The following is a 72,089-nucleotide window of genomic DNA, read 5'->3' as shown; positions in this document are numbered from 1 at the left end:
ATAAATATTTAAAAATAAATTGCGAAGAGATTGTTTGGTTGTTTTTGTTGTTTTTTGAAGTTTGCGCAATGCTAAACGAAGACTATTTGTTTTAGCTGTCTCTAATTTAACAGGGAAAAACTAGAGAGAAGACAACTAGTTATCACCACTCAATGCTAACTCTTGGGCTACTGTTTTATCAAGGAGCAGTGGAATTGATCGTAACATTATAGCGCCCCCACAACTGAAAGCAGGTTTTAAAAGGATTTTAGAATATTACAATAAAATGTATAATTATTATAAAAGTATCTAATAAAAAGCACAAAAATATATTCCGTCATTTAAAATTGATAACTTAAACTATTTGTGATGAGACCCTGATAATGTGTTATTATATTTAAAAGAGATAATCAATTTGTACTACTAAAAGCTTTCACAAAGTTATATACTTACCTTAAACATCTTCTGGTATTAAAATACGCCCCAAATAATTTTTAACTAATCCTTCGCCTACCCTGGCATATACTGGTGGGTAGGACGATAGACTTTAATCTGTAGATCAAGGCTTCGACTCTTGTTTCTCCCTGTGGTAGATGTTGGAGAAATTATAATGAGATAGCTGCTTTATCTTTTTGTGTTGGTTTTGAATTTCGCACAAAGCTACTCGAGGGCTATCTGTGATAGCCGTCCCTAATTTAGCAGTGTAAGACTAGAAGGAAGGCAGCTAGTCATCACCACCCACCGCCAACTCTTGGGCTACTCTTTTACCAACGAATAGTGGAATTGACAGTAACATTATAACGCCCCCACGGCTGGGAGGGCGAGCATGTTTAGCGCGACAGGGATGCGAACCTGCGACCCTCAGATTACGAGTCGCACGCCTTAACACGCTTGGCCATGCCGGGCCCAATTTTTTTTTTTGTAAAGAGTAGCCTCAGAGTTTATAGTTTTGACTAGCTGTCTTCTCTCTCGTCTATCACTTGAACATTATGGACGACATAAACAGATAGCCCTCAAGTAGCTTTGCACGACGTTCAATAAACTTTAAACTCCCATATTTTGCTCTCTAACATATTTAAATTTGTACTTAAAATACATAAAATGACCAATAAAATAGTTTTAAAATAATATTTTCGTTTTTTATATAGTTTCAAAATAGAAATATATTTTAAAAGGTTCTCTAAATCATTCAAACAGAATGAAAAGAAAAATATTTACTAACATAAAATGGATGATTATCAGAATTTCAGACATGATACCGATGGAGATTTATTTGAAGTTTTTGATTGGTTGTTTCTTCAACATACGAGTTTGTAAAATTTGTAAATTTTAAATGTAAATAACACCTTTAACATTACAACGATAAAAGCTCGTTATCTTAAACATTACTACCCCTGTAGGCAGTAAAATGACATTTCTTTTTATTTAAGTTAGTTATTACCACACTTTAAACATAAATATATAAGTTTCCAATAGATAGAGCAGCTGTGATAGTCATTCACTGGATCGTCAGTAGGTTTCAGTTTTGTCTACTTAGTTGAAGTAAAGGTAATAAATCAGACATGTTTTTTTTTAACTAACTAACGTGATCTCGTCTTTCGTAGAGTTGGTAGTCTTAACATTTAGAGTCTTGTTTTTTTGTTTTAATTAAGCACAAAGCTACACAATGGCCTATCTGTGCTCTGCTCACTACGGGTATCGAAACCCGGTTTTTAGCGTTGTAAGTCCGCAGGCATACCGCCGAGCCACTGAGTGGCCATTTGCAGGCTTGGAATGGAATATGATATGTCAGACTGTTTAGTCCTCAAATTATGGACGCATTTAAAGCCAATCATTTCATCGTATATATAATTCTATACATTCATTTTTTCCTGTAATAGCATACAGTCTAAAGAACTGTTAAAACAAACTAGTCAAATTATTCACTTTCTACAGTAATACATCAGAAACATTCCGATAGTAATTAATGGAAATTAATTACAATATTGTTGGTGCAGGGAAGCCAAGAAAATAGGCTTACCAAAGTTACATCTTTCATTTAATTTTGTTACAACTTTTCTCTGAGCCACCTATTATTTTTATTTTGTGTGACTCTTAGGTTATTAGATAACACCACGTAACCAACAAATGTATGTTTCTGCAAGTAATATTGTACTTAAACAGCTTAGAAACATGTGTTTAAAAAGTGAATATCGTACACTTAATTTTTCTGAAAGTTTGCACAAGACGATTGTTTGTAGATTCTATAAATTACAAAACTCCATTACTGACATTTAAAGAATCTAGAAATAACTTAAATATCTTAATCACCGTTTAGATAGTCTGTCGAAAACCTCACATTTGTAAATGAATTATAAACTAAAATATTAGCACTTAATAAGAAAAAGCTTATACCCTAATGAAAAAACTAAGAAAGTTCTATGTAAGAACTAAATATTCATTCAGCAAAACTGAGTCCTTGTTGCATAGCATACTTCCTTAGAAATGTTCAACACAGCAACTTTTCTGCCTATTGTTAAAAACTAAGCTTCAGCTTTTATACTGCCAGAATTAGTTTTCCTTTTAAACAGAAACGAGAATTTATGCATAAAATAAAAAAAAACGACAGCTTCGTATAACTTGTATTGACAACAAAATGCCCTTCTTTTTAAAATTGCTTCAGTATTTTTCTCTATATGAAAAAACAAGTGTTTATGTTACACTTTTTATATTAGAACCAAACAACCCAAACAAATAATTATTGCAATAAGTTAACAAATACCCAAACTGACAAAATGAGTTAAAATATTTTAAAAAAATCACTGTATTTATTGATGCTTAAATTTTATATACAGTCTGAGCTAAAATACTTGCATACTGATCTATATTGTTATTATTGTCTACATGCATGGAGTAGTTATTAAGTAAATGACCAAGTAGTAACAGAAAAGGTAGCGTATGGTTGGATAAACATGTACGAGTTGTTATTCTAGTCTGTATAAGTTGTTTTGAGCATTTGTTTTTCAAACCACACATACACACCTGCTTTGTATAAAAGGGCGTGATTTTGTTATAATCGATTTCGAAACATATATAAACCCTTTATTCAAACACGTTCTCTGTACGTGGTGTACAGTCGTACCTCGTCACGTGTCAGAAGACATAGGGCGTCAAAGTGGTATGAAGCAAACGGATATTGCCAGAACATTAGGGTACCCCTAGTGTACTGTATCCAGAATACTGACACGTCATCGGAATACAGAAAATGTTGTTCCAGGAAAGTCTATTGGTAGACGCTGAAACAACTACTGCTAAAGATGAACGTGTTTTGATTAGGTTAATAATGTCAAGGTCGAAAGAAGTCTTGTAACATTTTATATCACGAATGGCTTAAACAAATTACTTCCAAGACATGAGGAAGAACAGTGAATAGGAGGCTGACCAAACAAGATAAGTTTGAAGAAGAGCTATCTGCAAACCGATATGAACCAGAATTCATCCCCGTCACCGTGTTACTTGGGCAAGACAGCATGCAAATTTACAGTTAGGACACTAGCAATATGTCATCTTTTCAGATATTTACCGGCTTGTTAAAGCTGATGTAGGATTTATGCTCGTCGTTTTCACAGAGATCAGACAAAGGAAAGCTGTTCTTCCCACAGGGTGTAGTGCAATACAAGTTCTTATTATACAGAGAAACATCAATGGCGCTTTCTACAGGCATCACAAAGAGACGATATTTCTGCCCTAGGCTTGGCAATAACTTTATGTTTCAGGATGAGAATACCATTGTCTACTGTGCTCGTACTGTACAGGATTATCTTGACCAGAAGGACGTTACAAGATTGTCATGGCCACCAAAGTCTCCAGATTGTAATCCCATTGAGAACTGTTGGGCTAACGAGGGCCTTAAACTTGTTACTATTAGCTGAGTCGCACGCCTTCTAGTGACAAATTAAGATAGAATCATGGTGGATTACGTCAATAAGCCCATCGATATTTATTTGTAGGTAGTTTTGGTCATTGAACATAAAGTTAGTTTCGGTGGTTATGAATTCTATAAGGATTGCTAATTGGTTGCTGGGGATGTGTATAAATGGGTTGGGGTCTTGGATATAAAGTTCTAAAGCTATTTTGCAGGTTTCAGTGGTTGGGACTACAGTGAAGAGATAGATTACATCAAAACTGGCCATAAAGGTTTTATTCTTTAGTTGATTAAGAATAAACTTAAAGTTAAAAGAGTCTTTAAAAAAGGAGCCTGCTAATGTTACATATTTAAAAAAAATGCTCGCGCTATATATTTATCGAGATCGTGGTTAAATGATTCATAGGTCTACATTACGGGTCGAAGTGGACAATCTAGTTTGTGAGGTTTTGGAGTGCCGTATAATTGTGGTGTGCGTGAGGCGGTCTTGTGTAGATAGGAATAATGGTTTTTCTGAGACTGTGTTGATTTTTTCATTTGTAGTAGTATTTTGTTTAATTGGTTTTCATGTGTTTTTGTTGGATTTGTGTTTATTAGTTTAAACTCGTTTGTATCTGATAAGATGTTCATTTTTTGAATGTATTCATTTGTATTCATTATAACTATAGCATTGCCTTTATCTGCTTTTAGAATATTGATGTTGCTGTATTGTTTCAGGTTGTTTATAGAATTAATATATTTTCGTGTAAGTTTGTTTTTAGTTTTCTTTTCTGTCAAATTATGTTGATGGTTTTGTTTGAAAATTTTTAGAAAAGTTATTTAAGATACTGTTTTGTGGCGTTTCGAGGAAATAGATGCTTTCAGTTCTACCTGGAAAGATGGGTTGTTGGTGGTCGATGAAATTGTTCTTGAAGTTGTCTTCTTCCTGGTGATTGTTTTCCGTTGTTTTGTTAGTGTTTAACGATGAAATCAACAAAATAAAACAACACTTCATCAACATCAATAATGTTCCTCCAAAAACCGTTTACAAAATTATGCACACATACCTAGATCAACAACAAACAAACAACAATAAATCCCAAGATACAACAACAAACAAACAACAATAAATCCCAAGATACAACAGACTACAAAACCTAACACTACTGCATACCACCTATTCCCGACATCAGCGAAAAAATAACCAACATTTGGAGAAGAACTTATAATAAAACACAACATTCCAGTAAACACCAAATTTATTCAAAAACCTGGTATAAAACTAAAGTCTATACTATGTAAAACCTACACTGACAAACACAACACCAACATAATTTATAAAATATAATGCAACAACTGCCACGACTTTTATATTAAGGAAACAAGCAGAAAAATGGAAACTAGATTCAAAGAACATCTTCACACGTTTTTGAACACTGAAATCAAATAAACACAACATAATCATAGAAAACACTCAAATACTAAGTAGGGAAGCAAATATAATGAAACACAAAATCAAAGAAGCCCTACTTATACATCAACTAAAATCAAAATTAAACCAATATAAAGGAACACATTTATACCTATACAAATTAATAACCTAACATCTAAATGCAACGCCCCTACAATCCCGTAACGGTTTACACTCTCGTCCCTGAGGCATGTGCCCAACAACAGTCAGTTACAAACACTCTCTTTGTTAACCTGAAGATGACTTAAGAAGGAAGAAATTTCTTGATATTGATGAAGTGTTGTTTTATTGTGTTGATTTCATCTTTAAATACCAACAAAACAACGGAAAATGACCACCAGAAAGAAAACAATTTCATCGACAACCAACAACCTATCTTTACAGGTAAAACTGAAAACATCTATTTCTCTGAAACTCCTCAAAACAGTATGTTAAGCAGTTTTTCAAAGACTTTTCACCCAAAACCATCAACATAATTTCACAGAAACACCAAACATGCTCGCCCTTTCAGTCATGAGGGCGTTATAATGTTCGATCAATCCCACTATTCGTTGGTAAAAGAGTAGCCCAAGTGGTGGGTGGTGATGACTAGCTGCCTTCCCTCAAGTCTTACACTACTAAATTAGGGACAGCTAGCGTAGATGGCCCTCGTGTAGCTTTGCTCGAAATTAAAAACAAACAAACAAACAAACAAACAAACAAACAAACAAACAATTTCACAGAAAAAAAACTGAAAAACAACCTTACACGAAAAGATATTAATTCTATAGACAACCTAAAACAAGACAACAACATCAAAATTCTAAAAGCAGATAAAGGCAATCCTATAGTTATAATGAACACAAAAGAATACATTCCAAAAATGAACAACTTCCTATCAGATACAAACGAGTTTAAACTAATAAACACAAATCCAACAAAAACACATGAAAACCAATTAAACAAAATACTACTACAAATGAAAAAATCAACACAGTCTCAGAAAAATCTATTCTTATAGAGGACCGACTCACGCACACCACGACTATTCGGCACCCCAAAACCTCACAAACTAGATTGTCCACTACAACCCATAATATCGACCTATGAATCATTTAACTACAACCTCGATAAATATATAGCGTGGGCATTTTTTAAATATGTAACATCAGCTGGTCCCTTTTTTGGAAATTCTGTTAACTTTAAATATATTCTTAATCAACTAAATCATACATCTTTAATGGTCAGTTTTGATGTAATCTATATCTTCACAGAAGTTCCCACAACTGAAGCCTGCAGGAGAGCTTTAGAACTTTATATCCAAAACCCCAATTCATTGATGCACATCCCCAGCAACCCTTATAGAATCCACAACCACCAAAACTAACTTTATGTTGAATGACCAAAACTACTCACAAATAAATGGCCTAAGTATGGGTAATCCTCTGTTACCAGTTCTAGCCAACATTTTTATGACACAAATTGAATCTTAAGCGATCACTTCAGCCTTACACCCACCACTATATTAGTACAGGTATGTTGATGATACGACCTTATCAATAGCATGTTACAATGCTTAGTGAAATTATTAGAGTACAAGGAGAATGAAGCAAATGCCGAATGTTTAATATGAATTAATATAAAACCACAGGCGCTATTTATGATAACTTGATGTTATATTTTGTAAATTTATATATATATGTTTGGCAAAGGTATTGTGATAGCTGAAAAGCTACATTACACATCTTTCTACATATGTCTGATAAAATTATTTGATGTTCTAATGAATCATTCATAAATCGTTTAACATTTCCTACGCATATGCCTCATATTATTTCTTACTATAAAAGTATGATTTGTAAGTGACTTTAATAAAATTTAAATTAATTTGGTTAGTCTAGTTCGCACTATAACAATCCTCGTTCATGACAACTGATGATATATATAACCGTTCAGCTCATGTGTGACGTAAGTCGTAAGGTGCAGACAAGGTTGAGAAATTAAGGGATGAAGATATGCAGGAATTAGTTTGCTGCCTCGAAATAAACTATGAAGTTTAATCGTTGTCTACAAAATATCATCGTGAAGTAACTGGCATTAGAAAAGTATTTGATAAGAATTTTAAAGAATGTTGTCAATCAGGCTTCATTATTAATGACACAGTTTAATATTCGGTAGTAGTAACTTTCATTTATAGCATTCCTCAACTCAGGAATTTTTGTCTTCCGTTTTAATTATTATTTCTTCTTGAACTTATAGAGTTTTTAAACACTATATTAAAGTCTAGATATTAGTTTGTGCTTTGGACTTATAAATAATTTTACACTTTATTATAGTTTAAGTAAGTCAGAGAGTGCAAAATGATAGAAGCTGTTTAAAATGACGTTTACACTCATGATGATATAGCAGTTTTCAAATTGTAGCAATTTAGGACACGTTTTCAGCCTGTGCATACAATATGAGAACATAGAATCTTATGCTTCAACACCAATCTTATTTCAGTTTTATTTTTGAAAAAAACAAAAGAACCCCATTAGTACAGCGGTAAGTCTACGGACTTACAACGCTCAAGTGAGGGGGTTTGATTCCCTCTGTGGGCTCAGCAGGTAGTCTGATGTGGGTTGGCCACTTTTACTTTTGTTTGAAGTACACCACCACTGCCTTAATGACGCCAAGAAGAATGGATGATGTTTATGTTTTTTGTTGTCAGTAGAAATCAAAGATGTAACAGCGGAAGAAAAGTGTCCCAAAACTATTACACTAGTTTTAGCCCAATAAATGACATTCAGTCTACAGTATTTTATGCCCAATGAACTGATTGACATTTTCTCCAATAAAAGCAAATTAAATTTTAACATTTAATATCGTGAGTTAAACATGCGTTTTATAGGATTTTGTCCTCCTCGCATCTGTATGTTCTACATTAGAATCTTACGTTATCATTACCTTCTGTTTTTTTCACCCCTTATTTTATACGATTTAGATAACAACATAAAATAATAATTAATAATTATTCAAATATAAAGTATGGTTAATACGTAATCGTCAAAGGACGTCTCTAAACGTTCTGAAAGTAAGGTCCCTCTTAATAAATTGAAAGATTTGTCCAAACTATCTGATAACGTACGTAAGAAAATGTTCGAAAATTTTTGGGCCTGTCTTTATACCGCCAACTTTAAATAATCTTCATGATTTCATTCAATACAATAATCTGTTTTCAGTAGATAACTAGTATTTTTTCAGTTTGAAGAACATTTTTTGCGACGTCTTGCCTAAATAGCCAAGTCAGACCTCTAAGGTTAAGAAATAGCCATCCATAGAACTTCTAGTGAGAGTGGGCAACCAGTAAGATTACATATCCAATCTTAATTCATTATCATGATTAATTTTCTCAATTATAAATCTGCCGTTGCTGAAATTACGATATTGGACCCTTCGACCTATGTAAGTTACGCTCTGTAACGTTTATCTCTTAAATACCCTCAATACCTAAAATACACGAAGATTTGTTGGTTTGCCACTAGAGTAGTTACAAGTAAACTATCTACAAAATTTTACATAATTATTCTTTTGTTTGTTCGAAAAATTTTCAAAAGCTAATTACAACAACTATCACACAAACTATTTTTACTTTGATTAAAATGATCATGGTGTACTTGAAAATCAACAGTTATTTTTGTCTATATGTTTTGGGCAGTAGTTGGTCAACAGTACCACCGCCAACTCTAGGGGTGCTCTAATTGAATAAAGTGATCATAACCGTAACTGTTATAAAATGGAATTTGAATTGAACAACTGATCGTAGGGTTCACAGAATGTCTTACTAACCCTAGGAAACGCCTAGCCCATTGAAGTTGAACAGATTAAATAATCCCTGGGTGTTCCTACCTGTTCATCATAACCTGCAAAACAAAGCATATAGTGCATAAATATAGTGAACTAATCCTCGTTTTTAATTACAAGAAAAGGAATGAAAAAGTGTACTTAAAAAAGAACCTCTATAAACACCTAACTTCTTATATTATTCTCATACAGTTTCCACTGTAATTACAAAGAAACATTTAAAATTTTTATCATGCAGTATTGAACTCCGTTTTAGTATACGTTGAGGCGTGCGACTCGTAATCTGATGGTCGCGGGTTCGCATCCTCGTCGCGCCAAACATGCTCGCCCTTTCAGCCGTGGGGGCGTTATAATGTGACGGTCAATTTCACTATTCGTTGGTAAAAGAGTAGCTCAAGAGTTGGCGGTGGGTGGTGATGACTAGCTGCCTTCCCTCTAGTCTTACACTGCTAAATTAAGGACTGCTAGCACAGATAGCCCTCGAGTAGCTTTGTGCAAAATTCAAAAAAAAAAAAAAAAAAAAAAAAACTAGTATACGTTGACCAGGTTCTGTTACGTTGCACTAATCCGCTGACATATAAATATTTTACATGTTAATGTAGCGTAAAAAAGGCAAGAAAACAACATATCAAAAGTGTTAGAATTATAACTCACATACGTTACCTTACAGCAGTTTGTGTTTTTACTATTTTTAGATATTATTTCCTATATAATTCTATTCAAACTAAATCACTAAATCCCCAAGTGTTTAAGACAGACTATTTTTGTTACAGATAAACATTAAGGAATAAAAAAAATGTACATAACTGAGTTTCAGATAAATCGCTGTAAAACAAGAATAATTTTTAGTATCTTAAAGAGATTTTTTATTAAATATTTTAGAATAATAAACTAGTAGCATCGATGTTACATATCCTGTAAAAGTACCTGATAAAAACATTAATGCTAACACGAATTCTTATCATCATTAGCATTTGAAAAAATTACTTTAGTAACAAACTCTGAATTACTGCATGTATATTTATGTATGTATTTACAAGTGAAATAACTAAATTCAGTAGTAATAAGAATTTTACAGGAATTTTTTTTGTTATAACGTGAAACTACAGATTACTTTCTTGCATCTAAGGATTATTGTATGCGATATTCATAACGCATATGTAAGCAGAGAATATAGGAGATTGCACTAGCATTCACTACGTAGGGATAGCATGGACACGCCCAGATTAAAACAATATAAAAGTAATCTGGATTTTCTTCTTTACTGGTTTCCTTGGCATCACTTTCGACACAAAACTAACATGGAAAAAACATGTTAACAACATACACTCATCAATTAGAAAACGTATTAACACTTAACGATTTTAACCAGCAAACACTCGAAATTCTCACCAAATACCATTATCCAAATATACAAGACTTACATCCGTCCACGTATGGATGTCAAGTCACATATAATATGTCAAATAACACACTCCAGAAAATTCAAGTTCAACAAAATAAAATACTAAGACCTGCATTCAGTCTACCGTCATTCACTCCAGTAAATTATATACATCAAATCAGCAACTTACAAACATTAAGAAATAGACTAACAGAAATATCACACAAATACTATTTAAAAGCAGAAAACAGAAACAAACTAACGGCATCACTCTATAAATTAACTAGTGCACCAACCAAATTTATTTCACCATACAACATATTTCAAGAATCACAAATCACACAACAAAGTACTTAAATGGCAAAATTCATGTATTTTTCTTTTTCAGGTTTCGGGCACAGGACAGGTAAAACTTTCGGCGCCTGTCCTGTGAAAATGGGTTTTTCTCGGGGCGCTCCCGTTTCCCCCCACAGCAAAAACTAAGGTATTGGATCTTTAGATCCCAGCCTAGGCAACTCTATTGTCATGCCCTGAATCGGGTCGTTTGAGTTTACATTTACTATGACAACTGCCTTTCGGGACGGGATCTGGCTGTTTTCTCTATTGCTACCTTGGCCTTGTTCATGAATGATATTAATTATGGCCAACTTCACTCCTTCACCCAAAAAAAAAAAGAGTTTTAAAGAATAAAAATAAAAGCTAAATTCAATAATCTTCCACGAAAGGGGACGAAGAGGAACCACAACGTTCCTGAACACCCCAGTTGGAGAGAGAATTATTCTGATTTCTCTCTCTCTAAATTAAACCCGTCCCACGTTAGTTTGCGTTTTCTTTACTGGTCATCAGGAGCTAGATATGAATAACTCCTTAGCATAGTCTCCGATGTTTGTGCTGCTTTTCAGCTATCTAGAGCGTCATAAAGTCGAAAATCGATCAAAATAAAGAGTTTTCATTTTCGTTCATCATAATTTTTCTTGAACAGATCTTGTGTCTATCTAGTTCTAGTAGTAACTTTAATTTTATCATCGTTTCGTAGAGGAAAACAGTCTTCACGATCCTTTAATGTTTATTATTATTATTTTATGCAAAATTTAAAAAAACAACCATGATTCTAATGTAAACAATGTTATTACTCCTTGAAATTAGCTTTCTTAGAGACATTTGGTGTTTTTTCAGAAACTTAAGATACTGGGTGAAACAGGAATTACCAGCCAATATAATAGATGAGCTTTAAATGATTTTAACATGTAGAATACTCACTACTTTGTACACTATACTATCGGTATCTTTAGGGAACCAGCCCCTTATTATGTATAAAGTGAAGAAGTAAAAAAAAAAAAAATCGATACACATACAATTCATCAGAAGCTGAATATGAAGAACTAACGGTTTATGTGCTGCTTTCAGCTTTGCAGAACATTATCGTAAAATGTTACTCTTTTGTAAAATAGTCATGGTAGTATTCTTAGGTTAATTAAAGGAAAAGTTATAATGATGAAAGCTGAGATTCTATTCAAACACTAAGTTTTCCATAGAAAATGTAGGGAAGCCAGTAATGTCAATTTTTTTCTTATTGGTATAAAACAGAAGCTATCAATGGCAAGTCTAGTGTGATTATTATTTTCTCTTAATACATATTACATTCCTTATATTAGTCAGTTTTCCTCTTAGTTCTTGTAACTGACTCAGTGAAAAGGAGCCGAGCGTGCCCTAATCTACTTATATTGAAGGATAATTTTATGTATTAAAATATCATAACATTTTGTTTTTTAAGGTCAATAAATTCTGTTCCTGTTTTATTCCTTTAACTTCGGGCATTCTTTTCTGTGCATGTCACAAAGTTTTACTGAGTTTATTCAACATTGTATTATACTGTTTTCTTATCATGTTATAAAAATAAACTTAGCATAAATAAGTTGTGAATAATTCAAATTTTAGAAAGTAATATTTTTAAAAAAAAAATTATTTTTACATTATGTGAAAATCATGACATTTTTTCTTTATACATCTCCTTTAATGTAAATTACTCGCTATAATGTCATTGCTCAAAACAAGCGTAGTTTTTTAACATTTAATCTTATTTGGTTACAGGATCATAAAATAAAAAATCAGATTCCTCTTGTTATGCCCAAATGTCACATATTGTCTTTCAAAAATTGCCAATAGTTCTATGTGATTTTAATACTACGTTATTTATAACCAATAGAAAGCCAAAGTTTCAATCTATCAAATAATGTGTCATATTCTGTTGTTTTCTGCGTAGACAATTTTCTATTTTGTTTTCATTTAATTTTTTTCCACAGTTGATGAGTTTAGCTGAATTTTTAACAGCTCTTGTCACATAAATAGGATGGCCAGGTATGGCCAGGTGGGTTAAGGCATTCGACTCCTAATTTGAGGGTCGCGGCTTCGAATCCCCGTCGCACCAAACAGGCTCGCCCTTTCAGTCGTGGGGGCGTTATAATGTTACGGGCAATCCCACTATTCGTTGGTAAAAGGGTAGCTCAAGAGTTGGCGGTGAGTGGTAATGACTAGCTGCCTTTTCTCTAGTCTTACACTGCTAAATTAGGGATGGCTAGTGTAGATAGCCCTCGAGTAGCTTTGCACGAAATACAAAAACAAACACATTGGTAGGAAACTAGATAAATATTGATACTTATAAGATATTGTCTGTTTCTTAGATTGATATTATTCTATGTTATTTCATTAAATACGTTTTTAGTGCAGTAGTGCCATTAATATAAAAAGAAGAAGGGTTAAATTTCATTGACAATCAACAGCACCAAAAGGAAAACCAGGCAAGTACAATATTGAGGTAAAGGAAAGAATAATAATAATCAATCATGACATCCGCTTGTGAGTAACTCAGGCCTTACGTAATTCAATAACGTAACATGAGCTACACATACATCAAGTGATTTACAATTTGTGTAATGAGATTGATTATTAGTTGGATACGATTAAAAGAGCAAGAAAAAATTAAGTTGGAATAGATGCATATTATTACAAGATTTAAGCTATTTAGGATAAAAAAATGTAATTTACTGTTGCAATTGAAGATACTCTGGTAAGAAAAAGGGATAATTTAGATGAATTTGGATTTTTTGGGGAGGATAACAGGGTCAATGATATTGCCCAACTTCATATACGGTTCGGTAAGTAAAATAATAATTAAAATATTTTTGTTTCAAAAACATTTGAAATTCATTTAGGAAGTTTTAGAAATTACGCAAATAAAACTTGAAATTTTTAGATGAAAGTATTCTTAATATTAATATAAAAATCATTCTGCACTCGAAGCAGTAAACATTTTGACTTCATGAATATATGGAAAAAGTTTCAATAAAAATATTTCGTTTATAATTCTGATTTTTAGTCTACACATGACTCTTAATATGTACTGAAGGTTTGAGAAATTTTGTGAAGATACAAAAACGTATTAGAAGTTATAGCATCTTTAAGGTTGAATTGACCGAGCCTGTAGAAAAAGAGTTAATTAAGTTTAATCACTAATCTAGACGTATATAGTTCCAAAAGTTCGAAATTTTTTCTGATATATACAAGTCTGTCAAGGGGGAGTTCCCAGGACTATGCCTGAGGATTATTGCGAAAAAACTTTGTTAAAACACATTGAAGGCACCAATTATCTAAAAGAAAGAGGATAAGTTTTGGTCATCGTATGTTTTGATCTTTATCCAAAGGCACTAATAGCATGTTTGCTCATTTATGTGCAGTGGATTCAGAAGGAATACGTAACACGTATCTTGAAAAAAAAAATTACTTTGTGTCTAATCAGTTTAAAACAGAATAGGTTTGGTTTCCAGTGGTTTCTTGTCATTTTGACGAGCTTCAACACTAATTAAATAATACTAAACAACTGTGTTGATCGTGACACAATAAATTGAATAATTGACGACGCTCTTCGCGAGAATAAGCTCGACAAAATTAAACATGAACAAACAAATTATGTTTTCTTGAAGATCGTATTCTTTTTAATTTATCTTTAATAAATTATTTGAACGATGATACTTTTATTAAGCCATTGTTATTCTTAAAGGTGTCAACAAGACATGTGACAAAATTATGAGACATTTTTTTGGTCCAAAAATTAGTTAAGGTGTTTTTCAGTTTCTAAAACTTATCACACTTTTCTGTCACACTTTATCACTGACCTTTCTGTCAGTTGGTCAGAAAACCTAGCCAGAAAATTCCTGTTGCTCGTTTGAAACCCATCCCAGCTTCTGAAAGACCTTTCAGTCTTGTAATTGTTGATTGTGTTGGACTTTTACCCGAAACTCGATCAGGAACCAGTATTTGTTGATTGTCATGTGTGAATGCACTTGATTCCATGAAGTCATCCCTTTGAAAAAACATTTAATCCAAAATATTTCTAAGGCTTTGGTTAATTACTTTACTTTTATTGGCTTGTCCAAAAAAAAATTCAGTCAGATTGTGGTTGTGAATCAAATTTTATGTTGGAGTTGTTTCAACAGGTTGTTTATCAATTCAGTGCTAAAGAGATCAGATCTAGTGTGTATCATCCAGAATCTCAAGGTGCTCTGGAGAGGTTCCTTTTTACCTTGAAAAATATGATGCGGACTTACTGTTTGTATAACATGAAGGATTAGGATGAATGAGTTAATTTATAATTGTTACTTGCTTTTTGTGAGTCATTTCAGGAGTCGTTAAGATTTAGCTCGTTTGAATTGGTGTTTGGTCATTCTGTGCATGATTCTTTGAGGTTGTTGAAGAAACAATAGTTGGAAGATGACTTGAAACAAGTTATTGGATTATATTTCCAAATTTTTGGCCAGAAAAAATTTCAAGTCATCTCAAGCTAAAATGAAAAATGTTTTTGGCTGCAAAGCTGAATAGCTTACGTTCTGTTCTAGTGACATGGTTTTATTACTGTTACCTACTATGGGACATATATGCAAAGCTATGCATCATGGTCCCTATGAAGCTGTTCGGAAGGTTAATGATATGGACTATGTTGTAAAAACGCCTGATTGTTGAAGGGCTACACAGCTGTCATATCAGTATGTTGGAGCCCTATCACATTCAAGATTCATCAGAAAATATTTTATCTGTTGATTGTTCTTCTGATACTGATGCCAGCCGCTTTGACTTTGACATTCGTAAATTTGAAAATATCAGAGATAAACGAACCAACACAGTGGGTAATTGTAACATTCCGGCCAATCAAAACTCGATCAATAAAAATCAACTTACTAGTTTATTGATTGAATACAAATGTATATTTCTAATCAAATCAGTATCGCTGTTCATCATATAGATGTAGGTGACACTTCTCTTGTGAAACAACATTCCTGTCGTGTGAATCCAATCAAGGCTGATAAAATGCGTAAAGAAATATATGCTGGAAAACGGGAGTTACAGAATCCAGTAAAAGTGATTGGCTTAACCTTGTATATTTGTTCCTAATTCTGGTGGTTTAGGTAGATTCTGTACAGAATTTCGCAAAGTAAATGCTTTGACAAAGACAGATTTGTATCCTAGTACAAGAATGGAGGATTGTATTGATAAAAAAGAAAAAAGTCAGATATATTACGAAGTGTGATCTACTAAAGGATATTTGGTTGTTCTTCTAACTGACAGGGCAAAATAAATATCTGTTCTAATTATTACTTATGGATTATACTTGTACAATGTAATGCCTTTTAATATAAAAAGTTATCATTAGCTTTTGAGCGAATGAAGGAGCAATGTCTGGAGAGTCTGTCAAATATTGGATTTTATGTCCACGATATTGTGATTTACAGTGACACCTGATAAAAAACATTTATTTCGATTATATGATGTTTTTGACAGGGTCAAGAAAGCTACTCTCACTGTGAATTTGGCAAAAAAGTGACATTTTCAAATCAAAAGTTATTTATTTAGGTCATGTAATAGGCCACGGCTGAGTTTCTCCAATTTAAACCAAAGTCGACTGTATCGTGAATTACCTAACTCCTATCAACAAGAAATGTATGATGAGATTTTTCAGAATGGCTGATTATTACAGGAAGTTTTGTAAACATGTTGCTGACATTACTGTACGATTAATAAACTATTGAAGAAAAATTAAAACTTCAAGTGGTGTGAAACATGTCAATCTGGTTTCAAAAAGGTCAAATTTTATTGTGTACTTATCCCGTATTTATGGCACCTGACTTTGATAAGCCTTTTCCATCAGCTGTCGATGCCATGTACTAACACTTATACTATTTGTTACTTTTCTAGAAATGTTAATTCTTACCGAAAGAATTGTTCTACTTTGAAAAAAAGAAACAATGGTTTTGGTGTTAGTTTCAGAACATCTCAAAGTCTATATATCTGCATCACAAGAACCTTTTGTCAATTGACGTTTTTGAACTAAATGAAGACCAAAAACAGAAGACTATTAAATTGGAATTTAGCATTACAAGAGTACGATTTAAAGATAACCCATGTCAAATGGGTTGACAACATCTGTACTGATAAAGTTTCAGGTGCTATGTAATTTTATGATTATTAGGTTATCTGTATTGATTGTTACATATTGTCATGATTATTGAACTTGTATCATTATTTGATTATGTGTTACATTTAATGTGTTGTTATTAATGTATATATATATATATATTATATTAGTTAAAAATTCTCTAAGGAGGGAGGTATGACGGAATTATTACATATATATATATATATATATATATATATATATATATATATTATAACCATAAATGTTTAAGCCATAAATAAAACACATTAAAATTAAACAAAATACCCTGCATATTTTAAAAAGGATCCTCAGGTACAAGCTACAACGTGGGAGTATAAAATGTATCCTAGGTTTTGGATGGGACTGAGGAAGTAGGAACCACATTGCGATGGGGATACACCGTCTATCAGTCTTAACCACCAGTTAGGTGGGCGAGATGTGAATGCTTAAGCCCACAACGTCTCACATCCATATCACCCTTCACTGCCTGCAGACAGTTGTGGGAAGGTGGTTGCTCTCCCAAGTTAAAATAGGAAAAAGGAAAAGATAAACATAAAAAGATGAAAAATAAATAAATAAAAATAAAAAATGAAAATCAGGTACTACCATTTGGGGGTAAGTAAGATAAAACTTACCTCTTGAAGTTAGCATTCCTGCCCCCAATATGGTAGAGACACTAATTAACACGACATCAGTAAAGTGGTAGTTCACTGTAACTGTCATGCTTTTATGTGTGGTTCAAGGTGTTCATTCGCATAAAGTAGTGCCAAGTTCTTAGATGATCTTATTTTTAACTAAAACTAATTTTCAATAGAATTTCTCTGATTTTACTTTATTTGTATTTATTACTCATTTTCATTTGTATGTATTTATTTAGTTTAACTAATATATATATATATATATATATTTATAATATTGATACTTGTTGATGTTAAATTTATGTTTAGAAATCTATATAACTTACACTGTTAAATCTGTATTGCGAAATTCCCGCCTATTCACTAAAATTGTAGAAAATTCGAGAGTATAAGAACCAACAATATGTGTTTGTACATTAACACCACTGTATTGTCTCGTATATTGTTGTATAAGCTGAAATTTCGAGAAACTTTTCTCGCCTCTATAAATATAACCAATGCGATGTGCCTAAAGACAGTATGTATTATTGGTTCACTATAAACCTCGGAAGCTATAGCTGTGATTGTTATAATACTTATTAATCGGGAACTTCAGATATTTGACCAGAAACGTTTACAGATTTCGACCATTACAAACCATTTAATTTCAGCAGATTCACACGGGATATTAGTACTTTTAAGAAAACTTTATATAACTTCAGTAGTGCATAGCTCGACGTAGGCCAGCGAGGAACACAAAGCTAACTGGTACCTGTTAAGGGAATTGTATCGAAATAAACTAAAAATTAATTCGCTCATCATAAATCCTCTATAAGGTATCATGGAAATTTCATACTAGCTAGAGGACTTAATATTGTTCTTAAGTTTGTAAAACTTTTGTATACAGGTTGTTATTTGTAAGTTATTGTAATTACTTTTGATTATTGTAAGTTGTGTTATTGTTTCTATATTAAAATATATTTGTATTAAAAACTGTTTTTATCAATCTCGTTGGCAAGTATCATACATTGGATACATATCGACATTTATTTAACCTTTAAATCTAAATTATTATTTAACTCAGTTTCAGGCTATTCGATATTATAATGCGTTACCTAATAAATTGGAGGCTCGTCCGCGATAAACGGTAATACGTAAGATGATAGAGAAAATTAAATCATTGTAGAAAATTGATGTTATCTATACTAAGGTGCCTTTTCGTGGCACAGCGATAGTATACGGACTCAACACCGCTAGAAATCGGGTTTTGATACCTGTGGTGGGCAGAGCATAGGTAGCCCATTGTGTAGCTTTGTGCTTAATTCCAAACAAATAAACAAAGAAACACTAAGGAACGTTATTTTGCTTCATACTAGTTAGTGTTTTGGTTGGTCCTAAAATGTTTTTATATGATAATAAAAATTATCGATTTATTTTTCTAATGCTGACACATACAGTCTCATAATAGTTACCAATTTGTGCTTTCTAAGAACGACGTTCCCAGTTAATATACTCTCGGTTGTAAAAAGATGTTTATTTACATTTCGTAATTTAAAAGGAAAAATATATTTTTACTGTTGTTTTTTTTAAATGTTTTATATTTTACTGAAAGAAAAGTTAATCTCTTAAAAATATCGGCACATGTCTGTAATTATAACTTTGCAGTAACGCGTGAATTATCTCTTCGAATATTCAAGGTATAATAGGTGTCTTTAAGTTATAATTATGTGAAAAAATACAAAATATCAAGTCACTTTTTATGTTTTATTTTTATATATTTACTTTTTATGGTATTAAAGTTTACCACTCAAATATGTACTAAATATAGTATTAAACATTATTCAAGAACAAAATGTTGCTATTTGGTGATAATATTTTACTATATAATGTATTTGATGAAGTCTTAGTTCACAAAACAAGAGCAGATGAAACTGGATTTAAACACTATTTCAGAATTCAAAAGAATTATTGGGAACTTATTTTACTTTTCAATTTACATAATGTGAATTTTAAGCTCGCTACGGACGTATATTGATTTTATATAATATTCGAGTTTTCAAACGATTGCAGTGAATTTTTATGTGCACAGCTGATACATATTTAGATGATCACTGTTAAATAGACTTTCAAATAAATAATTTTATCTAGTTTACTTTCATTCCTATACTTCAATAACGTGCAGAAGATAACAGAAAGGGTGTGGGTGGGTGGAGGTGTTGTATAGTGTGGGTTACCTCTGTTGCACCTAAGGTAAAAAGCAAACAGATCCTCTTTTAATCTAGTTAATTGGTCTTATAAGCACTTTTAAAATCTAAAATTAAACAAACGTATTTTTAGCCAGAGCATAACGCCTCATAGAATGGCTCTAAGTTTTAGCCGTGGCATAGTGACTCATAGAATATCTCCGGCTTTTTTCAAGTACAAACTTATAGCGTGTTTTTTTGTGTGTTTTTTTATAGCAAAGCCACATCGGGCTATCTGCTGAGCCCACCGAGGGGAAGTGCGCTTTATTAGCGGGGGGCACAAACTTATAGCATCGTTACCTCTTGACCGATTTGAGATGTAATTACAGCTTTTGACTTACGAGGTCAAATCCTTTTGTTTGATGTATTTGACCACGCCCAAGGTCTCATAGATTAATTCACACTAATCTTGCCTAAAATAATTTCATTTTGAGGGTAGGCTGGTAGAGATCCTGATGAATAATAAAATCGAATAGAGGTATACGCACATCTCACGCTTGGTATTTCTGGTGCGCAGAAATATAGCTAATAAAAAGGAAAATAAAGGTCCTATAGATTACTTTATTGTAATCTTGTTTGATAAAATTTCAAGTGCCGCGACTGCTGATGATTCTTTTTTGTATTTACTGACTTTGTATTTAATTTATTTTACAGCTGATTTTTTTCTTTCTTCTCAATAACTAGCAGAGAGCAAAGAGTGGAACCGTTAAGCAGCTGTTGACAATTATTTATTACAATCTGGGCAGGAAGACAGGAGCCCATCTAGTCATCCGCTTTTGTACATCAGTGCTTTGCTTAGTCATATATCGATTAAGGACTAATCTATTAATACATCTCTTTTTACATTCGAAATTCTATCTATTCATATATAACTACCTTTTTCTCCAATTTTCTCCCATATATTTATTATTTTTATTTATTATTACTCTTTATTCATTCGTCAACCTTATTCTATCTGTCTTTCGTCTCATTCTTTAAAACTCTGCTATGAAAGTTAATTTCTACGCTGTTTTCTGGTTTTGGTGGAAAGAGTTCAGAGCACTCAGAGATAAATGTTGAATAAAATGTTTATTGGAAATCACAGACAATGTTCATTATTAATATTATAAAACAGTACATATCGTAAAATCAGTCATATATCACCTTCTCTTTAACTGGTCAAAATGTTACATTCAGTGTATATACATTAAATTTAAGACAGTGACTCTAGTCACAAAGTTGAAGACAAGACAATTAAATTATGCTATTGATTTATTTGAAAATGTATTTCAAGTTAATGGACCTAAAAAGCATAGTAGAATAATCAGAAGCAATACAATTTACGTAAAAGTTAAGCTTTTTCTAAACAAACATGGATATAATGGATAAAGCAATAAGTCTTTAATAGCTATATTTTATCGTCTGCAAGATAATATGATAAGGAATGTGTGAGTCAAACACCTGTTGGGTTCAGTTTTTTTATTGACTAAGTAAGTCAAAAAGTTGTTAACAATTATATAATTAAGTAAATTATTAATCCGTCTCCAACTATTATTAATTTTGGTTCTTTTTTATTTCAAATTTGATAAACATACTAGTCATATTATCAAAGTACGGTTTGTAGAAATCATTTAGGTGTACAAAAATTGTACAAATATTATCTAATATTTCAAGATATGTTACCAAATTTACGTGAAAATCAATATGTATACAAATATTGAATTAAAAATTTTAAACGTTTCCTTCATATGTTATAAACCTATTTTGTAGCTATTATGAAAATGATGATTCTTGATTTTTGCTGATGATTCTGATACAAAAATTGGAAAAATAACAGAAGATATTTTTATCGCCATATTTATGCAAAACGTAAAATAAACGGACGACATTTTAAAGATACAAGTTGATTTAATTGTGGGTTATAAAAAAGTTTACTTAGGAATTTCTGGTAACTCTTTACCATCGATTCCCATATACGGACAAAATAGCATATGTAATTAAAGAACATTTCACATTCTTAGTTAATTAGTCATTATCATGTGAACGAAAGAGAATAAAATATGAATAATTGGAATAAAACAAAAAATCATCCAAAATCTTCCTTTAATCCATGTTATTAATATATCTGTTATCCTTGACCTTTCGTTTATTTTTGAATTTTTTTTACTGTTTTTATTTTCTTCAACAAATCATTATTCTTTTACCATACTACCCTAATAAAATTTAATAAGTTTAAGATTTATTTGTTTATTTATGACTTATCTGTGTCTTAAATAGATCAATGGAGCAAGTAAATAAACTAAAAAATCACAACTGAATTTTTCAAAACTTAAGTTTTCACTTATTCTGAGTAATGTATCCAATCACTTGTTGTTAAAAAAATTCTGTGATTTACGAAAATGAATCTTATTTTAAAGAGAGGTTTTATCAGCAGAATTAGAACAATTAGGATGATAACTCCAAGATGATGAAGTTGCCTTCAGACTAAATAATGCCGAGATGCAAGGATTGCATAACAAAATCCTATATACACACACATCTATATAATTTGATTTTATAGGAGCGAAAAAGTAGATGAATAAACGTTTTGGGTTTTTATTTTATTTTTCAACTGTATTTGCTATTTATTTAATTATCTATTTGTTCTTTTACTTCTCTATAAAAATTTCATCTTAAATTTCATCTGTGTTTTAGATATTTTGTGTAAAGTTCACATTATCCTACCTTTCGATGTAATCTGTTCACATAATGTTTGTATCTTATTTAAATGATTATACACATATGTACATGTATATAGTCCTCTATGGCTTATCTGTAAGTTTGAGGAATTATGACGCTAGAATTTTGGTTTTGATAGGTGAGCACAGCTCGGATAGTCTTTCGTTTAACAACAAAAATATATAAATAAATATAATATCTGTTTATGACTAGACATTCTCGAGAACCAATTAGCTTGGTAAGCATAATTCTATCGGGTTAGCCCTTTAGTAGATCTCTGGATATCGCAGCTGACGATACTAGTTAGAATATACGAGTCACCATAAAATATTCTCTTCACATTAAGCTGTAGACGCGTTATAAGAATGACAGTCAATCCATTAGCGTAGATGGTGGATGGTAACATACTGCTAACTGGCTGCCAGCAGTCTGATAAGTAGTTTAACATTGCGAATGATGGTAGATAATCTTAGTAGTGTTTATGAATACAAACTCCCAGTGGCTTAGAGGTAAGGCTGAAACGGTGTAATGCTAGAAACCGGAGCTGATACTTGTGATAGGCAAAGCAAAAACAGTCCGTTGAGTAGTTTTGTGTTTAACAACAAACAAACCATTAATACAAAATACGACTATAATTAGTCAGTAATGGTTCATATAAGTCATCATTGGAATGATTATTTATAGAGGGCCCTGTTACAACACGCTCAGTTAATCTGATTAATCAACGAAATTGTGTCATTTGTGATATTTAGGTTTAATTTCATAATTATAAATATACAGTATAAAAATATTTTTTGTATTTGTAAAATTAAAAAAATCACGCACAACAATTAGAGTGAGTTTAATATTTTTGGAATAATGAATTATCTTCCGATCGCAGAAAGAACAGCTCACACAATGAGGAAGATAAACTGCCACCATCTGGTCGTTTAACATGATATTTATTCCTGGCGCTAAAAGATGATGGCTCTAATATTACTTTTAATAGCAGTGTATTATCTTCCGGTCACAGTAATAGCAACTCGCACATCGAGAAGGTAAACTACCACCACTTGGTCGCTTAACATAATGTTCTTTATTGGCGATAGAGGGCAATGCCTCTAACCAAAAATCACAGGAGAATGTGGTATCATAGCAAATAGAACTATTTTTATGAGCGTACCAACAAAAGCAAGCGTTGTAAGGAGGTTTTTCTTTGATGAGATACTCTGGAAGGAACACATCGTTATTTCCATTTGCTTTTGAACGACTATAAATGAAGCTATCACTCAATAACTTTCTTACCAACAGATTTCTCTGGTATTTATGTGATGTTGCTTCCAACAGACGCTGATCGTGTGTTAGGTTTTCACAATGAGCAGCTTGTGGTTCGGAAGACACAGTATTTGTGAATTTTCCTTCCTGATCCAGAGACATAACAACATAACATTTTCTACCTTTATTTGTTGGTTGTAGATCTACGTCACCACTTACCCTGTAGTCGCCACGAGCAGTTGACAAAAATGTCTGTCTGTTATCTCTCCTTGATATACCCTTTGAAAATCTCATGTAAATTTTTTTATTTGGGGGAGGGATTTGAGTTTTCATGAATAAAAGGCGAATACAAGAGCAGAACCGACGGTGGGAAATCCCATAAATTATAGGATTATACATAGTGGACATTTTAGCAAAAAGAGCAGGCATAGCAGATACCCAGGGAGTGATGTAACTTGAATTGCAAAACTGACCAATTGTAGCTATGGCTGCGTAGGGTGACCATGACAACAAGAATAACCCAATTATACAAAGGATCATTACTGCGGATTTCAAATCGCTTCTTTTTCTAGTCATAAATCTTGGACTCACTGTGCTTATACTTGCTTGCAACATTTCTCGCTCGTGCTGGAGCACTGTCTTCCATATTACAGAGTAACTTGTAGCGATTACAAACAGAGGTAAGATAAATCCAAGGATGAATAGAAAGAAGAAATATGCTCGGTTTGTAGGGGTGCGCGTTAAGTAATCAAATGAGCAACTTGTTAAAAATCCTTCAGGTACGTAGCTACCCCACCCCAAGAAAGGAGGCGTCACACAGACGAAACAGTACAACCAGATGAACGCAACAATCTTAGCCAGTTTTCTGTTGGTAATAAAGAAACTACAGTACCAGGGTTTAATCGCTATAACCAAGCAACGTTCCAGGGCGATGGCAGAAAGCGTAACTATGGAGACCAGTCCAAATAACCCACAGAGACTTCCATAAAATTCGCACCCTAGAAAAAAACAGTGAAGTGAACTTGAGTAAAAAACGTCATCTACGTGTTCTTAGAATAAATATGAAATTATACTAAGCATTCAGTAGAATTACTAAAACGTGAATAGAAACATCAAAGACTAAGGTTTCAACGGTTTCCTCTTGCTTTATAATTCGGATTCTCATTTTGATCAATCATCTAATTTAATTAAATATTGCCCCTAATTTATTTCTCTTGATTCTAGTGCTGTACTTCATTAGAATAATATTCACAATTTACTGAACATGCCTAATATTGATTAAGTCTTTATACACGAGAAACATTAAAATACACACGAAATAAATACGTTTGCTGTCGCTTTCGTATTCTGTAATGTAAATATTTCACAAACTAAAGTGAGTGAAAATACAGTACTGACAGAATAATTTACATGCCCTAACATTTTAAACAAACAATTTTGCGGAAATACCTAATATACGTTTTAACAGGCGTTTCAACGTTTTGGATCTTCTTTCATTAGATACGACATAACTGTTAATTTTGGAAACCTGATGCAAGATTTTCTGGTCATGCATACTTGACTCATTGGAGATTTCAAGCTCAAAAACAACTGGGATACTAGCAGTTCAATTACCTTAGTTAAAGAAATATATTTTCAACTATTGAATATGGAATTTATTGATATGTATACCCCTTTCAAAGAAGAAAACTATAAACTAGTGGAGGGAAATCTTCGTTTATCCCCATTAAAAAAACAAACTCTTAGATTATTTCGTGTAGAGTCTAATTGTACATTAATATCTTGAATATTGCTGTATTACTTTTGAAAAGAGAGAAACATATCACTGAAAAAAAAATTTTACCATTTATCATAACGGTAAATCCACGGGTTTGAGTGTAAAAACTAGTTTTTAACAGAAAACTCTCTTAATTCAGTGGCATATCAAAATATCTAAGCAATTAACAGTAAAGAGAAGTTGAAATACCTCATTAAAATTTAAGAAACCTATGTGAATATGATGAAATAGAAGGATATGGCACTGTAAATTTAATTGGTCATTTTAAGGTATTTAAGAATTATTTTAGTCTATGTGTCTTTATTTTATTGTTTTTATTTTGTAATACAAAAATTGAATGTAACTTTATGTACCTTTGAAGTCTTTTATTTAATTTTTTTGAGTCACAAAGGTCGCTTTATGTAATTTTTTGAGTCACAAAGGTCACTTTATTTTATTTGTTTTGGAGTCACAAAAGTCACTTTATTTTATTTTATTTTCCACAATACCAATAAAATGTAAACCATTTTGTTTCTGTTGATCCCATTGACCTTATATTGGTGTAAAAAAAATCAATTTTTTCTGTATATTTCAATGACGTTAACTTGAATGTTAATTCTGGTCTTGACTTTTGATCAAGTCCTCCTTCGTGTAACTGCAATTGTTTATGAATGATGCATATAAACATGCAAACTAATGAGTACATCCGGTGAAACAGCAGGAGAGGTGCTGAGAAAAACTAGTTAAAGGCACATTGTATCTGGAAAGGAATGAATTACCTTTGTAGCAAAACCGAGACAACTCAGACTAATAAAAACTAGTTGTTGTTTTGTTTTTTTAGCTAGAGACCGATTGATTGTTTTATCGTTCTTTATAAGAAAGAAATAAAATTAGAATTAGAATAAGAACAGTATTGGTGAAATTACCTAATAAGAAACTTGTCACATATAGAGAAACAACATCAAAATTATTTCGCTTGGAAAATGGGAATACAACGTAAATTGGTTCTTTTAAATGAGTCGTGTAAGACACGGGATATTGATTTTGTTTGGTTTCTTTTGACTTTTGCGCAAAGCTACACGAGGGCTATCTGCGCTAGCCATCCCTTATTTAGCAGGGAAATACAACTAGTCATCACCACCCACCGCCAACTCTTGGGTTACTTTTTACCAACGAATAGTGGGATAGATCTTAATATAGGGCTGAAAGGGTGAGCATGTTTGGTGTGACGGGGATTCGAACCCGCGATCCTCAGATTAGGAGTCGAGTGTCTTACCACCTGGCCATTCTGGGCCAAGATACCATAGAAACGGGTAGAATGTCGACAGATGACGAGCACTTTCATTTTCTTTAAAACACTCGTTTTTTGTACCTTATTTACGATGGTACATTTTGTAGAACATAAAATATTGAACTGAAATGCGGTCGAGCTGTTTTAAAGCGAAACATAAGGTCTAATATTAAACGAAATTTTATGGAACTAGTATAATTGTTTTTTTTTTATTTCGCGCAAAACTACTCGAGGGCTATCTGCGCTAGCCGTCCCTAATTTAGCAGTGTAAGACTAGAGGGAAGGCAGCTAGTCATCACTCATCGTCAACTCTTGGGCTACTTTTTTATCAACGAATGTGGGATTGACCGTCACATTATAACTTCTCCTCGGCTGAAAGGGCGAGCATGTTTGGTGTGACGGAGATTCGAACCCGTGACCTTCAGATTACGAGTCGAATGCCTTAATCACCTGGCCATGCCGGGCAACTAGTATAATAATAAACAACCTAACCTATCGCAGTCCTTATAAATTTCGTTTTGAATTCTAATTTAAACGACTTTATAACACATAAAACAAAACAAAACTTTTCAAGCTACAAAATCTACAATCTTATGAAGTCCTACTCACGACACACTCTGTGCATAATTACACATTAGAAAATCCACTAAAGCATATAGTGGACAGACTCATGCAGTCCTTCACATAATACAATCACATAATTATGTGTTACACAGTTTAGTACACCGTATTATAACGTCAAACGTTATAATACGTTTCATCCCGCAATACGTACTGCAATAGTCATAAAAATGTTAACTACAAGATAACCTTATCTTTTAAAATAAATTCTTCTTTTATCACAAAGGGCATGACATAGAAAGTCAATACAGAAACCATTGAAATATTTGATTAGAATTAAAAAAAAAACCTTAAATATGAAAGTGAAAAAAGGGATGTTCTGCAAGTAGAGAAAAGCTAACTTACCTATCTTACCAAACTGCCAGCTCTTTCTAAACGAAGAGTAGCTCGCCATGAAATGTAGAAAAGACATCATTAAGTCGCTAACAGCAAGGTTGACAATTAATTTGTTGGCCGGTGTTCTGAGTCGACGATACCTATGGGTTAAAAAATGTACTAACTCAGCAAAAACTTTCCCCGCCAGGTGAAATGAAAACTGTTTGTTTTTGAATTTCGCACAAAGCTACTCGAGGGCTATCTGTGCTAGCCGTCCCTAATTTAGCAGTGTAAGACTAGAGGGAATGCAGCTAGTCACCACCACCCACCGCCAACCCTTGGGCTACTCTTTTACCAACGGATAGTGGGATTGACTGTCACATTATAACGCCCCCACGGCTGATAGGGCGAGCATGTTTGGCGTCACGGGGATGCGAACCCGCGACCTTCAGATTACGAGTCGCACGCCTTAACACGCTTGGCCATGCCGGGCCTTATGGGAAGTGATCTTACACTTGAATTTATAAAAACATTTGACAGATTCTTTGATTTGTTCAACTCCAGAAATCTGTTGATTGAAAATTAAAACAGTCCAATGAAAATTTACATTAAGTCATTTTAGAAAGCTTTTATAGTAAAAACATAAAACTAGATTTTTCATATAATAGAATCAGAAGGCAAAGAATGTACGCAACTTGGTGAAGCCAGAAACGATCACATGACAGTTTGTTGTGGTTCTGTAGATGTGTTAGACGTGTGTGTTACGCAGCTATGATATGGAAGAGTGACTCCATTCAGGACGATTATGGTTACGAAGACGCATCAAATTGCATACTACTTTGTGTCTGTGATGAAACACTTGTAGAATACATGACTGGTTATGTAGTCAAACTGGTACAATAAAAAATGTATTGTACAGATTATTTGCAGACCTTGAAAAACACAAATCGCGCGAACTTGTCAAATTTATAACAAGTAAAAACAGCGGTGGTTTGGTGCAAGTATCAGCAAGTGTAATAAAAATGTATCATTACACTATAGACTGTTTTGTGAGACTCTGAAGTCAGAAATTGTGAACTACATTAAGTTAGTAAAATGAGCCTCGGAATACAAATTGGTGTTGTGAAGGAAGCAGGCTTTCAACGTGATGTTCACTCTTTGTATGGACACATGTTTCATCGTACACTAAACGGTAACCATATTTTTAGTTTGATAAAGTATTCAATTAAGTGTATACTCAAGATGGCTGGTATGGATATTAGGTTAACAAAATGAACCTGTAACTGACCTAAGAAAGTCGAAACGTTGTTCTTTACTTTATTGTAATTAAAGTGTTAATACCCCTACCAGCCATCTTGAAAACATGTCTTTAATTAAATATTCGTGAGATATAGAAATACGGATGCATCACCTTACTGAACATCAATTTGTAAAAGTTACAGATGAACAAACGAGGAAATACTTTTCTAAGTTATTTTTATTTCAATATCACTAGTTTAAAAATTATTTGGAATATAAAAAAATGTTTTTACCACAGTCAAAATTTATGGAGTGTTTTTTTTCAAATTTTATGACTTTCTTTTACATTTAATCTCACGAATTATAAGATAATTAGCATAACTTAGCCTAGTTCAGTATTTTTTTATCTTCTTCCTCTTTACGATAAATGGCACATATGTCCTTAGTTTAGAAATACATGTGTTTTATTAGCTTATTGTGTATATATGTATATGGTATTCAAAGTAACGCCGTGATTCTGTATTGATAAATAATCAACTACAGCACACACTAGTTCTGTGTTATTTCAATCTGATATATGCACTGCCCTCATACTGTACTTTTTAATTCACCATAAACTGTATAAGTTTATTACGAAGTTTGTTGCTTTATTATTTGTAACACAACAGACTACAATAAAATCAGTTTAGACCATCACAGTGTTGCCAATTATTGCTCTATTTATTTTTACAATGCGAATTCTATAAGCACACGTTTTGTAGCTTATTATATAGTCAGTTTCCCTTCCTAATTACAAAAAAAAGTCATATGTAACTAAATATAATTTACCAAATGACTTAACAAGAAATACTTTACAAAGAGTGAAATGATTACAAAGCGATCATCCGTCACTTGGATAGTCTTGTCATTTAAGCTGTCACATTTAATGATGTAGTCTGACTACCCTACGACTACAAATGCCATAACAGTGATGCTAGCCAATGCACAATCCAGTTCGGTTTAAAGATAACGAAGATGTATTCGGACCTTAACGTAGCGCTCAGAGACAAGAACGGAAGTATCAAAACGTAATTAATCGGTCACAAACTGTTAGTTTCTTGTGCCAATAAGATGGATATCTTTTCGGATGTATACATAAGACAGTAGAATATATATAATATGATATTTTAAATTTTAAATAAACCAATATTTATCACGTGTTTTGTGTATTATTCACACTGCTATTAATAACTTATATTCAATTATACTAATTTATTAAGCTTCTTCGTGACTGGAACTTATCTATTTTATTGTTTGTTTGTATTTTCCTAGGCCATTCACTTAACATGCCCCACTAAGGTGTCACAGAGGTAAGTCTCTGATTAACAACGCTAGAACCCATAGTTCGATACCTGTGATGAGAAGAGCACAGATAGCCCATTGTGTATCTTCGTGCTTAAACTACAAAAATGATTCCATATAATCATGGGGCACATTTATTTGTTACACATTTTTAATAATAGCCTGTTATGTGGGGAGTTGTGTATTTTAAGTCCCCCATACCTACATATTTTACAATTCGTATATTTACTCCAAGGTTAATTACATTTTCCTTATCGACATTTACAAACAGTATTTTTAACGTTACAAACGTAATAATTTGAAACAACTGTAACAATATTGTTATTTATTATATTAACACTTAACCACTGTGACATGAATACTGGCCCGGCATGGTCACGTGGGTTAAGGCGTTCGACTCGTAATTTGAGTGAGGGTCGCGCATTCCATTCCCCGTCGCACTAAACATGCTCGCCCCATTAACGTGTAGCTTTGCGCGAAAATAAAAAAAAAAAGATAAAATACTGTTATTCGTGGTCACTCCCTTGTACTCTAGGAGTTAACACGTTCAGATATTTTTGAATTGTTTGTTTGGAATTTCGCACAAAGCTACACGAGGGCCATCTACGCTGTTTGTTTGTTTTGAATTTCTCGCAAAGCTACTTGAGGGCTATCTGCGCTAGCCGTCCATAATTTAGCAGTGTAAGACCAGAGGAAAGGCAACTAGTCATCACCACCCACCGCCAACTCTTGGACTACTTTTTTACCAACGAATAGTGGGATTGACCGTCACATTGTAACGCCCTACGGATTAAAGGGTGATCATGTTTGATGTGATAGAGATTCGAACCCGTGTATCGAGAACCCTAACCACTTGACCATGCCGGCCGAGATATTTTTAATACCTTGCAAAAATCTGATATTCGCCATTACTTTGATACAGACTCCTACTGGCGGTTTACACTCAAGTTCGGTCCCCCAGTGGAACAGCAGTAAGTCTTCACATTTACAATGCTAAAATGAGAAATTCGATTCCCAACTGTAGATACATCAAATAGCCCGATGTGGCTTTGCTATAAAAATTTATATATATCGACCTTTGACCTGTAGAAAACGTTTTTTCTCCGAGACATTTGCAATGTGCATGCGGGTGTGGGGAGAGATGTTATTTTTTAAGTTCTAGAACTATCGTTGTACAGTAGGTAGATTGCACTGTCGAAACTATTGGTAAACATGTTAAAATTATTCGGACTATTTATACAGCAAAACGGCAGGCGATACGTTCTCACATGTCAAAATACCTAGCATTGGAAGGAAAAGCCATAACTGTCAAATGTTCCTCTATAAAACAAAATAAAAAAATTGTGTTACTTTGAAGACTTACTAAACAGCAACATTTCAGTAGGTAAACCGTTTATTCAAAATATATGGTTTTGATTCCATTGAAAAGAATTTTGCATCCGTCCCTCGACATTTGCAGCCCAGAGAAACTACATTTTCCATTATAACTCACTGGCACCTGTATATTTTATTGTGTCTCTCCATGTATATTTAGCTTGTATATGCTATTTGTTGTATATTTTATATTTCTTGCTAAATTAGTAACACCAAGCTCATCATAAAATGATAAATAAACTGATAAGTGAATCAGGATACCAAACACTTCTGGATATTCCAATTCTATACTAGATAAAAAATTTTCCTGTTGCGGTTAGAACTGCATTTTTTTAACTCAGCTTCTTGTTTATTTAATTTAACGGCGCCACAAAACTAGGAAACGTGCACACGAGATGCAGACAGTGCAAGCAAAAGAAGATGGTGTAATGTTTGTTGTTGTTGGGTTTCTTTCATTCCTTTAGAAAGGTACATCTAGAGTGTACCGAGATGATCATGCACAACCCACAATGCTACATTTCTATAAGGATGGTAAAGGATTCTTATGATGCAATAACGCAACAATCCATCATGTTTATTGCCTAAAAATTGATCAAAATGTAACAATGACTTCAGTCATGATTTCTTGGACAGGATTATATCTCAACTCGGTGAAATAAATTGTATTTTCAACCATAATTTTCTTCTGACCTCAGTGAATCAAACTGTAAGCTATGTTCCGTTAAACAATGGTTAAAACTGAACAAACTACCTGTTAATATTTTGTTGCGTCACTGCCACACTAGACTGAGACTATTGTGACAGCGACAAGTACAATCGCTCCGTTTAAAATTCATGGTTCTAGTTATGTTTCATATATTTGTAATAACGAAATTACTGATCGGAAATCAATATAAATGGAGATAAAAATGACATAACTTATATATATTTCGGTGAGACTTGCCCAAGATTAAAATCGGAAATGATACAAATCAGTAAAAGTACCAGAATCTCGTGTGACATTTACTTCAATAAACTCACGAAAATAGAGGGATGCCGTATGAATGTCTTATTTGCTACGCAGGTCTTCTAATACAGGCGACAAAAGTGTTGGAAGTCGGCAATAAGGAAGTAATAAAGGAGAAAAAGTCAAATACTTCAACAGCTTTTAATGATATCTGGAAATTAATGGCTGTTTATCCATTAACTGGATAGATGGCTGAAGGAACCGGAATCAGAGCATATTTATAAAGCTTTTGATGCCGCTCCAGTAGTCTCTTTGTGTCTTTGGTCTGTTTAAAAGTAGTAGGTTATGAGCCAAATATTCTAATTGGGGTTGTATTTCACATGCCATACAAAGAAGGTTTGAAATACATTCTAATCAAAGATAATGTCCTAGAAATTAAGAAACAACGTGTTGTATGTTTTATTCAGTAATTTAAAAATAGCCACATTTGTGATTAGTCTAACAATGGTTGCATAACTGAAGAGGTTTATAAAGGAGACACTCGTTGTTAATACAACTGAACAAAGGAAAACTACTCGGTTTGACTAACTGAGGGTAGAGAACGATACAGCCCACAGAAGACTTCAATAAGGTGACGTTTTCCATTACACCGAATCTCATCCTTTAATTCTTTATCATATGCAACATTACCAAAAATACATGAAAATGCCAAGACAAAGACGCACTACGTACTAGTGGTAGAAATGATAACCATCTCACTTGTTCTGGATATAATTCATTCGATGCTACGAAATATATTATTTGTTGTTGCTATAAGAAATAGGGAGATTAAGTTTTATACAGTATAAGCACTTTAATACTACTAAGTGAATTTTAGGATGCAGCAGAAACTTTACAGAATTCCGAGCTACTTTTTGAAGTTTAAGATCAAGATTCGATTGAATCAAATATGATGAAAGTGTCTTAGGAAATATATCTTGAGAGCTGCTAGAGTTGCAAGCAAAGATAAGACAACCGAATCGGTGGACGTTGCTGCCGACGCTTTTGAAAACGAATTAATAAAATCAAAGATGTCTTTCCACAAATCCTTCGAGATGATGTGCTTGCTGAACTTTATAAAATTTACCTTGCTTATTGTGGATGTCCAGACCCTGAAACATATCGTGCAAAAATAACATCAACAAAAAAACACTCAACATTAAAAAAAAAAGTACTTTGAAGACCAACTTTTGTTTTACAAGATGTCTATTGTGAACTAATCAGAGCTTGTATAACATTGTCAACATAAAGACAACAACAATAAACTATCTCATATAAAACGAAAGGTCAAGGAAGAGGCTATTGAAACAGATATTACAATCTTTGATGAAGATTCATTCGGGTGAAAGTTTATCATTCTTTAGAGTAGAAAGCACGTTAACAAAGCAAACTACCGAAATCTGTTTCGAAATCTTCTCTAAAGACAAGGACACAACTTGACGGACCGTGTGGATATGGACAGAGAAGATCAGGAAATTTTCTAAAATTAGAACTCACGTGTCAAGAGTCAGCACCAAGGGAAAGAACAGAACAAATACTGTGAACCAAAGTATGCGTCTTGATTGTACGGATGTGTAAAGGCGGGACCGAATTGTACTCTTGCTCGTTCATGTGAAGGCTGTGTTGACAGTTATAAAAAACATAAATGACTTCAGAGAAGAATTTGGTAAGGATTTATTTAACAATGATACTGAATAGAAACTTGTTACTATTTTACACAATGTATATGAGGGTACGTACAGGTGTTTCTGCAAATTGTTAGTTCAGTGTGTTTATAGGATATAAATCCCGATATATATATATATATATATACTTGAATTAGCACTGAAATGCAGTTCGTCCAAATTGTGCTACGCGTTAATATGATAAACAATAATGTTTGTTAAAACTCAAATTATTCGACGTTTTCGTAAACATAAAGTAGGGAAATGACCAACTCTTAGTGGTACATAAACGTTTTGCGTTATTTCAGTGCAAACAATATTGCGTTGTTTTGGGTTCATAATGTCAATAGTTAATTAATTTTTAGACTTATTTTAAGAATATATTAAATCAGCTAAGTGACAACATGAACCACCAAAAGACTTACGAACATAATTTAGTGCTTCCTTTTGCATTTCCTTATTTGTTAGAAGAAAAATATTACTTATATTAAAATTCGTTTTCCTCCATTTTTACACTTTTCCTTTCTTGTATATGTAGTTTTCTTTAATGTATTATAGTAAGCATATTTAATAATCACATTATTTAATTTGGACTTCATATTGGCGACGTTTTATCAGATATAACATTCTATAAATGACAGATAAAAGGCCCTATAAAATTATTTAAAATCATATTTTGAAATAATGAAAAACACGTCAAAGTTTCTCAATCATTGTTTTTAGAGAATTGAGGTCATGTTAAAAAAATGCACCACTCAGTCAGCAATACAATATCCATTTCATCATAAGATATTTTATGATGATTAGATAAATCTTAGACACTTTTTCGTGAAGTAATTCTAGTGAACCGTATAAGGTTATTTTGTGCTGCTGCTTTTAACAATAATAAACTACACGTTTGACTTAAGGGAAGGTATGGAAGGAAATAAATGTTCGTTGTGTTTTTTACTGAAAACTTTTGTTTGTATCAACTGAATGCTCAACAGCCTTAAATGAGTCATTAATATGAATCTACTAGTAATTATAGCTTTCTATCTGATAATTGTGCAAGTTATAAAATTTTTAAAATATAAAGTATTGTTGATGTATTTGTTTTTTATGCATAACATTTAAGATACAGATTTTTTAATCATTGTTTTTGAAGAATTGCAATCGTCTTGAGAAAAAGTGGCTATTTCAGAATCTGTAATACAAAATCAATTTTGCCCTAAGATATAGAATTACCTATAAAATGAAGTATTCAAACCTTCTCTATATGGTACGTGAAACAGATTTCAGTTTTAAGTGCCTTCATGAAGAATCCGATAACCTGTAGCAGATGTCCACGTACAGTGGAAGACATCTTGAAATTTCATGAGTGAGGCCTAAGATTGAACTCGTTATGCTTCGCTGAAGTTTTTAAAACTTAAATTAGAGCAACTGACAACAGCACCTGGTCAGGACTTTCGGGTTGAACACAACTGAAGAATTAGTTTCAATGGCAGAAAAGGATCTGGAACATCATTTGTACAAAATAAATTTGACTTCAGCACTTCGGCTGAATTTTTGTGCAAAAATAGCATCAGGTTGAGTTTTCGAAAGTCTTTCGTCTGAAAGTTGGTCCTTGTCTCTAGTTTTTACCAGTTTATCTCACACATGTGAATATTTTATACCCGTATTATATCGAATCGCAATTGGATAAAACCATTTCTTTACAATCACATTTGATGTATTAAAATTTATTTGAAGAATAACACCAATTTAAGTTATTTTGAAAATAAAACAAATAAATATCGGCTTGAGCATCATTGTTTGTTTTGAATTTCACGCAAAGCTACACGAGAGCTGTGGTGCGGAGTTTCTGAATGAAAGAAAATGTCAAAGGTGGTTTCAGATATTTCAGATCAGGTGACTACAGCTTAAGTGATGCACCACGTTCAGGTCGTCCTGTTGAGTTTAATGATGACTTGCTGCTGGCTGCACTTGAAGAAAATTGTGCTGTAACAGTTGAAAAACTAGCATAGAAGCTTAATTCAACCATTCAACAGTTCATCATCATCTGCAACAACTTGGAAAATGGGCCCTCAATGATTTGGCAGAACCCAACCTTAGAGCAAGAGTGGACATTTGCATTTCACTGCACTCTCACGAATGTAACTCACCTTTTTTTGATAGGTTAGTGACTGGAGATGAAAAGCGGATATTTTATAAAAATGTCAAGCGCTGGAGACAATGGCTCAGTGCTGGCAAACTGGCCAAAGCACAGCCCAAAATGGACTTCCACCCAAGGAAAGTCTTGTTAAGCGTTTGGTGGGATATTTTTGGTGTGATCTACTTTGAGTTGCTGCCACTCAATGTGACGATTACATCAGACATCTATTGTCAACAGTTAGAACGTTTGAATGTTGCAGTCAAAGAAAAGAGGCCTGATTTGATCAACCATAAAGGTGTTATGTTACATCAGGATAATGCACCGCCCCATACAGCAAGGTTCACATCTGTAAAGATTGAAGAGCTAGACTGGGAAAAACTTCTACATCATCCTTATTCTCCAGACCTTGTCCCATCTGAGTATCATCTATTCCGAAGTTTGATGAAATAACTTGGAACACATGAAAATGTCAAAACTACCCTCTCTACATTCTTTTCCTCCAAACCCCAAGAATTTTATAGAAGTGGCATTCATAAGTTTGTGAATCGTTGGCAGGAAGTAATTAATAATAATGGGACATACATTATTGATTAAATAACATTAAAAGTGTTTGAAATCCTTTCTCTTTTTCTGAACCTAAAATCGGACATTACTTAAGGAATGACCTGATATTTTATATGTTCAGTACGCCTTATAAAAATTACCATATTTGTTTATTCACAATGAAGAGCGCCGCTTAACAACATATTCCATTTCACTTTATTATTCATATCTGTTTACAGTATAGGACAAAAAAAGGAGAAACCTAGCAGTCATAATTAAATGTGTCATTTCTTTCACAGTTTATTTATTTTACTGTATTCTGCATTTTTCAGGCATTTGTCCTTCATAGTGTTGTTAATGTAATTTTCAGAAGGAAATCAGATATTTCGTTTAAGTTCTAAGCAGCAACATATTGGAATTTATAAAAAAAAATTTAAAAATAATTCACCTTAACAGCAACATAGAGAACTACTGTTCAGTTTGGATATTTTGAAATAATAAAGTAAAAAACATTCTGTGCCCATCGTCAATTAACTTGTTGTCTTGTTTTACGTCATAAAGTTGTTTTTGTGGTAAAGTAATAATTTTTCTTTCTGTGTGTGGCCCGACACGGCCAGGCCGTTAGGACGCTCGACTCGTAATATGGGGGTCGCGGGTTCGAATCCCCGTTACATCATACATGCTCTCACTTTCAACCCACTATTCGTTAGTAAAAGAGTAGCCCAAGAATTGGCGGTGAGTGTTGCTGACTAGCTGCCTTCCTGCTTGTATTCCACTGCTAAATTAGGGATGGCTAGCCGAGAAAGCCCTCGTGTAGCTTTGCACAAAGTTAAATAACAAACAAACTCTCCATGTGAATATCTGACTCCTTGTCTATAAGAGTTCTGTGTGGTTTATGTGAATCAGTGACGTAACCATAACATATATATATATATAAACTTACTGCTTTCATAAGATATACAAATCTTACACATCAACGTTAAAAAAGATCTCAATGCTCGACCGCCTACTTTTAATGTTAATAACATTGTGTGTATGTGTGTTTTCTTATAGCAAAGCCACATCGGGCTATCTGCTGAGCCCACCGAGGGGAATCGAACCCCTGAGTGTAGCGTTGTAAATTCATAGACATACAGCTGTACTAGCGGGGAGCGTTTTACATCACTCGAACGTGAGAGAACCCGAACAAGACTCATGACACTAAGCCAGAAACTCGCTTCGAATCGAGAATCAAAAATGCTAGCCAACGGGCACTTTATGTGTCATCGCTTTGATCTTCAAAGCCTACTCGTGGCTTATTCAGCAGCAGTTGAAATTGAATAAAAATGTATTTTTATAGGTTAATTCTGAAAAAAAATCATTTGTAACCAAATAAGTAAGAACCATGATTGAGCATATTGTGCGCTTCATTATTAAAGATTCTTCAGCAACTTACATGATGTAAAGGTAATAATATTCGTGAAACTGTTCTGTTACCTTCGTAATGTGAGCAATTAATATTCATAAAACTGTTCTGTTACATTCGTAGTGTGAGAAATTAATATTCATAAAACTGTTCTGTTACCTTCGTAATGTGAGCAATTAATATTCATAAAACTGTTCTGTTACCTTCGTAGTGTGAGCAATTAATATTCATAAAACTGTTCTGTTACATTCGTAGTGTGAGAAATTAATATTCATAAAACTGGTCTGTTACCTTCGTAATGTGAGCAATTAATATTCATAAAACTGTTCTGTTACCTTCGTAATGTGAGAAATTAATATTCATAAAACTGTTCTGTTACCTTCGTAATGTGAATACATTAATATTCATGAAACTGTTCTGTTACCTTCGTTGTGTGAGCAATTAATATTCAAGCAATTAATATACAGATAATATATAGAAAGCTGATGAAATATCGATAGTTTGACTTTCGACTAGGTATAGAAAGACATAGCAATTTTTCATTAAAAAACCTTACTTTTATTTTATCTATAGTTTTATTTACTTTATCATTGTATCCGAGCCCGTCTGTATTTTAACATGGTTATATGTCGAGCCAGGCGCCATTTTGGCCATTAAAACCAAGTTTCGCTCAAAAGTTGGTGGTGGATGCTGCTGATTGGTAGTTGCCTTCCCTTTCGTCTATCACTTCTGAATTAGGAACAATTAGCGCAGATAGCTCTTGACAGTTTTTCGCAAATATCTGAAAACAATTACAACAAAACAAACCAGCATGGATACCAAAAGCATCAATGTCCCTCGCTTTGTTTTTTATTATAGAAAAGCAAGATAATTCTAGTTGGAAAGATAAAAGCATTTATTTTTTTTTTTGTATTTGGACCGGTTAGCGAGTTGGAATATGAATTCGACAATTCATGGTTTACGTCCTTTTGCCCCCAAATCGCATTTCGAAATTTGAGATAGTGGGTATATTTAAGAGTGACGTTACATTTCAACTATTTGATTAGAATAGGAAATAGTTCAATCGTCTCATACCTTAAGTATCTGTAGAATAAAATGGACATTTATGATGTTTAATACGTAAACAAACTGATCAAACCACATAGATTTCTACACGATTGAACTTTTGAAGCGGGCACTGGGAACTCGTTTTTTGTGCATTAGATTAAGAACTGGCATTATGAGGTTTTTATATCGGTGAGTATAATGCACTCACCTTTGTATATTTCACATACATATTGTAATTTACCATAAAATGCTCTCAATTCATGAGCTATAATTAGGCCTCTTAAACTGGCAGTTTAATTTTCACTATGTACGTATTTGGATTAAAGTATCTTTTGGTTTTTTTTCAGAATCAAAGATATTTATAATCCTAAATTGAAAAACTTGTTTTAAAATATTTTCAGTATTATTGCATATACTTTTGTTCCCATAATATTTTACATTGTACATAAACATAAGAAGATTAGGTTTTCAGACAGTGGATCCTGAATAACTTAAGTTGTCTTTATTATTGTATTCTATTGACTCTCTGAAAATCCCTTGATAAGGAAATTAGAGATATGCAATACTTTCATTGCTGGATAAAAGTTAAGTTCCATTAGTTAAAGAAATCTGTATTCTTTCTAATGAATAAATAAATATATGCACAATTAGATCGTTTTGATAAAAGTTGAAAACATCCTCTGTGATATTTATTTCCATCTGTGTTCTTGAGTATTACCAAACATAATGATTAAGTTAAATAAAGTGAGACTAGCGTCATGGACGCCTTGATTTAAAATAAACTCGACTAATCTGAAATGTAAAGTTTCCTGTGGAAAAACAAATAAACTAACAATAAAGTTATGACTTCAATTGAATGAGTGGAACTGTAATTTGAGTTTTCAAACTGAATGGCGCCTAATGCGCACGTGAGCATTACGTCTCGACCCTGCACTTTTCGATCTGTCTGATGAATTAACAAAGGTTAACATCATAGTAAAATACTGTGATGTATTTTGATGCTATTTTTAGATAAAACCCTTTCACGATCTCTGTATAAGTGAGGTTGAGTTAATAAAGCTTAATTTTATATAATAATTACCTATATGAACACTATATTGCATTGTAGCTTAGTAGAAGGATTCAGGGCTAGCAGAAATTTCTTATGTCGACGGAAAATGGAGAGATATTATTAGGATTATGAATCAAAACATAATTAATATCAATGGTATCCAGGTGGACGATTCCATGCATTCTAATCATTCTAGATTTACGTTTTCTGGTGTTTCACTAACCCTTCTAATAAGTTTATTGCAAAATAGTCCCTTAAGTAATTTATAATCATTTGAAATTACTTTGTTTTTGGTCCATATGGTTAGCTAAGACTCCCCCGTAAAGAAATCTTTGTTGTTAACTAGTTTTTTTATCACAAGCCTTCTTGGATTTCCGAATCTCTTTTTAAACAAATCTCTAGCTTTTCTATAGTTCTATAAGTCTTTCAGCTTATCTGTTATTTTTTCCTTTAAAATTACATATTTATCCTTGATTTCTTCTTTCTCAACTTCAGTTACCTAATTACATTTGATTTTCCTTGTTATATCTTCCCTCATATTGAGAACATGCATATCTTGGATTAAAGGCAAATTACTTTTAAACATTTTCCATATCTACCTTACATCACATTTAAACTTATTATCCCAATCCACTAATGAAAAGTATTTTTCGTATTCTCAAGACGGCTGGTATAGGTATTAAAACTTTAATCTGTTGACTGCCAAGTATTTCAGCTGCTACGGCAGATCCTATGTCGGTTTTTTTCAGCAAAATTGAGTAATTTTTAAAACAAAGGAAATAAGCAACAAATACTTTTTTTTTTCTCTAAGCTAAACTTATAGTAGTACACAAAATGAAGAAATATGTACAAAACATGAAACAATAATGCACAAAATGTCATTTTTGGGTATTGAAATATATGATACATTTAATAATTCACTTTCGTGTAAAATGCTTTGAAGCAGGGGTCAACACAAAGAGCCACTTTGCAATCAGTACATTAATATCTGCTTTCTCTCCTCGTAGATTTGTCAGAGTACACTTTACACTTTATAGTAGGGTACGTTTTCTTTTCTGTTTGGGGGATAATTGTTGGGAAGTGACGTTCTGTGAGATAAGGAGGCTTTCAAGGAAAGCCGACCTCCGGTGGATTTTGGGCGCTGGGTGTGGTAATCTTCAACCAGGGTACAGATGACACCTAGTCTAAACTCCAGGAGAGACAGATTGTTTCCCAGTGATTTGTAAACTACCAAAGCATTGTACACTGCTATATCGATCACGTGAAAAAATACTTTTTTGTACCACTTGACAGCCTTGCGCATACTCGCATAAGCATGCAACACACTGTTACATAATTACCATTAGGGTACTTTTTTTGAAACTGTTCTCACCACGACTTGCAATTTTACGTTTAGTCCGTGGTGTTATCGCCCGTTTACCAGTGCTGGTTGATGGCCAGTTATCATCATCTTCACTAACATTTGAGCCTTGCATTTCCGTATTTTTCAAAGAATCTTCAAAATCTGAATCTTCTGAATTGCCACTGCAATCTTCAAACTCCGAACCAAATTCAAAATACAACTCTAATGCTTCTTCATTTTGTAACTTCTTTCGTGACGCCATTTTGGATCGAATATGAAACAATTTGTAAGTTGGTCAAATGCATGTATGGTGCTGACATCTAGCGTTGACGTTAGGTATTATTGAGAATGAATTAACTCGTCCGTGGTACTGTGTTACCGATCGGCTTGGACGAGTTATCTCGTCTATGGGACTGAACAGGTTAATTAAAATAAAGTACAGGTTAATCTAAATATGACTTAAGAAGGTCACAACTTTGTTCTCTGCTTTATTTTAATTAAAGTTTTAATATCCATTCCAGCCGTCTTGAGAATACCACTTCAATTGGGTTTTTCATCATTACGAAAAGTCTTCTGATGGGCTTAAAATGTGTAGAAGGATGCTATCTGAATGAGACAAGCTAGTGTAGGGGGAAAGTGCCTGTGATCAGCCGCGATTATAAGGTGACTATAAATTTTACAGCCTAATTATTAAGCAAAAACTTCGCCTTTTAATCTAGCCAATACGATAAATCATTCCTTCCTCTAGCCCGAGGGAGCACACTCGACAGGGTCACATGTTTATATAAATTCCCTGAATCTACGATGGAGATATTTACACCTATTAAACAGCTGCAATGTTTTACGATTTTCAACACCATTCGTTCCCACACAAACTAAAAAACAGGCCGTGTCTTGGTACAAAACTAAACTGTGGATGCGTTCTGTAATGTGTCCTGTTTTTGGCATTTGGTAAGCATTTTGTAACCATAATATTTCTGTGTTCCCCACTATAAATATCTTTGTCCTAATACAAGTCGTCCCCCAATATATAAACTTTTCATTCATTTCTTTCTTCAGTGCATGTCAAAATCTATTCGAGTCTGACACCTAAGTGTCAACTAGATCTGTCTCAAGAGCCCCAGCTTTATTTACAGAAACCTTCATCATTACCGTATCCAGTTCCGATTTTACCTTCTTTAATTTCTAATTACAACCTACTGTTTCGTCAACTATTTTTTTTTTTCCAAAAATATAGCCAACTTACCATAAAGTAAACAATTTTTAGAAATGTAGTGTAGTGAATGTTTCTACAAATGTAACCCACTTCTGACATCTATCTCACCCTGTATAAATTATATTTATTCACCGTTGAAATACTTCTATACAAATTGATGTTGTTTAATATATAATATATTAGTAATTGTGCATTCAACCAAATATAAACTATTTCACAGTTTCCAAGTTATCTTAATCTTGGTTCACCAATACTATTATTTACTAGTAAATCGAGTTTTCAAATTAATGTCACTAATTTAAAATTTATTAATATATTACAAATCTTAGAAGCTACCAGAAAGTAAAAATAATTACAATTGAGATAAATATTTTGTAATTTTTTACCTAGTTATTTATGATATTTTTTGTTTGAATATAATCCTTAAAAACTTTTGTAACTTATGTTTGTTTGTTTGTTTTGAATTTCTCACAAAGCTACTCGAGGGCTATCTGCGCTAGCTGTTCTTAATTTAGCAGTGTAAGACTAGAGGGAAGGCGGCTAGTCATCACCACCCACTGCCAACTCTTGGGCTACTCTTTTACCAACGAATAGTGGGATTGACCGTCACATTATAACGCCCCCACGGCTGAAAGGGCGAGCATATTTGGTGCGACCGGGATTCGAACCCGCGAATTACGAGTCGAACGCCTTAACACGCTTGACCATGCCGGGCCATTGTAACTTGTAACTTAATATTACTTTAAAATCAGGTAAGTTAACTAAACAACCTCGTATTAAGCCTAATGCTGTAACTTCACACCTAGTTCTGTCTATTGTCGCAAAATCTAAATATACACCAAAAATTAATGAATAGTAAAACTGTATCATAGCTTTAAAATCTGTGTCGGTTAGTTTTCACAGCTCCTTCTAATTATCAATATTTGTTAGAGAAGTTTGCACTCTAGTTAAAGACTTCAAACAGAAAAAATCGACAAATTAAGCGAAATTGTAACTAATATTAAGTCGCGGTGCAGAGAAAAATATCAGGAGTAAATTTTGTCATTTCTTGATGATTTATAGATGGTGTAATATAATATAAAATTAGTTTTTTAGAAGGGTGTCAAGAAAGCTATTTTTCTTTCCTACGCAAATATTTATTTATACATTCAGACCGTGAAGTTGTGAGTAGATCAAGAATTTATAATTTCATTTTGTAATGAAGAACGACCGTCAGTTATAACACAACCAGCTGTAACAACTTGGAATATTACAATGTTGTGAAGTTAGAAAATCGTTTCAATATAACTTTCTCAACCTCTGTGTATTACGTTTCTAAGAACTAATAATAATAATATTATGATCTTAAGAATTTTTATCATAAGGAGAAAGGACTTCCATCACTATGATATGCATTTGATAGAAAACAGTACTATTTATATAACTGTATAATAAGTATATAACTGTATATAAATGAAATTAGGTATCTATGTTTTGTTTACCACAGGGATCGAAACACGAACTTTAACACTATGAATCACTGGGGTACTTCTATGATTCTTAAATGTTTAATGTCCTACTACAGACAGTAATAATTTTGTTGTTGTCGTAGTTTAATGTGCAACAACTCTAAAACCTAGAATCTTCTGTCTACTTTAAACAAGTATTTGTTTAAATTCTAAATAAAAAGGCTCATTTTACATGCTTGTTCTTATTTATTTAACAACAAACCTCTGGGGGATAAGATGTGTTACCCTTCAAGAAGTATTTAATAAGAAACATCACACAGTTGAAATGTGAAGCAATATGATGCTGTTTTAAAGTTTCACACAATTATATGCAAAAACGGCTCGTTTGAGTTGAGAAAATATTTTACATAGAACACTGAATTGTTTATCTGATAGTGTATCTACTATACTGCTTTTAAAGAAGTCGATAAATTTAGGTGTTGGAATGATTCAGTGGAACATCGTAACATCTAGAAAAAGACAAAGGCTATCTTATTCCCGCGTTGTTTTAATGACAGTTTCACTTTATCTTACGCGTAGAAAACTGTCATATGTGGAAATGAGATTCTGAACTATTAGAGTCAGATAGCCTTAAACGTTGAATTGTTTTAGAGTAAATTATTATTTCTTCAGCGTCCACATATTTCTCAATAAAAGACCACGAAAGACAGTTTTGTTTTGTGTTTTTGAATTTCGCGCAAAGCTACTCGAGAGCTACCTGCCATAGCTGTTCCTAATTTAGCAGTGTAAGACTAGAGGGAAGAAAGCTAGTCATCACCACCCACCGCTAATTCTTGGGCTACTATTTACCAATGAATATTGGGATTGACTGTAAGTTTATAACGCCCCCACGTTTGAAAGGGCGAGTATGTTTGATGTGACAAGAATTCGAATCCACGACCCTTAGATTACGAGTCGAGGGCCTTAACCATTTGGCCATGCCGGGGGCCGACTATGAAAGACTGACAAAAATATTTGTCAGTTGTCAGTTATACTTAATGGTGCTAATAGTTATTTTACAATATTGAAATACAAATAGCTAGAAATCAACTACAGTTGCTAGATTTTCGATAATCAAAGTTATGTATTTCTCAGAATACAGCTAGGGTTTCTAGATTAGTTTCGCCCAGGGCCTAATTTCTGGTTTTACTTTTCTAACATGTTAGTGTTTAATACAGTGACCACATTTCAAATTTTACTGTGAAATCGTGAACCTTAAAAACTATAAATACTTAGTTCGGCGCAGTTAGGTCTACTTTATAGGTGAAATGGAGTAAAATATTGAAGCTAGAATGCTCATAAAATGCTCTGAGATCTAGGAAGATCAGATCATGTATGTTACAAATTTTACGCTACTTTAAGTGTAAGAAGTACAGGTGTGTGTTCTCTATTTAGAAGAGTATATTCTTGATCGAGAGCTTTCTCAATCAAATAACACTAACGTTTTCTACTTTTTATTCTATATTTAATACTGAAAATAACAGAACGTAAAAAATATATTTCACTGACAAATAACTTAAGTAGGGCAGGTTCTTTGCTGCTTTCCATAAGAACTAGAAATGACTAACTGAACCCAAATGATGTTTAAGTTTTATACAGCAGCATCTATATAACAAGTATATTAATGAAAGTTTCATACAGAAAGTTTGTATTTTAACTTCGCGCGAAGATACACGAGGGGGCTATGTGTATTAGTCGTCCCTAATTTAGCAGTGTAAGACTAGAGGAAAGGCAGCTACTCATCACCACCCACCGCCAACTCTTGAGGCTACTCTTTTACCAACGAATAGTGGGATTGACCGTCACATTATAACGCCTCCACGGCTGAAAGGGGGAGCATGTTAGATGTGACGGAGATTCGAACCTGCGACCCTTAGATTACGAGTGTAGCGCCATAACCACCTGACCAGGACGGGGCTCGTACAGAAAGAGAGAACTGAGTCATTTCATGTGTTTATGGATAATTTGTTGAATTTATTTTATGTTTTGAGTTCCTTCAGTGATTCATTTGCTGTGTATATTAAATTAGTTATTATTCAATATATTTGTACAATTTTATGAAGAATAATAAATCAAATTATTTTATTTTTATATTATATATATATACTGACACACGCAAAACAGAAACAACATTAAAAGAAGAACAAAATTCAGGATCATTCTTCCATTCGGAGCCCTCGTGGTCGTCCTTAAGTCATAATGGATAATATATGTGGACATAGTATACAAAATTCCGACACCGCTGTCAAGCTTACTAGAAATTATGGAGGATTGGTTCAGGGTTAGCAACGGATTTCTTTAACCCACAACGCCTCAACTCTTACTGCCTTTCGCTGTCTGCAGCAAGTTGTGAGAAGGCAGATACTATTAACACTTAGATATAAACTACCCTAAAATTACACAATGTAAAACTCCAAAACTTCACAATTTAAAATTATTGTAATGTACATTTCTGTTATCTGTCGATAACAACAAATAACTGATAATACAACCAATGTCTCTAATATAAAATATAATATAAAAGTAAAACATTTTTAAAGAAAGTTGTTGGCAAGAGTGAAAGTAATTTAGTTATAAATCACTCTATGAAACCAATCTATTTGTAAATCACTCTATGAAACCAATCTATTTGTAAATCAATTTACCTTTTACGATGATCGTATTCATAGTTATATATATATATACATTCAAATTATAGTAACATTTCAAACTGATTTGCAGACAAGGAGAAGGATTTATGATGGATAATAAGAATATACGATTCATGTAAATAATAGACGTCAAATTAATAAAAGAAAAGATGGCAGAAAGCTTCTTTACATTCATTTTACACACACACACACACATATACATATACTATTTGTTTTTGGCATATCTTATAAATTATTTGGATCAAATCTACCTCCTTATTAAAATAATACAGCATTTTGATAGATCACAGAAAACTGTTGTCTTTTACACTGAAGCTAGACTTTTATTGATATAATATAGCATTTTAAAGATTCATAAAAATATGAACACACTTTAGTGTCAAAGTTTAAAGGTCCTTTTCTGTTACTTTAGCATCTTTAGTCAAGATATGAAATATTCCTGTTCTTCACATACAAACACATTTTTACCTAATGTTACTTTTCTTCCAAAGTAAGAAGTACAAGGAAATTAGTTTATTTGCTAATGTAAATGCTAATGACGTCACCACTGACTTCAATGCTTACAATATAATTGTTCTTCATTATCGTAAGTACTATGCTATGTCACCTTTCAAGTTTAAGACATTAATAATTTCAAACAGTTTATTTACCTTGCATCGTTGCCTGTATCAACTTTTAAATTGCAGTTTAAATATAAAAACACATATGCAAGTGACGCTTATAACGACAATTATTTGTACTAATACGTAAGCTGTTAACTGTCCTTGCTGTCACGTTGAAATATCCCAACTGTCTGGTTCTATACACTGCACCTTAGCTAACATTATAGTAAGTCAAAGATAAAATCTGAACACAAGTTTTTCATTTAAGTTGAGTGGAAATGAAAACCCTAACACAACAAGCAGTGTAGTTAACTTTTATGTAACCAGTACACTACTGGCGTTATTGAGATTACTTTACCTGTATAGGTGTTAAGTTACAGAGAAACATTCCGTACCATTAAAAATATTATAAGCTATAATTCTGGGTGATTAAACATACTTCCATATAGTTTTATAAATACTGAACACTAATTATAACTTGGAATAAAATGCATCGTCCAGTAAAGTTATAACCTTTCTGGACAAAATAAAACTGAGATCGAACAAGCTTTAAACCCGCAATTTTGCTTACCGGGAAATGCTTTGGCGAAGCCTTAAAATTAATCACTCCTGATTTTTTTTTGTCCTAAAATCTCAACATCTATTCTACGAAAAGCAAAAATTAGATAGTGAATTTGCGAAAAAAAAATGTTTTAAATTCCGAATATGTCTTCTGTGAGAAAATAGTTCTAAAATTTCAATATTTATATCGTGACAAAGTAGTCTTAAACACTGAACAGTTATTTCTTAACAAATTAGTCTTAAGCACTAAACATTCATTTTGTGACAAAGTAGTCTTAAACACTGAACAGTTATTTCTTAACAAATTAGTCTTAAGCACTAAACATTCATTTTGTGACAAAGTAGTCTTAAACACTGAACATTTATTCTGTGAGAAAGTAGTCATAAGCAATGAACGTTTATTCTGTGACAAAGTAGTCTTAAACACTGAACATTTATTCTGTGAGAAAGTAGTCATAAGCAATGAACATTTATTCTGTGACAAAGTAGTCTTAAACACTGAACATTTATTCTGTGAAAAAGTAGTCTTAAGCAATGAACATTTATTCTGCGGCAAATAGTCTTAAACTCCGGACTAAGGAAAAAAACAAGGACAATTGTATGCTCTATAAAAACTTCATTTACTAATAAACGTAGTTTCGCTAGTAAAGGCATCATCAAGTTGTTTTTCCCTCAGTTGTGTAATTATGAAGCTTCACCAAGTACCGGCAGTTTCAATTATCATTTATATTTAACTATTCTGTGCCAAAATAGTTAAACTCTGAACATTTATTGTGTATTAATACATTTTTGCAATGTGAAAACAGCTGAACTATGTATATCAGAGAAGAGGAAAATTATTGTTACATTAAATTTTTAACGGTATTCATAATGAAAATTGAACACATGAGAATCCTCAATAGCTGCAGCTGCGATTAGATTTCATTCAGTGAAGAGATGAATTCACGGGTTAAACGTTTGTACTAATAAAACAAAAACGCAGAGTCATTCTGTGAGCCCTTATGCTGCGTCTAAACAAAAAAGAATATTCAACAGCCGCGTAACTTAAAATTGTTTTAGACATGATTAGATAAAATAATCTATGATACTTTTTTTTCCCCTTTTTTATTAGCTATATTTTTGTGAGCTAGCAATACCAAGCGTGGGACACATGTATACCGAATTCAGTTTTGCTGCTCTTCAGGACCTCCATTAGCTTACCCTTAAATTGAAATTATTTTAGGCAGGACTACAGTAACTTAATCTATTAGACCTTGAGCATAGTCAAATACATCAATCGAAAGAGTTTACCTCCTGAGTCTAAAGCTGTAATTAGATCTCGAATCGGTTAATAGGTGACAGAGCTATGAGATAAACGTTTGTATTTGAAACTTCAAAGGCGTTCTTATTAGTCGCCATGTTGCGGCTAAAACCCAGTAACTATTTGAGAAAATCCGAAGAATATACTTTATTTTAAAATAAAATGATGTGTGCTAATGATTGTTTAAACTAATATGTTTTCTTAACAAAGAGTATTGGTAAATGCATATTTTTGTTGTTTGTTTTCACTGAAGAGTTCGCTGTTTTGAATTTTATGTTCCCTAATTGAGTAGTATAGAGGAAAGGCAGCTAATCATCACCACCCACCGCCAACTATTGGGCTACTCTTTCACTCACGATTAGTGAGATTGATAGTCACATTATAATGTCCCCTCGGTTAAAAGGATAAAAAATGTTTAGTTTGATAGGGATTCGATCCCTAACCTTCAGGTTATGACTCGAATACTCTAACCACGTAGCCGTCGGTGAATGGGCGCAAAAACCTTCATAAGACGTATGCAGAATAAGATGTACTATAGATACAGGTTTTAAGTCATATGTTATTGAATAAAAAGTAAAGAAAAAAATGTTTTAACAAAACGTTGCCGATAAGTATCTGTGCATAATAATTTCTTTATGTGACAGTCTTCTTAAAATTGAAAATTTTGTAGCGAAATTCTAAACAATAAATGAAAGTGGTAATATATGAAAATGTGATAAAAGAAGGGCTTACTAGATACAACATGGTCTCAAGAAAAGCCAGTTGTCACCAGTTTAAATTTATCTCTAAGTAAAATGCGGAAACCATCCAACAATAGTTCTGTTAAAGTCGAGCTAAAACACGAAAGAAAATACATGTATATAAGGGAAATACTGATATATCGCATGACTTATCCAGTGGATGTGACAGTGTTAAATTGGTGTAATTAGATGATTATTTCGATAACAAAAAAAATTTAAGTAATTTCATTTGGAAAATCACGTTACTATCCAGAAATGTTTTGAATGATGTTCTTATAAATGAATATAGATAATTATAACATTAAGTAAACAAGTTATAATTCATTTTCTTTCCAGCAGAGGGAAAGCTTAACCAGGCAGCGGATTAATCAAATGCGTTACACAAGCCATAAAGGTTTGGAATTACGCCAACAAAATAAAGAGAAAGAACTGAGCCATAAGTTTGAAAAGAAGCATGATAATACCATTGTATTTATCCCTCTGTCTGCTATACTCTGAACCCTGGTACTTTATGTTCAACATTCACAATGATCACCGTAATCAAAACAAAACTGTTTTCGTAAAGCGTTTATTATTAAACCATGTTTAGACACTTTTATATGCAAAAAACGGCTCGTTTGGGCTGAGAAAACACTTTACATAGAAGAGCGAACAACGTTTCGACCTTCTTCGGTCATCGTCAGGTTCACAAAGAAAGAGGTAACTGACCGGAAGCTGACCACATGTTTAAAAGGGGTTGTGTAACTGTGTGTCGAAATGTAGAGGGCGGTATTAGATGTTTGAATATATAATTTTATTTATTATATTAATATAGGTATAAAGGCGTTCCTTTATATTGGTTTATTTTGGGTTTAAGTTGTTGTATAAGTAAGGCTTCTTTAATTTTACGTTTGTTTATGTTTGTTTCTTTATTTAGTATTTGAGTGTTTTCTATGGTTATGTTGTGTTTATTTGACTTGCAGTGTTTGAAAACGTGTGAAGGTGACTTTTTATGTTCTTTGAATCTGGTTTCCATTTTTTCTACTTGTTTCTCCAATATAGCTTCCGTTTTGAACATTTTGGGCCGACAGGTAAATTTGGTAAAGTTGTAAACAAGACGATATATTATTGTTCATACGGCCTTTGTTATAGATAGTTTCCAAGTTCTACTTGTGTTAATTGTTCAAATATATCCCCTTGTTCATTTTTTCCATTAAAAGCACCTTTTCGATTTAAGTACAAATCTAATGTATTTTAATCACCTTACGTTTTTATTTTATGACATTTCATATTTCTAGGTAAACTGATAGAGATTTATAGCTTGCTCTGATCAGAAATTATTGATAATTACATAGACTGTTTATATGAAAGAATTCTCTATCACAGTTCTATCTCTTTGTGCGATTAATAAGTTTTCATTAAGGCAGAGTGCGGCAAAGCTAAGAAAAACTGTTAGAGTATTATAATTTACATGTATTCAACAGTATGAAAATACTATATATATAGAAACATAGAAAACACAACATCAAATACAAGTTGATATTCAATTCCTGACTACAAAACAAAACCATCAACAAACAATCAAAATGTTGTACTGCTGTAATATTATCTTGGGTCAAATATTTATAGTAGGCATACTACGGTAAAGCAGGAAATAGTAGTGAAACAATTGTTTAGATTTACTGGTATCAATTTATACTATCACTCGCCTAATATTACCTAGATGGATGGATAAAACGCTTCTCTATAAAGCTTTCAGCCTAATGCAATGGTTTGTAGAGCTTTTCATAGCAGGTTTTTGTTCTTATAACGATTGTACTCTATGTTTTCCATTGGAAACAAACAGTGGAGTTGCTTATTCAGTCTTGTCTTGTTATGTGAATTCTTATATTCTAATATGTTGATTTTCAAAATAACATTTTATTTATTTAAATTAAAACATTGAAGAAAGCAATAAAACAAATGGCACACCCAGGAGAAAGAATTATTTACCTAGTGAAGACCAGAACAACCAAGCCATTTCCTCCTATTCCCACAATGCCTACAAGAATCAACAAGGTTCCAACGAAGTAATGAACACCAGAGGAGATGGCTGAGAAGCGACACCAGTGACTGAAAACTCTGTTGTAAATAGAAGAGGAGTTCACCTACTGGAGAAAGTTTGAAGATTGATGGACAGGTTTCAGGGACACATTTAACGTTCTAATATCCTCTATATAAGTCTTTATAAAATCTTGACCCTCAAAACAAAGCGACATCGCTTTTCGTCAAAGTTGGTTTTCGTAACAAAAGTTACTATTTGTTCCAGAAAAAAGGTATAAATCTTACGAGTACCATTCATTTAAAACAAACCTAGAGAACATTAATTTAATGAAGCGGCATATATAAAGACGGTTGACTTAACGTTGTCTGAAAAGCTCCGATCTCACATCTGGATTATTAAAAGAGGAAATGAAGGCTCTATGTTCAAGCTTTATATCGACTAATGCTCATGCTCAATGGAGACGTGCGCACCACGTATTTGTTATATGGGGCGGAACGTTTGTTTGACTTTCGCGAAAGGCTGCTTGAGGGCTATTTATGTCAGCCATTCCTGACATAGAAGTTTGTTTGTTTTTGAATTTCGCCCAAAGCTACACAAGGGCTATCTGTGCTAGCCGACCCTAATTTAGGAGTTTAAGGCTATAGAGGGAAGGCACCTAGTCATCACCACTCACCGCAACCTCCTGAGCTACCCTTTTACCAATTTTATTATTCTTTTGCAAACAAATAGTGGAAGTAACCGTCACATTATAATGCCCCCATGGCTGAAAGAGCGAGCATGTTTGGTGTGACGAGGATTCGAACCCACCACCCTAAGATTGCGAGTCGAGCGCCTTAACCACCTGGCCATGTCAGGCCTAACTTAGAAGTAATAGACTATAGAGAAGGCAGCTACATAACTTCACTCATCGCTAACTCTTGTGCTGCCCTTGACAGTTACGACCCTCAGTGGCACGGCGGACTCACACCGCTACAAACCGGGTTTCGATATCCTTGATGGGCAGAGCACAGATAACTCATTGTGTAGCTTTGTGTTTATTTTCGAAACCATCATTGACAGTTAAATTAAGAGTTAGATTAGGTCGTGATTTGAAAGGCGAGCAGGGTTGGAGACGATATTTGAGCCCACAACCCGCAGATTGCGAATCGATTGTCGTAACCTTCAGACCGTGCCACTCCCGGGGATGGAACATAGTCAGAAAAGAAGGCTCAATCTTTATGTGTTATCCTTTTCCGACTTATGTTTAAATTTAAAATTACTTGATCGGTTTAACACCAACTGACACGATAAAAATCTAACTTATACTACAGGATGATCGTTATACAGCTGTATATTTTGTATTTGTAACAACTGTGTAACAGTTAAGTGAACTTTGTAACATTGAGTTACCTAAAGAGGAAATTGAAGCGGTGAACACTTAACTTTTAGCCAAAAATGTAATGAATTTTCTTCGCTTGTAAAAACCTTCGAATGTAAGTCATAGATGAGAGACGTTTTCTTTCTCGCTAGGAGTATTGATTTGCTAGAAGAACAAAGTCCCACTAGAGTGTGTGTTTGTGTGTGTTTTCTTATAGCAAAGCCACATCACGCTATCTGCTGAGTCCACCGATGGGAACTAAACCCTTAATTTTAGCGTTGTAAATCTGGAAACATACCTTCGTCCCACTAGAACTATGTAACAACGTCTGCTGGAAACGGTGTTAAAATTCTACAATAATAATTAGAAATAGTAATAAATACTGTTAATTATGAGTGACACCCAGAGTTTCTATGATCACCCTGTCCTAGGTCATAAGGGATGAATATCATTGAGGTGTTTCTGAACAGCTAAATGTAGGAGTTTCATTAACAAAATAAATAGCTTTTAACTTCTTTTCATTCGTCACGTTTTGTTTTTCTTTCACCCGGAACGTACAACGTGCATTGATTAGTGGACAGCATATTATGTAGAGAGAGCGCGTGTTCTTATAGCAAAGCCACATCAGACTATTTGTTAAGTCCACCGAGGAGAATCGAACCCCTTATTTTAACGTTGTAAATCCGTAGACTTACCGCTGTACGAGCGGAGGACATTATGTATAGACCATAAATATCTTTTCTAGTTAAGAATGTTCTTAAAACCATAAAAAAGCGCATTAACGTGTTTCATGATTACCTAATCGACTGTACCAAACATTTCGTTTCTCAATTACAGATCGTTCTGTAAGAGTCGTAGCATTTCAGTCTGCTCATTAAGCTAATAGTTAGATGATTTAAGATTTAATAAAAAAAACATGTTTTATTGCACTCTCGACCCATGGAGTTATGTGGAAGTATCGTAAGAACGAGATGGAATTAAATAGAGAATAGCCTGAAGCACAGTGTGATCGTAATTTAACCTATAAAGTGCAAACAGATGTGGTTAGGGCACTCGACTGACAATCCAAATGTAACAGATTCGAATACCGTTCTCGACCGTGCTCAGCCATGAAGATGTTATAATATTACGGTAAGTTCCATTATTTGTTGATAAATAATAGCTCAAGACTTGGTGGTAGGGATGGCTTTCGCAGATAGCCCTCAAGTAGCTTTAGACAAAAACAAAACAACCAAACATAATAAGGTGTTAAGCTCCTTACATTTTGTATTAGCCACTAATCTCTCGTTTGACATAAATGAAAGTCGCGAAACTTGGCAACATTACACTACACATTTCAGAGATTCAGCGATATATTCTAGCTCTTGTGATATCACGTGACTCATCTTGCGCACAACATGGTGAATTACATCATTGTTAATTCCATTCATTTCTTCAGTTATTGTAGCGAGTGTAACCTCAGCGAAACAAATCCACAAGGGTGCATAATCATATGACATTGGGTTGTTTTTGAATTTCGCGCAAAGCTACTCGAGGGCTATCGCCCATAGCCATCCCTAATTTAGCAGTGTAAGACTAGCGGGAAGGCAGCTAGTCATCACCACCCACCGCCAACTCTTGGACTACTCTTTTACCAACGAATAATGGGATTGACCGTAACATATAACGCCCCCACAGCTGAAAGGGCGAGCATGTTTGATGCGAACCTCGGATTACGAATCGCACGCCTTTACCCACCTGGCCATGCCGGCCCATGACACTGGATGATTGGATAATCCACATATATATGTATGTCAAGGTAACTCTTCAAAAAGAAGTTACATTCGAAGGTTTCGTAAGTGAAAAAAATTCAACACATTGTTGGCTACACTAAATATACAGTGTAAAGTTGCAAAGTTTCTTAACGTTCATTTTTCTGCTTAACAGTTATTACAAATACAAAATGCAATTGTACAAAACATCACCCTGTAGTTTACCTTCATTTTAACAACTTGTTAGTTTAACATCATATCTTTACTTTAGAGGTTCGGCGTTGCGTACATTATGGTTTACATGCTGGTCTCCGAATCCAAGGGCCTTCATTTTGTGTCCTGTTGTCTTGAAATCAGTGCCTCATCTTTATATCATCGATCCCTTTTTTCTAACTTGGTTGTTTGTATGTGTGTGTGTGTGTTTATTTACGCTTTAATTTTCTCTGGTTTTTAAGCTCTGATGACGTTTTACTGTAGTTTCGTATAATTGACAATATACCAACTTTACCATCTTCTACCCGGTTTGCCTTTTACTTTTTTGTCATTAATTTGTTCATTTCATAATTTTCACGCAAAGCTACACAAGGAGGAGTCTGAACTTATCTACACGTGATATTGAGCTAATAGACCAGCAGGAAGAAAACTAGCCAACACATACAATGTCAGCTATTGAGTTTCTTTTGTCTAATCGAACAGAGGAATTTGAGTGTCATTGCTATAACGCACTTAAGACGTTAAAGCATGGAACGCTTTTATGTGACAAAGAGCTTCGAACTGGAAATCTTTGGATTTTCTGTCTGAATATACTAACCGCTAGTCAACACTCAGTCCATTGTCATTTGAATAAACTTCATTTTCATAGAAATCGCTTATCTCAGACACAAGTGCAAGCAAATATTTTCACTAAAGCCAGAAAACAACAAAACAACAATAAGTGTCAGATAAAAACAAAGAAATAGCCATGTGTCTAATACCTTTCAGCTCTCAAACAGTCACATATCAACATATATATAAACATAAATATACTGCAGTTTGTCGAAACACTTTAATGGATTGTGATATTTTACGTAAAGTTCCTTAAAAGTGTTTCCAAATATATAAACTGTGGCAAACACTTTACTGTATTTTAAAAAGAACTTTACACAGTTATAGAATACTCGAAAAAACTAAAATTAAAGTTACGAAAAGGACTTTGACATAAACTGATTTTCATTCTCAACGGTTTTAGTTTATTAACATCCAATGTTGATGTTCATAATTCATAGAATTTGAAAAATGGTTACATTACAACACTTCCATTTTCCAACTTAATGTGCAACACATTCTTCCGAAAACATGGAAAGTAGACGCCCGATTACCTTATTAATCAAACAATATGGTAATATCTTACGGTCTCTGAGTTCGTGTGGTAATTTATTAGAATAAAATCCCCTTTACATTTCAAATCACCTCTCTCTCTCTCGAATGTCAGTAAAACTGATTTCTTTTCCTTTCCGAGATCATTTGACAAACTTTTTTCTTCTCTTTTATAAATACTGTCAAATATTTATATAGATTCTATGGTGAGAAAATAACATTTGAGTTATATTTGCCATTAAAGACAAATAATCAGGAATATATTAAAATAACAACGTATGTTTTGGTTTTGAGATAACTGTATAACAACGTATGTTTTGATTTTGATATAACTGTATAACAACGTATGTTTTGGGTTTGAGATAACTGTATAACAACGTATGTTTTGGGTTTGAGATAACTGTATAACAACGTATGTTTTGGGTTTGAGATAACTGTACAACAACGTATGTTTTGGGTTTGAGATAACTGTATAACAACGATAACTGTATAACAACGTTTTGGGTTTGAGATAACTAACAACGTATGTTTTGGGTTTGAGATAACTTTAACAACGTATGTTTTGGGTTTGAGATAACTGTACAACAACGTATGTTTTGGGTTTGAGATAACTGTATAACAACGTATGTTTTGGGTTTGAGATATAACGTATGTTTTGGGTTTGAGATAATACAACAACGTATGTTTTGGGTTTGAGATAACTGTATAACAACGTATGTTTTGGGTTTGAGATAACTGTATAACAACGTATGTTTTGGGTTTGAGATAACTGTATAACAACGTATGTTTTGGGTTTGAGATAACTGTACAACAACGTATGTTTTGGGTTTGAGATAACTGTACAACAACGTATATTTTGGGTTTGAGATAACTGTATAACAACGTATGTTTTGGGTTTGAGATAACTGTACAACAACGTATGTTTTGGGTTTGAGATAACTGTACAACAACGTATGTTTTGGGTTTGAGATAACTGTACAACAACGTATGTTTTGGGTTTGAGATAACTGTATAACAACGTATATTTTGGGTTTGAGATAACTGTATAACAACGTATGTTTTGGGTTTGAGATAACTGTCAAACTAGGAGAAAGCGTTGCATTACACTTCATCTTTTTTATGATGTTCTTTATAATAAAACAACAACTTGTGTTTCAGCTATAACGTAATAAATTGTAAAAGATAACATGAAACCAATAAAATTATATCAGTATTGTCTTCGGAATTCTCGTTTTAATACTACTTACCCTATAAACCCTGACCCAAGGGAGCCAAATTGTCTCTTGGCCTGAGCTCCCCAGAAAAAACACATACGTGTCACAGAAACAGAGATCACATGAAAATAATAATATTAATACCGCACTCACAACATATCTTTATTTCTAGGTCATCTTCAGGTTAAGAAAGAGAGAGTTTGCGAGTGACCGTTGCCGGAAACATGTTTTAGGGACGATCGTATAAACGGGCACGGGACTGTAGAGAGCGCTGCAGTTGGATGTCAGGTTATTAATTGGTATAGGTATAAAGGTGTTCCTTTATATTGGTTTAATTTTGGTTTTAGTTGCTGTATAAGTAAGGCTTCTTTGATTTTGCGTGTGTTTATATTTGTTTCCCTACTTAGTATCTGGGTGTTTTCTATGGTTATGTTGTGTTTGTTTCATTTGCAGCATTCAAAAACGTACGATTTTTTTTGTTCTTTGAATCCAGTTTCCATTTTTTTGCTTGTTTCTCCAATGTAGAAGTTGTGGCAGTTATTGCATTGTATTTTATATATTATGTTGGTGTTGTGTTTGTCAGTGTAGTTTTTACATAGTGTGGACTTTAGTTTTGCACCTGGTTTTGAATAAATTTTGTGTTTACTGGAACGTTGTGTTTTATTATAAGTTCTTCTCCAAATGTTGGTTATTTTTCGTTGATGTCTGGAACATATGATATGCAGCAGTATAACATTATGTAATCTGTTGTATCTTGGGATTTATTGTTGTTGGTGCGTATAATCGTTTCCACAGATTTTTGAGGAAATTTGTTTATGTTGATGAAGTGTTGTTTTATTTTGTTGATTTCATCTTTAATTTTATCGGGTGAACATAGTTTTGTGGTTTTGTTTATTTGTTTTCTTAATATGTTAAGTTTTAATTTTGTTTCATGTGCTAAGTCCCAGATAATGTATAATTGAGTTTGGGTGATTTTTCTTGTGGATTTCTGTGTATCAGCTTCAGTGATTTTGAGGTTAAGAAATGCTATTTGATTGTTTTTCTCCTGTTCACAGGTGAACTTAATGTTGCGGTGTGTCGAGTTAACGTGATTGGAAAAACTAAGTATGTGTTCTGTAGATGTGAATCCAGCAACTGTGTCATCAACATGCCTGTACCAGTATAGTGATGGGTGTAAGGCTGAATTTATCGCTTGTGATTCAGTCTGTGTTACAAAAGTGTTGGCTAGAACTGGTGACACGGGATTTCTTATACTAAGACTTATTTGTAAGTAGTTTTGGTTATTCAACATAAAGTTAGTTTTGGTGGTAGTGAATTCTATAAGGGTCGCCAATAAATTGCTAGGGATGTGTATCAATGGGTTGGGGTTTTGGATATAAAGTTCTAAAGATATCTTGCAGGCTTCATTGTTGAGACTTCTGTGAAGAGGGAGATTACATCAAAACTGGCCATTAAGGCTTTATGATTTAGTTGATTAAGAATATATTTAAAGTTAAAAGAGTCTTTGAAAGAGGAGCCGGCTGATGTTACATGTTTAGAAAATGCGCACGCTATATATTTACTGAGGCTAACTTATAACAAAACACAACATTCCAGTAAACATTAAATTTATTCAAGAACCAGATACAAAACTAAAGTCCACACTATGTAAAAATTACACTGACAAACATAGCACCAACATAATTTATAAAATACAATGCAATAACTGCTACGACTTCTATATTGGAGAAACAAGCACAAAAATGAAAACTAGGTTCAAAGAAGACAAAAAAAGCAACAACTTCACATGTTTTTGAACACTGCAAATCAAATAAACACAACGTAACCATAGAAAAACACAGATACCAAGTAGGGAAACAAATATAAACAAAGGAAAATTAAAACCCTACTTATACAGTAACTAAAACAAAAATTAAACCAACATAAAGGAACACCTTTACACCTGTACCAATTAATAACCTAACATCGACCTGCAACGCCCCCTATAATCCCGTAACGGTTTATAATCTCGTCCCTAAGACATGTGTCCGGCAACGGTCACTTGCAAACTCTTTCTTTCTTAACCTGCAAATGATCTAAGTCGAAACGTTTTTCTCTCCTTATCGATAAAAGTGTTAATACCCAAACCAGCCGTTCTAAGACACATATCTTTATTCTGATTGGCTGACTTATATTTAGTTTAACCTCGTTTAAATATGGGCATTTTCCCATTCCCACTATACCGGGAATTCGGCTGATAGTCAAGTGTGAAATTTCAGAGAACCCGGGAATACGGCCTGAGCGGGTTAATCCTGTTTTTGCTAGTGTATTATGCAGTTTGGAAACTTAGTGCTAACTGAGCCAATAAAGCGAAGGTACCTTTTCACTCTATTCTAGTATAGGAAGTAGAAAACATAGTGCAGACATCCCGACACAAACTTTCAACTCTTTTGAGTCTACACAAAAGTAAAGATACTTGGTAGTGATAAATGTTTATTTGTCTGTGTGTTTTAAGACAAAGTAGGTAAAATATATGTTAAAATAACATTTATTAGTTAAGATTTATTTACTACTTAAAACTGAACCTTTAACATTACTTTGTTGTAAGGTGAAGCACAAAGCTATGTAATGGGCTATCTGTGCTCTGTCCATCGCGAGTATCGAAATCCACTTTTTAACGTTGCAACCCCATATCGGTTGTTTTGCATCTTCTGTAAGCCTTTTGCTTTGTGAGAACTGCTGAAAACAGTTTTTGAAAATATCGACAAGCTGTCGTGCTATCGACATTGGAACAGTGAATGTTTGTAAGTGTACGTCTAGCGTAAATTTCAACTTTGAATTTACAACTTGAAACTAAATTTCAACATTGCTACATATGAAGTGAGTACGTTGAATTAAAGAAACAGTTCGTATGTGGATCTACCTAGAAAGTGTCAGTTTCTTTCGTTTTGTACACTTTTGTAAATTATTGTGCATATGCTAATAATTTACATCTGTTGTTTTTTTATATTACAATATATAATATATCCACATAATATAAAACCACAAAATAAAGAATTGTCCTCTCTTGTTTTTGCATATTATACAGTACGGTAATACGAGAACATAACTCCATCTATTTCTTTTTAAACTGGTATGTTTAGAAAATGTAAGATGTTATTTTCTACAATTTCATACGGGAATTGAACTGATGTTGTTGTTGTTTTCAATTTACAATATAAATAACTAGAAATTTCTTGTGGCTTCCTATTGCCACCCCGTAACACCTAGAATGTTTCATCTGCATACTATGTCCAAACCGCTGTCTTAAAGTTTAACTTAATTTTACATAAAGCTTCACTTTCAATTACAGTTATGTAAAATCACATAAAAACGGGTCCCTCCCCGTAGATAAACCCACCTTTGATTCATTATAATGGTGAGTAACTTGAAAACTGGGTTTTCAACAGACACTCTTGTTAAATTCTGTGTATCCATAATTTTGACCGCTTATCTTCTATTTGTTATTCATTTATTTTTAAAGCCTCTGATCGTTTCTTGTTTGTTTGTTTTTGTTTTTGAATTTCGCGCAAAGCTACTCGAGGGCTATCAGCGCTAGCCGTCCCTAATCATCACCAACCCCCACCAACTCTTGGGATACTCTTTTACCAACGAATAGTGGGATTGACCGACACATTATAACGCCTCCACGGCTGAAAAGGAGAGCATGTTTGGTGCGACGGGGATGCGAACCCGCAATCCTCAGATTACGAGCCGCACGCCTTAACCCACCTGGCCATGCCAGGCCCTAATCGTTTCTTCTACTAGAGTTTTAGTAAATAACGACATTACGTCGAACGAAACAAGTAGATATTTTTTCTATTTTTTTGATCCTCTTTACAAACTATATTGAATTTTTCACTGTATATTTCTTCTTATCTTTCAAAATACACTACTTTCGAGCTATAACTTATAAAATTTCCTATTTCATAAGGTGATGCACTGGTACATAATATTAGAGGTTAAATATTTCATCGCTTTTTTTCTTTGTATTTTTGGTACAACATAAAACTTTGATTCAATGAATTCACTTGTGAAACTAGAATTAGATTACTTTTAACACTCGTTTCACTATTTTTATGATATTCGTTTATTGGTCTATTCTTAAGCTTTTCGTAAGCACTTTCTTTCAGCATGCATTCCACCACCACCACTAGCACCGTTCTCATAAAATTTTTATATATATTAAAGTTTCCCTTTTTATTTGCTTTAAAAATGCTATATTTTTATTTTTAAAGATTTTATTATTTTAAAAACCAAATTGATTTGCCAAAAAAGTAGAGCTGCTCCCTGTACTTACGTGACCAAAATAACAAAACATTTGCAGCAGATGGAGGTTCTAAAGCGCCACTGACAAGAGCAGGCAGCAAGTGGACACAGATGTAGACGAAATGGGAAGTCTGAAAATCCATCACTGATTTTGGATCTGTTGTTGGACTTCCGTTAGGTAAGCAGATCCAGTTTTCATTGTAAATAGCCATACATATGCGTATTGCACGTGCAAAAATAATGTTTTAAGTTCTTCCCTCTGCCACTCAATAACCACAGTTTAGTATCTTTGCCAAGAGTTACGCGCAAAGTGTCCAATCTATACTCAACTTTCTGCCAAGTGTTTTGTAACCTTCGAGAAGTAATCTCTGTGAAGGTTGCTTCGACACGTTTTTGTAATTCATTCTTATTCGTGACCTTCACAAGCCCCATAAATAATAAAAATAACTACAAGAACAACAACAAAAAGTTTGGAGAACGCGAGGTCCAGCTGACTAGGGCCTTCTAACTCACTTTACAGACTGGTCAATGTTGTTTCTTGTGTCATGTTTGTGCTTCCTTTGCTCTTAAATTGATTTTCCCCGCGGGTACAGCGGTAAGTCTACAGATTTACAATACTAAAATCAGACGTTCGATTCCTCTTGGTCAACACAGCAGATAACTCGATGTAGCTTTGCTATAAGAAAACACATTTAAACTGATAGAACTATTATGTAAGTCACCTTACATGCAAGTGATTCCTAATTGATAGTACAGTGTTAATTTTTTACGGATTTCAGTTAGGAATTCGAAGTTGAAAACTATAATACATGTTGTATTCCTTTTTTTATTTAAGTGCCAATTATTGAACATTTCTTTAACACATAAGGCTAAATCTCTTGGGCAGATGTTTCCTTATGATGAAGTAACTAGGTATAAAGAAGTTAAAAGCAAGTTCCAGAAATGTTTCGTAGAGACATGTTGCGTTAGGTTGAATGTCTGACTGAAAACAACCTCTAATCTCACTCCTATCAGCTAAATCACCCTAAAATACCCCTGTAGTATAACAGTGATATGGTTATCCTAATTAAGTGTCTTTAAAGTAGTATTTGGGCCAATTTATTGCTTAAATTAAGTATTTATTGCATCAATTAATATCCTGATTCGGCTAGAGCTTCCACGTGACCTCTGGTTTTTATTAAGAAACTAACACACGGGATCACATACAAAGGTTGTAACGGATTTCAAACGAGGCCTAAACATATTTTGTAATTTTTAATACTTATCTGAATGTATACATGTTTATCAAAGAGGTAATTAAGTGGCCTTTAAACTGTGAGTTGAATGCTCTAGCCAAGAAGTCATGCCAGGCCTCCATCAGCTGACGAGTGAAAAATAATATCAGTTTCCCCAAGTAAGACCAGAACAGCGAATAAGGTTTCATGAAATCGCTTGATGTTATACTCTCGTGGAGAAACCTTGATCGGATGTTCACTGTATTTGTTTACCAAACAACTGTATTGAACTTCAGAACGTTCAATTGTCACCGTTCTATATTTGGTGGGCTTGGCATGGCCAGGTGGTTAGGGCACTCGACTGGTAATCTGAGGATCGCGGGTTCGATTTCCCGTCACACCAAACATGTTTCCCTTTCAGCCACATGGGCGTTATAATGAGACGGGCAATTTCACTATACGTAGGTAAAAATGTAGCCCAAGAGTTGGCGGCGGGTGGTAATGACTAACTGCCTTCCCTAGAGCAGATAGCCCTCATGTAGCTTTGCGCGAAATTTGAAACAAACAAACAAACCATATTTGGTAGGTGTAACATTCTTAACAACTTCGAATCAGTTAGTGATGAACCTAGTCGTATTTGTTGGATTTTACCTTATCAATTGCAGCTAGACAATAGTTTCGTGTTAGTTTTACTTTTTTATAACTCAATGTTGTCTTTTTTTATTCCGCTCTAATTCTGAATCAGATAATCTAATTCTGTTTGTTCATTAACCCCTTTCTGTGACTGTTTTATTAACGGTCGATATAAACCGAAAAGACTAGCGAAATAGAACGTGATTGGACAACGGACAAATAGAGAATTAGTAGAAACACGAAAAGACAAATATAAATATACCGCAAAATAAATCTAAATTCTAATTACAACTGTTAAATGTAGAAAATGCATCATACTAAAACAATGCACAGAGGTTGAATAAATCATACCAAAACGATCTTGGAGTCTCACCATATCGTAACAATCCATGTTGACATGTCCTATCATATTCTATCTGATGACTATACATTCTGACGATAGCCCTGCAGTGTAGTTTCTATTGTAAAAGGCTCTATTGTAAGGCTGTCTTGTTTTAAAAACCTATTCTGAACCCATCTTTATGATCCGAATATATAAATATTTACTTCGGAGAGGACCGTTACTTACCCATCTCAAAAGTAATCAGTTTTCGGTGGCATCATTTACTTCCGAAACGACAAACAATATCAAGCTGTAACAACACAAAAAGGTAAAAAATAAATAGTTATAAGAAATGGTTACCTCACTTCTCTCCCACTCCTCTTATCAGCCACATTTAAACACTAAGTTTTCTAGTGTCCTTTCTCCAATCTATAATTTACGTTTCCTTTTCTTCTAAAATTTGATTTACCTCTTGAAGACAAAATTACAATTCAATAAGAGACAATTATAAGTTACTGATAAAACATCTGATCAATATATTTACATGAAGTGACACGTGATTTATAAGGCGTTCCTTAAACTCAAAATAAACCAATATAAAGGAACGCCTTTATACCTGTATTAATTTAATATAATAAATAAAATAAATAAATTATATATTCAAACATCTAACACCGCCCTCTACATTCCGACACTCAGTTACACAACCCCTTCCAAACATGGTTTCTTTGTGAACCTGACGATGACCAAAGAAGGTCGAAACGTTGTTCGCTCTTCTATGTAAAATATTTTCTCAACCCAAACGAGCCGTTTTTGCATATATATTTTTCGCTAACATAATTAAAGTAGGGTATGTTTTAGAGAAAAATTTCTGAAAACATGAAGTTTTATATCCTTGAAAAAAAGCATCTCTCTGTAAATATTAAGTAAAATATTTTGAAACAAATGTAACAAGAATGAATAAGTATAAAACTGAGACACAAGAAACTTTTTATAGAAAATACAAATGGTAAAAATTTTAAATAAATATATATAATAATAAAGAAAAAAATCAATAAAATCATTCTACGTTTATTTTTCTAAAAGAACGCTTGAGGCTGGATGAAAGGAACTGTTTTAATCACTCACTCCATTATACAGTACTGCGTTGTCTGTCAGTTAGTAGACGCTAAGCTAACGTTACCTAAGAGACGCTTATGAAATGTCATGACGTCAGTAAAACGTGCGCATGCCGTGAATTACGAAAAATAATATGCATTTTGTAGGCTACAACACAGCATGACATACAAACTTCAAAAGCAAGAAGTAAAAATAGTTGTTACTCCTAATTTTGGTTTTATTTACTCTTGAAACATAGTTCCTTCGACATTATGCGCATGTACATCTTGTTGTATTTTTTAATTAACTTTTAATTAATAAGCTTTTAATTAATTAAGCTTATGCTTGCACTGGCCCGGCATGGCTCCAAGTGGTTAAGGCACTCGACTCGTAATCTGGTCCCTTTCCCATCAATCATGCTCGCCCTTTCAGCCGTGGAGGCGTTATAATGTCACGATAAATGCTACTATTCGTTGTTAAAAGAGTAGCCCAAGAGTTGGCGGTGGGCAGTGGTGAGTAGCTGCTTTCCCTCTAGTCTTACACTGTTAACTAGAGACGGCTAATGCAGATAACCCTCGTGTAGCTTTACGCGAAATTGAAAACTAAACCAAACCGGCCAGGCACGGTCAGGTGGTTAAGGCACTCGACTCGTAATCCGAGGGTGATGGGTTCGAATCCCTATTACACCAAACATGCTTGCCCCTTCTGCCGTGAGGGCGTTATAATGTTACGGTCAATTCCACTATTCGTTGGTGAAAGAGTAGCCCAAAAGTCAGTGGTGGGCGGTGATGACTAGCTGACTTATGAAAAAATAAACATAAATTAAGTTTTAGTTATTCAATCTAAAATACTTATAAAACTTTTTGATTTTGTTAAGGGTTTAATTTCTCATAATTTCAGTGCTTTTGTAATGGACTGTTCTTAGCAAACGACATGAAGAATTATTATTTTATTAAACGTTCTATTTGATAGTAAAACCCATTACCTTGCAAACTCATATAAAATTTAATTATTATCTTCAAGCTTTCTCTCTTTTTAAACTTGAATTTTTTGGTTAATTCCACCATCAACAAGAAACTAGCGTACAAAACTCAACAACGATGTCTTGCGTGATATCAACTGCTTTGAAAGTTCGAGGTTTTATCGCTGCTTTCCTTAATTAACTCTCGTTTAACAAATTTGCGTAAAATTCCTTTTAATGGTATGTCTCAGGAATGTCTTATACTACAGACAAAAACGGAAAAAATCGACACATTATTTCATATGAACATTACACTCTTGCTAGAGAACCGTAATAATGTAAAGAAATTCTAAAATTTTGTCTTCCACAAAAAGTGCTGAAAATTAAGTGCTAACAAAAACTTATGTTGAACGTCTGTAGGTTCGTATTCTAACTGCTTTGATTCCAATTTAAAAACACGTATTTCCATGCAAGCACCATGTTCCTGCATCTTTCAACCGGAATTCCTGGATTCACCTAGTTATTATATGTTACTAGTCACTTAAAAGGTTTTGCATATGTAAATTGCAATGTGCTACTAAAGATAAGTTACGTTGTATTGGTTGGATGTTTACAAAGTGAAGACTGAACCAATGTAACATTGTTTCGCAGTATTTGTTTAATAATAAATATCTGTGTTTAATAACAACAATAACCAAGCGATTCAAACAATGTCGAGGTCACGAGTTTCAGATAAGTTTAATCTTATAAATATAAGACTATAACAATATATTTAACTGTAAGACATGATTGAACTAATGTATAATGTTATAGAATGAAAGAAGAACCTCATAGTTTTGTATGTTCTTTTGTGTGTTTATTGCTGTTGTTGCTTTTCATAACAAAGCCACATTGGACTATCTGCTGTGTCAACCGAGACGAATCAAACCATTGGTTTTAGTGTTGTATATGGAAATTCTTGTACTATAAAAATATGTTTTGTTGTTGTTGCAAATAAAACGAAAAACTGTTATATTAAAAAAAATTCAGTGTTTTCATTACTACTGATTACTCTTTTCAAAGAAACAAATGCTCGAACAGTCAACTCAACTATATCTTTGAAAGCCTGTTTGCAATGTGAAAAAAGAACCGAATAGAACACTTCTCTTTATTTTTCAAGGTAAATTCAGTTTGAAAGGCTCGGTATGGCCAGATGGTTAAGGCATTCGGCTCCTAATCCGAGAGTAGCGGGTTCGAACCCTTGTCACACCAAACATGCTCGCCCTTTCAGCTCTTTATAATGTAACGGTCAATCGCACTATTTGTTGGTAAAAGATTAGACCAAGAGTAGGCGGTAGGTGGTGATGACTAGCTGTCTTCCCTCTTGTCTTACACTGCTAAATTAAGGACAGCTAGCGCAGATAGTCCTTGTGTAGCTTTGCGCGAAATTCAAAACAAATCAATATAAAACACAATAGATAGATTAATTCTTGTTTGCATCTAAAGATAATCATATGTAGACACATAAAGAGAGTAGTTTCTCATCGAAGTATTATATTTTGACTTGTCTTTTCATATCTATCAAATTTATATCAATACATTTTATTAGTACCTGTTTCAAAGTATAAATGCTACTCTCCAGAATGAGATTGTGTTATATTTTAAATACTTTTACCACTATAGAAAAATAATAAAAGTTAAAAAGCGTTGAAAAAATTTAAATTCATAAAAATATTCATTAATATTTGACTGAAAATCGATACATTTTCTTAGGTGATGCTTATAAAATTACTTTTAATATAAATCATGTAAAACTATGTGTATTTAAACAAAAATATCAAACAAATCAGACATGCTTTTTTGCATAAGGTTTGAGTAACATTTTAGAGAAGAGAAAAAGGCCCAACCTACAAAATTGAAATTATTCACAAACTTTAGGAGAAATGTAACATCTGCAAGATGAATTTCTCAACGAAATGATTGCATATTTTGAAAAACATATTATAGTCTCTTCAATCTCATACGAAGAAAGAAATTTACATGAACATTTGTAACTATAAAATGTTCTTAATTTCACAGAAAGTCAGAGATTTATCAAAGAGCAAGATCGTGATTCTTGCTGATAAGATCGAAGAAATACAATTAAATATTTCTCAAATCGTGGCAAGACTTGATGTTCGTTATTGAAACCTGTCTTCTAGGATTATAAATCCCCATATAAACCCTATTGGGGTATTGGGTGTGTCTGTGTTTTCTTATAGCAAAGCCACATCAGGCTATCTGCAGAGTCCACTGAGGGGAATCGAACCCCTTATTTTAGCGTTGTAAATCTGTAGACGTACCGCTGTACCAGCGGGGTGCTGGGGGGGGGAACAGACGAAATGTTTTGTATTTGCTGACCAACTTGTAAAATTTAAGGTGATTTTCAACGCTACTTATGATACAAATAGGAGTTCATAAACAGCATTATTGTACAAATAATACTCATAATTTTGTGAACAGTCAATAGCTTAAATTATTCTAATGTGTGTCGTCTAATGGAAATGAAAATACATTCACGTCAGTTTTAGCTGATTATAAAACGTAAACAAGATTTATGTAATTTATTCACGTACAATATTTATACACACGTTTCTTTTCAATTAGAAGTTACTCATATTGGTATCATTTGTTAATGGTTAAAATTCACTTAATGATTCCTTAACGCAAGGATAAGTAGACTCATTCCCAACTCTGGCATTCATTTAATCAGTAAACGTCGTTTTTACTTTGTTTAACTAATTCAGGTGTGTATATTTGTGTTTTTATTATATTAAAGTCACACAGGGCTATCTATTGTGTCCATCAAGTGGAATAGAATCCCTAATTTTATCGTTATAAATCCGTAAACTGACCGCTGTCCCAGCAGGGGACAATTGTTTTAGATTTACTGATATTGCCTGGCGAGCCAAATATGAATATCCCTGTATAGAAGGACTGATAACAATAGAAGTTCTAATCTAAACAGAGTGTTAGCTGCATTTTATATCTGTAATGTAGACGACAGACTTAAAAAAGTTAAATATTGGAGTTTTTACACGACTTAAAATGCAGTGAATTACTTGGGTTTCACATGGCCTAATAGTTCGTTTATTTTTGTTTGTTTGGAAATAATCACAAAGCTACATCATGGATTATCTTGCTTTGCTCACCACGCTGTGGCACTGGGGGGAGGGCGTTTTACAATAGACACTTCGTTCTATGTTCATCATTTAATTTTCTTATATTTAGTACATACGTATTGCACTCCGGTGGCACAGTGGTGTGTCTGCTCACTTATAGCACTAGAAACCAGATTTCAATACTCGTGGTGGGCAGAACACAGGTAACCCAAAGCAAACAAATATACGCATATGTTTATTAAACAAGCTCACTAGTAAGATTGGAGTCTTATAACACTACAATTCAAGGTACGATATCCGCAGTTGACACGACTCAGATGGCCCACTGTGTAGCTTTACACAAAAAGTAAACAAAGTTATTTGTTTTAAATCATTAAAAATATACAGTAAGCTTCTTATTTCAATTTAAACATGTTGTATTCTTTACAACAAGAAACAAAACATGACTTATGAAACCAAAATCACACAGTTTTAATTACGTTATCCTGTGAAAACAGGACATACAAAATACCATTATGCTTTTCTTTCTCTAAAATGAATAATGTTATCGTTTGTTTAGTTTTGCAATTTATAATACAATAACAGCCATTCTGTTTTCAGCATGATTTATGAAAAAAAAGTCGTAAAATATTACTACGATTCGAAAAACCGAATTTTTCACTAAAACATTTATCTTCACCCATGGATGCGTTATAAAAGTAACAGATAATCTTGTTATTTAGTTCGAGGAGCTAAACAAAAACTTTGACGGGTGCTGATGGCTGATTGATTACCCCCTGTACAATAATGCAAAATTAGAAACAGCTTCGTCTGAAACATAGAGGTCTCTGACGTGGCTGTTTAGCTTATCTATAGATAAACTGGTGTTCAGGTTTAATATTCCAATTCCAAACTTTTTCATAAGTTTAGATATTTTCATATAAATATTTTATTAAAGAAGATATTTATGTAAATCAAACAGTTGACGTTTTCGTGATCTTCTTCTAAATTCTTTATCTTAAAAAATTTTCCCTCAGAAATTGAATGTACTTGACTGTCAAGATCTTTAGGTTTAACCATATCTTTCTCTCTATCTTGTATTTTGTTTATAGTTAGTTGTGTTCAGATTTTGGTATGCTGCTGTTGTTCCATTTCTTTTTGCCTCCCCCCCGCTGGTACAGCGGTAAGTCTACGGATTTACAAAGCAAAAATCAGGGGTTCGATTCCCCTCCGTGGACTCACTAGATATCTCGATGTGGCTTTTCTATAAGAAAACACACCATTGTTTCTTGCTGTCATTTTCTATTTGCCTTCTTCAGATCGAGTAGTTATTGTTTTTACTTTAATATATTAGAGTCCGTTGTCGGAATCATATCCACCACTTTCATCACTCAAATTAATTAAGAATTCTTAAAGTCTCTTATCTGACTACTTATTGTTCAATCTCTATCGAAGTAAACGTTAAGTCTCGTTGCAATAAAGCACAAGTGAAATCAAGAAAGAAGCAACGCGTTGTTGCATATGTTATCCCCACCGTTAGATACTTTTGTGCAAATTCCTCTTGTTACTTTAATTCCCAACTAATTAGTTGTTTTTATTTAGTTTTATCTAATTATTGTTATTTTTTAAAATAAAACACGCGTTTCTGTCCGTTTTATCCAACGAGGTAAGTATTTAATAATGAACTTTTCATTTTGCTATATTACTTACAAGCACGTGTTCCCGTTCTTTTCCAGGTTCTGAACTTAAAAAAAATATGGACATCAATTTACAACGCTATAAATTTGGTTTCGATACCCATGATGGACAGAGGCCAGATGGCTCATTGTTTAGCTTTGTGCTTAACTACAAAGAAGCAAATTTATTCAACTGAATTTTAAATTTTACTTAAAGGCAGTAAAGTATAATTAATCTGTGATGACGAGAAAACCCACTTGTAGAGAAAATGTTATATATGTAAAAACGGCTGGTATGGAAGAGAAAGCACTGTATCGGTCGAAACGTTGTTTGCTCCTCTATATAGTGCTTTATTTACTCATACCATCCGTTTTTACATATATAAAGTACAATTTAGCACGTAATTTGTTGAACACCTAAGTATGAAATAACAACACTTTCTGGAAATTGACTAATCTGAGGCCTTAAAACAGTTATGTGTAGAAGTCGTTTAATTAATTATTTGAGACATTATGAAGATAAAACATTATGACAATGAAGTATATTTCTTGACTTCTAATTCAGTCATTTATGATATG

At 33.4% G+C, this 72,089-nt stretch overlaps 1 protein-coding gene across 1 annotated transcript; it reads right to left on the bottom strand.

The window, feature by feature from the left end:
• Positions 1 to 22,146: 22,146 nt before the first annotated feature.
• Positions 22,147 to 62,699, bottom strand: LOC143257684 (rhodopsin-like). The gene is made up of 3 exons (XM_076516727.1): positions 62,519 to 62,699; positions 27,851 to 28,000; positions 22,147 to 24,835 (listed from the first exon to the last, which is right to left on the bottom strand). Exons 1-3 carry the CDS (start codon positions 62,697 to 62,699, stop codon positions 23,565 to 23,567), a joined length of 1,602 nt encoding a protein of 533 aa, XP_076372842.1. The 3' UTR covers positions 22,147 to 23,564.
• Between the last annotated feature and the right edge of the window lie 9,390 nt (positions 62,700 to 72,089).

This window comes from Tachypleus tridentatus, chromosome 7, assembly GCF_004210375.1.
Source record: "Tachypleus tridentatus isolate NWPU-2018 chromosome 7, ASM421037v1, whole genome shotgun sequence".
Lineage (NCBI taxonomy): Eukaryota > Metazoa > Arthropoda > Merostomata > Xiphosura > Limulidae > Tachypleus > Tachypleus tridentatus.
Note: the sequence above shows the minus strand (reverse complement) of the source record. Positions and strands in the feature narration are given on the sequence as shown.

Excerpts from the sequence above, each read along its gene's own strand:
- LOC143257684 (XM_076516727.1), bottom strand. The coding sequence starts at position 62,699 with ATGGCTATTTACAATGAAAACTGGATCTGCTTACCTAACGGAAGTCCA. Across the intron at positions 28,001-62,518 it reads TGTTTTGTTATTTTGGTCAC|TACATTTTTTAACCCATAGG; the intron begins GTAAGTACAGGG and ends TTGCTGAGTTAG. Across the intron at positions 24,836-27,850 it reads CTGGCAGTTTGGTAAGATAG|GGTGCGAATTTTATGGAAGT; the intron begins GTAAGTTAGCTT and ends GTTTTTTTCTAG.